The sequence below is a fragment of the Meriones unguiculatus genome, chromosome 10, assembly GCF_030254825.1.
Source record: "Meriones unguiculatus strain TT.TT164.6M chromosome 10, Bangor_MerUng_6.1, whole genome shotgun sequence".
NCBI lineage: Eukaryota > Metazoa > Chordata > Mammalia > Rodentia > Muridae > Meriones > Meriones unguiculatus.
Window position 1 is genome coordinate 103,602,601 of NC_083358.1, and position 71,324 is coordinate 103,673,924.

The 71,324-nt window shown below is 47.1% G+C and overlaps 1 protein-coding gene across 1 annotated transcript; it reads left to right on the top strand.

Annotated features, from left to right (window-relative positions):
• The first annotated feature begins 24,941 nt into the window (after positions 1-24,941).
• Positions 24,942-53,943, top strand: Atp1a1 (ATPase Na+/K+ transporting subunit alpha 1). The gene is made up of 23 exons (XM_021648493.2): positions 24,942-25,253; positions 34,666-34,776; positions 35,573-35,632; positions 37,437-37,640; positions 38,165-38,278; positions 38,540-38,674; positions 38,796-38,913; positions 39,356-39,624; positions 40,088-40,286; positions 40,973-41,082; positions 42,897-43,031; positions 43,476-43,668; positions 44,921-45,096; positions 46,291-46,427; positions 47,336-47,486; positions 48,016-48,184; positions 48,357-48,511; positions 48,931-49,054; positions 50,256-50,401; positions 50,531-50,661; positions 51,116-51,217; positions 53,167-53,258; positions 53,582-53,943. Exons 1-23 carry the CDS (start codon positions 25,242-25,244, stop codon positions 53,608-53,610), a joined length of 3,072 nt encoding a protein of 1,023 aa, XP_021504168.1. The 5' UTR covers positions 24,942-25,241; the 3' UTR covers positions 53,611-53,943.
• The last annotated feature ends 17,381 nt before the right edge of the window (positions 53,944-71,324 follow it).

Sequence of the window (71,324 nt, forward strand, 5' to 3'; positions counted from 1 at the left end):
AGCCTAGTAACAAACTGTTTTCATAGATCGGATTCCCAACAGAGGCCTAAACTAAAGTCAATGCCATATTGTCCTAGTTATTTTTATTGTTGCTGTGTTCACATACCCAACAAGAAGTAACTTAACAAAGGACTTGCCTTGGGCCAGGACCTCTGGCTGTGCTGAGGTCAGTGACAAGAAGGCCATCACAGTATCTCAGGGATGTGCTGATGGCAGTGGAAGTTAAAAGTAAAGTCAGGAGACATCCAGAGACCTGCCGTGTAATGCAGCGGGGACAGGAAAAAGACACCTCTCCCCTCCCCCCGACATGCCTTTCCACAGCACAACAGGGCAGGGCATAGATACACAGAGGCCTGCCTGCAGGGTAGGTCCATAGACCTGCCAGCTGCCATGCCACTGTAGACACCTAGAGGCCCACTTGCCCGCCATGCCCCGTGGTGTCGACAAAGAAGGCCACCCAGAGACCCAATAGCCATGTGGCCCACCTTTGGCAGGGACACTACAATGTGTGAGTTGGGGGGGGGGACAGATGGGAGAAAGAGAAATGGAACAATTTGAGCATTGTGAAGGGAGATGGAATTGGAGCTGTGAGGGAGGAAAGGAATAGCTTTTTGTGAGCAGCCAGCCCAATGGCCCAAAGCCATGGTGATGTCCTGGCCTTTGCTGCCACTGAGGGCCATGTCTGGGTCCACGGCTATCTGTGTCTATGTCCATGACTCACATTACCACTAGAGACCATAGGGACATCCCTGGTCCGGGCAGCCACCTAGGACCATGTGGGTGTCCAGGGGTTATGCAGAGCTGGTCCTGCCACTCACTGGCTGAGGTGCTCTGGAGAGCTAGCCCCACCTGTCACCAGAGGCAGCACAGTAAAGCTAGACTTGGTGGAGGGGTCACAGGTGAGCCAGCCCTTGTTTGTGGGTAAGATGGAAGCTCTCAACTACTGCTCCAACATCATGTCTGCCTACCTGACCTAATGCTCCCCACCTTAATGGTCATGGACTCAGCCTATGAAATGATCATGGTGTGCTATTACAACAATAATAAAGTACCTAAGACTGTACCAGACCATTCAATGGGAAAGGACCATTTTTCAACAACTGGTACTGGGAAAACTGGATTTCCACAGATGAGAGAATAAAAGTGGACCCTTGCTTGATACTATGTAATTTTTCAAAATGCTTTAAATAGAAGGAAGACCTAAGCATAAAACTTGAGCCTCACAATGGGGCCAGCAAGACGGCCTTGTGGGTCGAGAAACCTGCTGCCAGGCCCGACGACCTGAGTGTGATCCTTAAGACTCATATAGTGGAAGGAGAGAGTCAGCTCTCACAAGTTCTCCTCTGATCTCTACACAACGATGTATACTTGTGTGCATGCACGCGCACACACACACACACACACACACACACACACACACACTAGATAGATAGATGATAGATGGGTAAATAGATAGAATTTAAACCGTGTTATACCTAGAAGAATGATGAGTCAAAAGCTTGACGACGTTGGATGGAACAATGACTTCCTAAATGTGATCTAAAAGAAAAGTAGAAAAATGAAACTTGTTATTGTGGAGGGATGACTCAGCAGCTGGGAGCACTGGCTGCTCTCAGAGAAGATCTGGGTTCCATTCCCAGGACGCACATGCTGATTCATACCCTCTTCCAAGTCCCATTCAGGGGATCAGGTGCCCTTTTCTGGCCTCTGGGCAGGAAAAGCACTCAGACACATAAAATAAAATTTTAATGAAACTTCTTGAGTGTTTTTGGTTTTTGAGACAGGGTCTCACTATGTAACCATTGGGTAGCTTGGAATTCACTGTGTAGACCAGGCTGGCCTTGAACTCGCAGAGATCTGCCTGCCTTTGCTTCCCAAGTGCTATGACTAAAGGTGTACCACCACACCCAGCAAAGCTCATTCGGTTGTTTTTAATTACACATCAAAATACAGTATTTCTAAGGGGAAGGCAATCCACAAAAATGAAGAAAATATACATAAATCACAGTTCTGATAGAGGATCAACATCTAAAGGACTTCTAAAATTCAAGAACACTAAAATACCCAGTCAGTGACTAGACAAACAGCTGGGCATCATTGTGCATGCCTCTAATCCCAGCATTCCAGAGGCTGAGGCAGGAGGCTCCAGAGTTCCTTGCCAGAGCGGGTTACAAGTGTGGCAAGGCAGAACAGACTAGCATTGCACTACACAGGGAGGCTTTGTCTCCTCAAAAAGAAAGCAGGGAAAAGATTTGCATAGTCATTTGTGTCAGCTAGGCTTTATTGTTGCTTATTTATTTGTTTGCCAACTTTGGACAAGCGAGAGATAACTACGAAGAGGAACCATCAATTAAAATACCTCTATCTGATTGGTCAGTGGGCAAGTATGGAGGGCAGTTTTCTGGTTAATGATTGATGTGAATGGGCTCAGCCCACTGTGAGTGGTGCCAACCCAGGGCTAGGGGGCCTGGGTTGGAAACAAAACAAAACAAAACAAAACAAAACAAAACAAAACAAAACAGATTGAAAAAGGCATAGGAAGCAAGCCAGTTAATGTTCTTCCATGGCCTCCGCTGCAGTTCCTCCTTGCAGGTTCCTCCTTGAGTTATTCCCCTGGCTTTTCTTCATGGTAAACTGCAAGCCCTAAGATGAAATAAACCCAAGTTTGCACTCCCACCAACAACGGAGGAGAGCTCCCATTGCTCCGCATCCTCATCAGCATGTGCTGTCATTTGAGTTTTTGATCTTAGCCATTCTGATGTATGTAAGGTGGAATCACAGAGTGGTTTCAATTTGCATTTCCCTGATATCTAAGGATGCTGAGCATTTCTTTAAGCACTTCTCATCCATTTCTTCCTCTCTCCCCTCCCCTTCTTTTTAGAAAAGGGAGCCACAGCCCCCCAAACCCTCCCCTGCACATCTAGTCTCATCAGGACTAAGCACAACCTCTTCCCCTGAGGCCCAACAAGGCAGCCCTGCCGGGGGAAAGTGATCCAAAAGCAGGCAACAGAGTCTATGTCAGAGACTCTGTTGCTTTATTACAAACTCAGACATTTCTCCTCCAAAGAAGATGTGCTAATGGCCAGCAAGCCCATTAAAGGATGCTCAACAACACTAACCATTAGAAAAACAGAAATCAACAATCAGTGAGATGCTACCTCACACCCATTGTGATAGCTACTATGAGAAAAGAAAGCAACCTAAAAAAACTGTGGGTGAGAATGCAGAGGATACAGAGACCTCGTGCACTATTTGTGGGTGTGAAAAATGATATGAGAAGATGGCAGACAGTGTGGTTGTTTCCCCAGAATTAAATATGCAATTATCACACCGTCCAGGAAAAAAAACATCTTTTGGCCTCCTCGAGCTGTGCCCATTCCCCCGTCACATACATGATAAAGAAATGTAAAATACTACTACTACTACTAATAATAATAATAATAAAATTACAAATTACAGATCTGGACGCTGAAAATTGATTAACATGATACATTTCATGTTACATGTGTTTAAGCACACTAAGAAAGACTAAGGGGGTAAAATCTCTTTTTCCCCCCAGCAACATTTTGAAAGTCTCTTTTGTCTGACATTAGTTGCATACAGACTACTTTCCTATTGCACTGACTGAATGGCTTAAACAACAAACTTGTTCCTTCACATAGTGGAAGCCAGAAGCCCTCAGGTCCATGGGCTAGGCAGCCATATTCCTTGCGGAGGCTCTGGGGAGAATCTGTGTTCTTCCCCTTTCTAACTTCTAAAGGCTGATGCCTTCATTGGCTTCTGGCCTCCTTCTCCATCTTGGTCAGCCCCACAGCCCCTTTCCTCTCTCCTTCACTCCTCTGTCTCTATCTGTCTTTCCACCTCTCCAGCCCTTGTCTCCTTTGTGTTTGTTTCCATGTCTCCTCTGTGCCTGTCTCTCCAGCCTCCCTCCTTTCAGGTCCTTTAACAACTGAATTTTCTCTACCCTGATAATCTAGGCTATCTTAGATCTAAGGAATCCTTTGATCCGTCGCATCATTTGAATCATTTTGGCACATAAAGTCACATATCGTTAGGGACTCTGGAACCTCATGGGGAACCATTATCCAACCCACCAAACCACTTCAGCTCTGTCATCGTTCCTCCATGGACCCCTGTGTTGTTACGTTTCATCAAAGCATAGTAAGGATGTTCTCTCTGTGAGAGTGAGCCTGGTCTACTAAGCAAGTCCAGGGGAGCCAACGCTACACAGAGAAACCCTGTGGCAAAAATAAAAAAGGCAAACTGCTACTCCATTTCACATTGGTACCCACAGTGGTCAGCTTCAGGTGCTATTTCTTATCCACCTTGGCTTTTTTGGAGCAGAGTCTCTCCCTTGGGCTGGAACTGGGTCATAGGCTAGCTAGCCAGCCAGCAAGCCCCAGGGATCCTCCTGTCTCTACCATTCAGCACTGGTATGACAAGCATTCACCATCATATGGATTCTGGGCATTGGTTTACAGCTCCCAGTGGCTGATGATAGTGAATACCTCGTGTTAATCGGCAAAAATGCATTAGTTTATAATCGTCTAAAGCAGGTTAGAGATGTAATTCAGTTGGCAGGGCACCCATGTGGCACACACAAAGCCACCACATTTAAAAAAAAATAAAAACAAAAATAATTATGATGCTGCATCCATGCCTGTCGTCCTATAACTTGGGAAGTGGAGAGAGGAGGATCAGAAAGAAAATCAGGGTTATCCTTGACTAAATAAGGAGTTTGAGGTAATACGTGAGACTCTGACTCAAATACTAAAAACAAACTAGCCAACTCCAACACTAAGAAATAAAAAGATTCTGTCATCTGTTATTGTGTATGATCACCCACATGACTTTTGACCAACTGGTTGCAGTGAGGTTGCCTGTGCATGGGTGCTGTGTGGGTGCTGCATTCCACCAGTGCTGTCAAGGCCTTGGGCTAACTTCTGCAGCAGCCACAGGGCACCACTGACTACAATGAAACCTTCATCCAACTCACTACCCTGTAATCCTGTTCTCATTGGCCACCATGGAGCTGGCCTCTTTCATTCTCAAATGAGGCATTGATTTTTACTGAATCTAAGTGAATGCTTAGCCCTACTGAATCTCGTCCTGTCAGATTCAGGACGAGAATTGGTGTGTACACCCAGTACTGTCACCTGTAAAATAATATGTCGTCTCTTCTCACCCAGGTAATCTACTTCTGCAAGTCAGAAATAGCTAAGAGTTGTGTGTGTGTGTGTGTGTGTGTGTGTGTGTGTAAAAGACTAGGAGACAGCATCAGATCTCCTAGAGCTGGAGTAACAAGCAGGGGTTGCAGGCATCCTAACATGGGTTCTGGGAATAGCAGCAACTAATAGCAGCAACTAACTCAGGTCCTGTGGAATAGCAGCAAGAGCACATAACCAACGAGCCATTTTTAGCCCTTTAGAGGTAGATTTCTCACCATCACATTTTTTTTGTCTCTTCTGACTCAAAAGGAAGCTGTAACTTTCCATAAGAAACATGAGCACTCAATTATGATACATGAAAATCTGTTTTTTAAAGTGTTCCAAAAACTAAAACAAATGCTGGAGGCCCCATACAACTCTGTAGTCTCATTTTTAACACAGGGACACAGTTTTATTTATTTACTGATTTAGTTATTCACTTTACATCCCCATTATAAGTCCTCCCTCCTCTCCTCCCATTTCCATCCTCCCTCCCACTCCCCCCTATACTTCCTCTCCTACTCCTCAGATAAATGGAGCCTCCTCTCTACCAACGCAGACCAGCACATCAAGTCATATCAGGATTTAGCACCCATCTTCTTCCCCAGGGCTGGTGAGAAAGCCCCAACAGAAGGAGAGACACGGTTTTGATGCACTGAAAATCATTCCAGGTAATCACTGCCTTCAAGCTGGCCTCAGAGTAAGGGCCAACTTTTAATATAATTTTGTATTAAAGAGGAGAGAAGACATGTGTATGATATCGTTGAATGTGAGCCATGCCATTGAAGGATTTTTCTATCACATTTTAATAATAGCTTTTATTTAGTCTTTGACAGTTTCATACAAGTACACAATGTATCCTGATCATATCTATCCCCAACTCCTTCATCCCATTTTGATTTTATGCTCACTCTCAGTGGAAAGTTTTCCTTGCAACTGTGGTAACTTATTGTCACCTTTATGCATGGATTTCTTTAAAACTCTTTCTAGATTTAGTGATTTATTTATATGGCTATTCTGCCTATGTGTGTATGTGCGCCATGTGCATTCAGTACCTGTGGAGGCCAGAAGAGGGCATCAGATCCCACAAGAACTGGAGTCACAGATGGTTATGCACACATGGTTATACCCATCATGTGGGTACTGGGAACCAAATCCAGATCCTCTACAAGAACAAGTGCTCTTTACCACTGAGCTCTCCAGCCTCGTATGCACGGATTTCTCTACCCATTCCTTCATTCACAAAGCTGTCTCTTCCTTGAAGTCTCTGGGGTCTTCCTAAACTGTTGGAATCATTCCATTTCTTTGACATTCCTCAGCATAGGCTTCTAAGTTGGTATAGACTTCTGTTTTATTTTTTCCCCTTTTTACCATCTGTCTTAGTTCGCTTTTCTGTTGCAAGAAACACCATTACCAAAAGCAGCGTGGGGAAGAAAGGGTTTATCTGGCATCAAGAGAAGCCAGGACAGGAGCTAGACCTAGGAACTTGAAGGCAGAGGCTATGGAGGACCATTGCTCACTTACCATTTGATCCTCAGCTCACATTCAGCTGCCTATCTTACAGAGCCCAGCCCAGTTCCCTAGTACTGGTCCCATGGTACTGCCCACAGTGGGCTGGGCCCTCCTACATCAATTAGAAAATGCCTCCAAAGACATACCCACTGGCCAATCTGATGGAGGCAATTCCTCAACTGAGGTTCTCCCAGTCCTGTGAGTGTCAAGGTGACAACTGGACCTAATTATGGCACTTGCCATCCTCAATCCCTATGGTGCTCTCTGCTACAGCTCCAAATCTAGTGTATTTAAGTCTCCCAGTCCAGCTTGCCTGTGTTTGTTTAGGCAAATGTGCATTCATAAGGGAATGTGTGTATGTCTGTGTTTTAAAATATGTAAATCAAATGGGGCGCAATAAGTCCTGTTTGATTTCTTACTCAAACATTGTTTATGAAAACTGTCCATGTGCTACATGTAAATCTAATTTATAGCTCTGCATGCTGAATTCTATTCCAGCACACACCAGACATTTTTATCTATACACTTCAGAATGCATGCTCGCCTTGAAACGCCACTTCTTGAACATCTCTGTAAATGCACTATATTTACGCTGTTCTAGATGTCAAGGAAAATTGCCACAAAGACCAGTTCCTCTAGGGTATGTGCACAGGAAAGGACATCTCTGAGTTATGGGCTCATGCATATGTGATTTCTGTGAAATCTGCTGTGCCGCTCCCCCTCTGGAAGAGCTGTAGTAGTTAACCGTCCCTCAGCAGTGTTCCAAGGCCTTGTTTCACCTTCTGCTCTGCAACACTTAGTCCTGGCTGGCTGCATAGATTGTGCCAGGCTCATGAGGTGAAGCAGCCCTTCAGTAGTGCCCTGTGACTGCTGGTCAGGGTGACATTATCTGTTCATAGGATATGTGACTTGTCTATGCCAGCCCACTGTCCTTTGGGTGTGAGTGTGTGTGCGTATGTGTGTGTTGTGTGTGCACACGCACAGTGCACATACACACATGTGCTAGCCAGAAATCAACCCCAGATAGCATTCTTTAGGTGCTGTCCACCATGCTTTTATTGAAACAAGGCCTTGCAGTGGCTAGAACTTTTGATTTGGCTACGCTGGTTGGCCAGGAAACCCCAGGGATCTGGCCACTTGTATCCACCTTCCGTGTGTTGGGATCACAATCACTCACTACCAGGCCCAGCATGTTCCCATGGGTTCTGCAGTCAAGCAGAAGCTTATGCATAAGTCCTTGTGTGTACTCCGTAGGCACCTTACCAGCTGAGATCTCTCCCCGGCTCTTACAGTCCTTTAAAAGTTTTCATTTTTCTATCTTATTACTGTTGCTCTGAGGAAACACCATGACCAAGGCAACTTCTAAAGGGAGATATTTATTTGGGGGTTTGTTTATAGTTTCGAAGGATTGGCCCATGATCAGCATGGCAGAGAACTTGCAGCAGGCAGGCAGCCGTGGTGCTGAAGCTGTAGTTGAGTGCTTACTTCCGGATCTGTAGGCAGAGGCAGAAAAAGTGAGACCAGGGCCTGGTGTGGGCTTTTGAAACCTCAAAGCCCACTCCTGGTGTCACACTGCCTCCATCAAGGCCATACCACATAATTCTTCCTAAACAGTTCAGCAACTGAGAATCAGACATTTAAATATGTGAGCCTATGAGAGTCATTCTTATTAAAACCACCATACTATCCATCTGCCATGTGCTTATTAGTATGTCTCTCACCGTTTTGTTAACCCTTCCCCGGGGAGATGTACCAATGACAAACCAAAGTGCCATTCCACCAAAGCCCAACTTGGAGAGCTAATTTCTTTAGTTTCACTTAGAAAGCATGGGTGAGGGATTATTTATAGATGTGTTTGGTGAGCCCTAAGCAGCCACGCCACCACATCACATGTCAATGGTGGGTGACTTCCCCAGAGCTATATACATGGAGTCACTCCCTTCTATTAGCCTGCCACAGATCATCTACTCCCGAGACTATGAGACCATGTGCAGCAGAATTGCATACAACTGGCTGGGAGGCCAAGGAAGGAAAAGCTGGACTCTCAAGTAAAGGTCTAATGAGCGTTGCCCTCTCCTCCCCACCTTGTCCTCCGATGAGGGTACACCAGCAGCCAACAGGCCCAATTGTGAAGGTCCTCGTTTGTGTGGTCACAGCTGCCGTGGAGAAGAGAATGGCTGCTATGTTGTGTTATATCAGTGCTCTACAGTACGAGCAGCTACTTGTTTTTTGTGTGATCTTGGTTTGGGGAATCTCCATTTGGGGAATCTCCGTTGGTCTTTTGTTTGTTCTGCATATAAACTTCACAACTGTCCTTATGACATCATTCTCAAATGTCTCATTCACTGGCTGAATGCTCCTATTCCTTTGTTTTTGTTTTTTGCTTTTTATTTTCAGAGTTGATTACTCAAGAGCCTTTATTACTTCCATAGAAAACTTAAAATGAGTTTTATCACGATTCCACAAATCCCTGCTATGATTTTGATTTGAATTGTAATGAAATCAATAAAACAGTCCAGGGACAAGTGCCACTAGAGTGATATTAAATTTCCCCAATCACTTGTGTAATCTTTTTTTCGTTAATAAATCAATGGAATTACAGTCTAGTGTGTTATTAGTATAATGCTAAGAATTTGATACTTGTTTCCATTAGATAGGTATCATGTCTAATCACACACACAACTTTATGAATGCCACATTCTGTGTTTGAACTTCTGTGTCCTCTTCAAAGTTACATTAGAGGTGAGAGAAGCCAAGGCATGAGGGATTCACCCTTTGGTCTGTTATCACGGTTAATCTACACCATGAGCACATTCACTGTAGGTTCCCCTAGTGACCAGTGGCCTCAATGAAACAAATCCTTAACAAAGATGCTTTACCTGCACATTACAATTGACCTCAATTTCCTCAAGATGTGACTTCATGCTCTGTGCAGAAAGACAGGCAGAGAGCTACAGCCTGCAGGCTCACGAACTGGGGTCAGAAGACTTGAATGTGTTTCTCTCTCCCTTTGACTTTCAGCTAGCCCCTAATCCCGCTGTGCCTTGCCTTCTGCATCCCTAACGTAGAGTAATAAGCCATCACAAAATCCCAAGAAGATGTGGCTTGCCTAGGGCTTGGCAGGGAGAAACAGTAATGGCTGTTTGAATCTAAAGGCAACAGATACTTAAATTAGCTACAATAAGGAGAAGAAATGAATTGAAAACTCCCAAACTATCTCTAATGGTTGGAAATCATGATCAAGCTTACTCTAGCCAATGATCTCTGTGACAATTGATGACGGAGTATACAGATAACACATGCATTGATCAATCACGGCTAAGAACAAAGATGAAAACAGAGTTCTCAACTCTGTCCCTGAACTTTCTAGAATAGTCTAAGGAACTTTATTTTCTGGGAATCTGTTCTGGGTGAAGGAGGAAGCTACTGTGGGTGGTGAGACACTCTTCCTCTGCAAAGAGATAATTTCAGCAGGATCCCAAATAGTAAAATAAAGTTAGCTGCACTGAAATGCAAATCTTATGCATATTAAAAGATATATGTCCCTCTTCTCCAAGAAGATCATCCCAAGAACCCCAGTGGACGATTGAAACCCAGACAGCATCAAATCCTATATACATTCTTTTCTCCTATATTAAAGTATAATTTATAAAGCAGACATAAAAAGAGACTACCAACAACTAATAACAAAATAGATCCTTAAAGCAACATACTACTAATAAAACTTATTTCAATTAGTGAAATGCTTATTTCTGGAATTTTCCACTCAGTATTTCTCCACAATGGTTGACCACAGGTAACTGAAATCTTAGAAAATGAAGGGGCGGTTGCTGCGGCTGACACAAACAGGATACACTCTCATTGCCAACCTTATCCTACTTTCCCTAGCGAAAGTGCGGAATGGAGGACCATTTTAGAGTGTGGATTTATAAGTAGGAGCATAGCATATGGCTTGCTGTGGGAGTCTCTGAGAAGCCTTCCTGGGGTCCCGCAGCTGAAAGGGTGGGAGAAAGGCACTGAGATTAAGTCATGAGAGCCATGGTACTAAGGGCCAAGAAGATGTGAAGCCCAGGCAAGAGCATGCATGAGAGACTAAGGGCAAGGTCAAACACTTCCTCAAGAGCTGCCCTCTCTGACCACCCAGCAAGCATATTCTCCATGACCCCAGGCTCCTCTGTGTGCCATTCAGCTTTATGGTCTCCACCGGGTTCAGAGCTGTCATCATGCATTTTCCCACTCATTCTTCGGGGCTGGAAACTATAGGAGTGGGAACAGCTCTATCTTGTTTCTATACCCAGATCAGTAGTAGGGCAGAGTGGACATTCATTACATGCTGTGTTGATTAATGAAGGGAGCTCAGATCCAGCAGAAATGGGGGTCACAGCTGGTATTAGTCACTTGCCCCTTTGCTGTGACCAAGTGCCCAGTGAAAGTGACTCAAGGAAAGAAGGGTTTCTTTGGGCAGGTTCCAGGGTGTCGCCCATCACAGAGAGAAAGGCAGCATTGCAGCTGCAGTCAGGAAGCGGGGAGAGACCAAGGCTGGTGCTCAGCCTGCTTCTCCTTTCCAATCAGCTTCAGCCCACTGAGCTGTGTCTCACTTAAGCCTCGAGAAACTTCCTCACGGACACGCCCAGAGGTTTGTCTTTTACGTGCACAGCAGTTTTTTTTTTTTTTTTTTTTTTTTTTTTTTTTTTTTTTGCTCCCTCTCATCAAGTAGAGACCTTTGTGGTGAAATTAAAGGCACAGGTTGGAGCCTGCTATCAAACCCTTTGTGGAAGAAACAACCTCTCGGTTAAGGGCTATCTCACTCCATCTTCCTGGAATGGATCCATAAGAAGTCCCTGCCCTGATTTAACACCCTGTGAATCCTCACATTCCTGATTTATCTTTGGATGATTATCCCTGAGTATAAAGTGACATAAGACCCATGACAATGGCCTTGGATGAGTGAGTAATGCAGTAGGTTATGAACCTCAGTGGAGGCGTGTTTATTACACGTGGTGGGAGGAGCTGTGGGAAAGGTTTTATAGGAAGAGATATGCAATCCGTTTTTTTCCATTACTGCTACCTCTCTCAGTTACCATCATCATTATTACAAATATCATTGAGAGGGTCTTGAAGTTACCATCTAGCCCAAGCTGGCCTTGAAACCACCATCCTCCTGCTTCAGCCTCTGGGGTGATGGGATTATAGATTTGTACCAGTATATCAGGTCCTATTTTTATTTTATTTTATTTTTTTCAGGGAGAATAAAGAGGACAGGAGTAGAAAGATGGCAGAGAGAACTAATAAAAACTTTTGAAAAGAACTTTTAAGAAAAAAAAAGGACAAAAGTGCCTAAAGGCATCAGGCACACCAGTAGGGGGTGTTAAAGATAAAATTACCTCTAAGAAGTCAATAGGAATGCAGTTACAGCAATTACTGAAAGCTCTCTCCTTTCCCTGTGAGCGAACAAACTGACCTTTACAAGCAAAATTGCCTTGGATTGTTGTTCTTCTTGTTGTTGTTTTTAATCTCATTTTCTGTTTCTGAGTTTGTTTCCAATTGTCTGCATTAAAAAAAAACAAAAAACAAAAAACTGCAGCCAGGTTTGGTGGTTTGCTCTAATGATCCCAGGATTTGGCAGGCTGAGGCAGATTCCCACAAGTCTGAGGCTAGCCTGGGATACAGAATGAGTTCCAGGCCAACATGGACTATACAGTGAAGATATTTTCTTAACACCTCCCTCCTCCCCCCAAAAAAACCAAACTGCAAACATATTGTTGGAAATAAAAGTAAGCAAAAAACAAAAACAAAAAAACAAAAAACTTGTATTATTTCCTTATATTTTTTAAAAATTCATACATATTCTATTCCTTGCTGCAAATATATAAACCATGATGTTGTAAAAAAAAAAAATGAAGTCTGGGACGATAAGTCTGTATGTTTTAAACTATATTTTATTATATTCAGAAATGTTCGCTACAGGGCCTTCTGTTTTTAAAAAGCCTAGGAAACTAAAGGCAGAGAATCTTCTTCATTTGTATTTTGTTATATTTAAAATGATTATGGGTTTCTGGGTATAATTACGGGTGAATTTTATTTCTTCTCTTTTGTAACAATTCCTACATTCGTTTTGAATTCTGGTCAGTAAACATCACACTTAAAGTTCAAAAACGTTAATAAAAATGCTTAGATAGTTTTGTGGGGGAAAAAAATTGTGTTTGCCATCTCTTTTGAAGTAGGTGGGAATTCGATTTTACCCTTCTGTTTTAAAAGAGAAACACTGAGGCGTCCAGGCATTGTAAATCTGCTTTGCCTGTAATCACACAGTTCAGAGCAGGAACTGAAAGAGAAACTGTGCTCCTTCCCTGACAGTGCAGATTTCCCACCCCACACACTTGCAGAAAGACACTCAGCCTGGGTGACGACCTCTGGACTGGCTTTCCCCCAGCCCTGACTGTATCTCCAGGAAGGCAGAACCTGGGTTCGCCTGTGGCAGCCCTCTAAGCTTTAGCCAGGGGAAGGGAAGAACGCTGGAAGAGTTGCGAGCTTTCAGTGGTTTATCTGTCTGAGACAATTTCAGATACAATTGCTGTTGTTGTAGAAGTGGCATTCCCATGCTTCTAGATTACTAGATGCCTAATTTCGGTAGCATCATGCTCTTTCCTGCTTGAGGCTTCTTGAGAACAGAGACTATGGCTATTCATTTTTCAAAGACTCCTGGACAAACCCTAGCCATCAAGCCATGCAGACTGGGGACTTCTCATGGACGTCCAATAACTAATCATCAGCTTTGGGACTTCGTACCCTGATGAGTTCAGCCTTGGACTGTGGATGTAGAAAGCCACAGTCTGACTGTCTCCTCAGAGAATTCAATTTTTATCTTGTCACTTTCTTTTCTCATCCCATTTTTTTTATTTGTTGCAATTTCTAAACATTAAAATATAGTTACGTCAATTTCCTCCTCCCCTATCATTGTCTTGCATACGGCTCTTTAAATATTTTAAAGGCCAGTATCACTTTTTATTTTATTTGGTCTCAGCTCTTGATAAATAAAAATACATTCCTCTTAAAAAGGGAGAAAAAAAATGATTACCTGGACCCACCCAGGGAAATCTGGCTTCCGCAGGTTCCAGATGGAACCTAGGCATCAGTATTTCTTGTTTAATCTCCTTTGACAATTTCGATGCTCAGTTGGGTTTGAGAACTACCAATTTAAATTGTGAATCTTTGCCTCTGTGACATATTTAGTATCTGTGATTTATCTGATGCCAAGTCTTTGGTCAAGAATGCAGCATCCAATTATAACACAGATCCCACGGGGAAGATCAGTTTTAGGATTTTCCATGTGGTTTCCAGAAATGTATCGTGGTGAGAAGCAAGTATGGTTGGGTATTTTATATTTTCTCAATGTCTCAATGACCCCCCAGAAGAAGTTCCTGGAAGAAGCTTGCTTTCTTGATGTTCATAGAGGCTGTGGGGTAGCCCTCTTCCACAATCACAATATGGATCTCCTACAAAACCCAGTATTTTATTATTGGTGGGATGATGTGAGAAAGGCATTCTTTAAACAGCAAACAAGAATACCCAAACCTTCCAGGTATGGTCTCACACACCTGTAGTCCCAGCACTCAGGGAGGTAGAGGCAGGTGGATGTGGATCTCAGTGAGTTTGAGGCCAGTCTGGTCTACAAAGCGAGTCCGGGACAGCCAAGGCTACACAGAGAAGACCTGTCTCAAACAAACAAAAACTGATGCTTACGTTGAAACAGGACAGCTACATGACTAAGAAAAATCTCTTATGCCTGGATTTCAGGGACCCATCAGTCCCTCTGGTCTCCTTGTACCTTATCCACCAGCTGGACCTAAACTCAGTATCTCCTCCAGCACTTCCATAGTCCAAGGCATAGGGTTGGACTTTCTGGACCCCATGCATGGATCTGAGTGTGGGGAGATGGAGTCCTAGCCGATTCCAGACTAGAAAAGAGGTCGTTCTGCATAAAGGGAGAGTTGAGGCATGGAGACTTGGTACAGTTTGGGAAGAGAAAGAATCATAAAAAGACAGTACTCTCTCCAGGCTTAAAATGTGAACAACTGGACACCAATGGCTCTCAACCTGTGGGGTTCGAACCCCTTGGAGGTCACATATCACATATTTACATGCGATTCATTACAGTAGCAAAAATTACAGTTGTGAAGTAGCAACAAAGTAATTTTATGGTGGGGGGGTCACCACAACATGAGAAATTACACTGAAGGGCTGCAGCATTCAGAAGGTTGAGAACCACTGCCTTAGACGAACATTCAAAGAGCCCAACTGGACAAAATTCAGTTTGCAAAGGAAATTCGTGAACTGAAATGCCTGAGGGCCGAATAGTATGGATGAAATGATATTAAGACATCTTTTTTAAATTTAAGCAATTATTGGACCCTTTATTGGATTAAGAAGGGAGATGGCGGGGCTTCCGGAGCATTAGTGAGCCCTGGGGCTGGGAGCTGGTACTGACCAGGCCGGGGCCTCAGCTAACTCCAGCTTCTCCCTCTCAAGCCCTGGTATGTAAGTCACCTCCCACCCCAGCCGCTGCCCCCCATATCCTCCTGTTGGCTCCTTTTGTGTCACAAGAAGGCTCTGAAGAGGAGCTGAGTGAAGCCACCCAGCAGTGCAGGGCACTTCCCTGAAGGTGTGATGCGGAGCCCTGCTCTGGAGGAGAAGAGCCTTCCCAGGGAGGGAAAATCCCACTGAGTACTCTTCCTGAGTGTGTAAACCAGGCTGGCCTCAAGCTCACAGAGAGCCCCCTGCCTGTGCCTCCCAAATGCTAAGTCATGCCTGGTCCTGATGATCATGCACCAGCCTGGTCCTGATGATTTTATTCCCTGAACTCAGGAGCCCTGCAAAGTATTTTTACCTTAATTTCACCTTGACGTCATGTTGAAAAGAGAAAGATGTTTTTTGTTTTTTTCCTGAATACCCTCCCGTTGAAAACTACAGTATGCATTCACGTGTGTATTTAGATACAACTCCGTATGTGTATAACAGAGAGGGAGAGACAGAGACAGAGTGAGAGAGAAAGTTTTCAATTTTTTCTTTTTGACACAGTCTATGAAACCCTGGCTACCCTGGAACTCAATATGCATCCCAGGCTGGCCTTGAACTCAGAGACCTGCGTGCCTCCAGTGCTGAGCATGGGTCACCACACCTGACTTATCTTCTTGTCTTGTTTCGGCTTTGTTTTATGTTTCTGAGATAGAGTCTGGCTATTCAGCTCATGTTGGCCTTGAACTCGCCTTCCACCCCCAGCCCCCACCCCTAGTAGATAACGTCTCTCTGGAGAAATGAGGTTTTTAAAGATGAGCTATATGAATACCCAGGCCATCGCGGAAAATTCCATTTTAAAGCAATTTTTTTAACTGCATGTTTTAGAAAACCCTCTTTTCTTTTCTTTTAGTTTAGTTTAGAAGCAAAACACTTGTGTTCTCAATGATGATTCTTTTCTAGTCAGCTTGCAGCGAAGAAAGCAGGGTGGCTGGAAAGGGAGAGGGCTGGGAATCTCTCTTTGCCATCAAGCATCAGCTCTCTGAGGGCAGCAGGGAAAGCCCTTGTACCCTAGCAGCCTCATCCCATCCCCTTGAGGGGGCTGGGCCGGGCTATTCCTGCTGTAAGAGTCTTATTCCATAAGCTCCTTTGCCAAAATTCCCAGTGCCTGTGAGAAGAGTTTCATCCAATGCAGAGGCCCTCTCCCGACTACAGGACCAGGTGTTGTCTGCGTGAGCCAACTGGTTGCACCCAGCTCTGCTACAGACACTGCAGGTATAGAGGAAACAGGCTGAGAAGCAAGGACTCGCTCATGGCCAAGTTCCCAGCAGTTCTGCTCCTTGCTCTTCCTGTCCTCACCAAGCCTTCCTCTTGACATCAGCAATGTCACTCCATGAAAATATAAGACATTCTTGGCCCATTCTTCCTAGCCTTGGCTAGGAAGCTCTCTGATTCCTGTGTTCTCCGAGTGTGTGGTTCTGAGGTGGGTTTGGGAGATCTGGACTGTAGCCCCACATGCTATGCGTGCTGCAGGAGCATATCTCTCTTTGGGGTACAGGAGTGGCCAGCCCCATCGGAAGCAGGAGAGTAGGGGAGGCTTGACACTCCTCCTGGGCTGCCCGCTCCTCCACTCTCCAAGAACTGCAAACACTAATTTACCCTGACCCTTCAAAGAGAGCGAGGTGATTTAAGCCACTCATGTTTCTTTGACATGGACGTCCAAACAGGAAGCCAAAGGGAACTGGCTTTTCAGTTTGGGGGTTTATAAAAGCAGCGTGTGGCTAGGAACAGACAAGGCCAACCATTCGTGCTGTAATTCTCAAAGTCTGCGTGCAGCCAGAGAAATCTCCCGTGCATCGAGGTAACATGATATAAGGCAGCTGTCACTGCTCAGAAATTAAGGTCTCTCCACTGCCCGTGGAATGTGAGCGAGCCTGTGTTTAGAAGTCAAGGCAGGGTTTGTGCTGAAACTTTTCATACCTGCCAAGAGCAGCTGATGTGAACCAGGTGGCCTGCTCCAAGCAGAATTCAATTACCCAGATGGCAACTGCGTCTTAATTCAAAACTTTCACAGCGCCTTTTTTTTTTCCATTATGAAAAATGAGAGGGGGAAGAAAATATATTGGGTTTGAGTACCTCTGGTTTATGAGATTAGAGCCTTGGGAGGGAAGTGCCTCCCAGTTCCCTGGCCTGCACCAGTTCCCTGCAGCTCCAGCCTCAAGCGCGATGCCTCCTGGCATGGTGTGGCTGCTGGTTCTTGGAACGGAAGTGACCGGGCTGTAACTCAGCTCCATCTTAGGTCCATTCTTAGGAGGACAAAATAGCTATCCCCAGCTAATTAGCTATTTTATTAGCAGATGGCATCTTCTATTTGGAAAAAGGAAAGAAAAATGAAAATAGGTTTTAGATTGCATTTGGAGACAAAATGACAATATTTTTTCCCCTCTAAGGTTGTTCAGCATCAGCCCTTGCAGAGAGGACCCTGAGTTTTCAGGCTTGTTATCTGAAAATCTCTTGTCTGAACTGCATCTATGGCATTTTGGTGGCCCTATTCCCTTGGTTATTACAAGTTCTGTAATAACCAGCTCTTCAGACAAACAGGGCGTTGGGTGGGTGACCTCTGCCACCTGACTTGGTGGGATCAGCTGTTTGTGTGTCAGCAGCTGAATTGTTCATTGGACAAGAGCTGGAGATAGGGAGCAAGAGAGTGCAAGCAGAAGTAGATTCTGTTCTCAGTCCCTCCTTTTTTGTATCAATGTCTGTGGATCTGCATCCTTCTCAGGCCCTTCCATCTCCCAGGCTGAACCTGTGTTTGGAAAAAAGATAATTCTTTACACTTTTGGAATCAAAACTACTGGTGGCTATGTTCTAGTGTTTCCTGTTTGTCATGTCAGTGCTTTCAGGCCCTCATTGCTGCACAGTGATAGTCAATAAATCATATAATTTTATAAATGATGAAAACACTGTAGTTGTGTAGAAAAGGTATATAGTTGGGATACTGTTTTGATCAAAAGGTTGAGGTATATCACTTCCACTGCAACCACTGTCAGCATCCCCACTACCATCATCACTATCTCTACCACCATCATCAACACCTTGTCACCATCATTAGCATCTCTACCACCATCAGCATTCCTATCACCATCAGCAGCACCTCCATCACTTTCACTATCATCTCCATCACAACCATCATCATTATCTCTACCATCACCTTCATCACTATTGTCAACATCTGGAGCACCACGCTAATTATTGTCACCATCATCACTGTTTCCACTGCTACTGTCACTGCCACATCTGAAATCAAATATCAAATGTCAAGTTGGCAGGGACCTTTCAAGAAAGCAAAATACTAAGGTTCATTGCCACAGGGAACAAATAATGCTTGAGCTCTTTGGGCAATTGAAGCTAAATTATTCATTAACTTGGACTCTTCTTTCTATCTCTAGCCCCTGTAATTCCAATCTTTATTGTGAGATTGGTTGCCAGGTGGCTTAAATTTTCTTTAGTCACTGCAATTGTATTAAGCGCTAGTTTCTGACAATGCCATCATTATCATCATCATCAACAACAACAGAAAGCCTTTGGTCTATTTGGGAGTTTCATTTAACAACCTGTCACAAAATCAGAAGAAGAAGAAGAAGAAGAAGAAGAAGAAGAAGAAGAAGAAGAAGAAGAAGAAGAAGAAGAAGAAGAAGAAGAAAAGAAGGCTCGGTTTTTGCAGCAAATCCAGCTGTCTTTTAGGGGTAGGGGCCTGTATGTTAACTGACTGTGAAAAGTATGTCTCAGTTCCAGTTTGTTTTCTCTTCATCCTCAGCAACTTGGAAGGCTCTGTTGGGAGGAAGTAGTGGATAATGGGGATGGTGTGGGGAATTAAGAGATACTGTATTTGCTTAAAGGGGGGGGGGCACAAAATGAGTAAGCCATCACGAAGGTGTTAGGAACAGATGTCTTGAGATTCTGAATTCAACAGGGCTACAGAAACATTGATACACAGGCTGGCCATGGAAACCAAGCACACTTTCTTTTCTGCCAAAGAAATCTTTTCAAAGCCACACCCCATCTCAAAACCCTGTCGCATCTCCCTGTGGCCTCCAAGATGAAGCCCAAGCCCCTGAATGGCTTCTAAATCCTCAACAGTTTGTAAGGTACCACCACTGCAAGCCCACCCGCTGCTCCTCTGCCTCTGAACCCAGGCTCCAAGCATTATGAACCGCTAGCCAGTTCTCCAGCAGATTGGGTTCATGTTCTGAAGATTGTACCCACATGTTGTGTTTGATTTGAGCTTCCCTGATCCTTCTGAATCTGTCTCTCCAGGCCCAATCAGGGATGTTACCCCTCTCTGGGTGGTATTGGCTGTGTCCTCCTCCATGCTCCCTTGATACTCTGTTGAGACCCTGCCCCTTTCACCTCGTTACTAATTGTCTCCTTGCATGTCTCTCTTTCACGCTTGATGGTCAGTTCTTCAAGGATGGAGAATTCCTTTTAGTCTTTACACGTCAACACCAGGTACTGTGCCAGGCTCTGTAATAAGCCTGCAAATCCAATAATAGTTATTCTGGGGACGTTTGGGTTTTAGTTTTGCTCTGAGGGAGTGTTGTTTTGTATAAAGTGGCTCTTATCTCCATTAACTAATGCAAGAGTACCAGAGTTATGGGTTGGGGAAATCTCTGTATGAGAGAGGAAGTAAAAGGGGGAATACATCCCAGGGACTTTCTCATAAGAGTTCATGAGTGGGGGGTAATCCATCACTAAAATGGCAGCCTCCTGGCTAAACAAGCTGTTAGGAACTGAGCTGGTTACTATTTTAATATGTGACCTATTTTTTCCGTTACTTCTATGACCATTATTAAAACTTTCAGACTTTTATAAAGGAATCAACTTATTCCAAGATGGCTTTATACTCTCCCCTCTTAGGAAAGAGTTAGCTCTTTCCGAAGAACAAAATTTGTGTGTTCTCTGACAGCCAGCTTTGGTATCTTGGCATCTCTAGAAGAGTGTAGCTCTCTGTAGGACCAACCTCCACACAGCACTTTTGATTGTTTTTGTGTAGAAGGTTTTCAGGTCAAGAATGGCGAATCCACTTAACCCAGAGACGGCACCTGTTTCCTCAGGGCTTTAGTCCTTTGAGGGCAGAAGTAAATGACAGTCGCCCAGGCTGCCTATTCTCCACTCAACGCTTGCCCATGTGGAGTAAACCTGCCTGGAGCTGCACATCTAGATGGCTGAAGATGAAACTCTAGCTCCCTTCTTTGCTGACATTTGATTTTTCTTTGCTGTCTCCGCCCCCTATATTGATTCATATAAAATGAGTTTTGAACTGCAAGGAAGCGATACTGTTTCATAGTGTTTGGGATTGAGATGAAGGGAGTAGAAATGTTGGGTGCTGAGTGCTAGAATGTAGCTGTCTTTTTTGCTACTTTGTGGGTCTTTTTTTTTTTCACACTCCTCCATCCTTTCAACTCCCTAACACTAGATAGGAGAGAAAAAGAATAGAGAGGAGAGGGGCAACACTATCATTAGACTACTTCCTGCTGATTTAGGGCATAGAGTTCCTTGAGGCAAGTTTGCTCTTTGCCATTAGGATGTCTACTTTCTTCTTTCTTCTTCTTCGCTCATGACTGCTTAACAGACCACTTCCAAGAGCAACCAAAAACGATCAACTACCCACCAATGACCAATGAACAACCCACCACCTCTGGGGCCCTAGCATTTATATACCCCGGAAAAGTCCTTGGGATTCCAAGTGTCACACAATAGCAGAAACTATGTGCTGCTGGCAAAATTACACTATGAGGCAACTCATAGTCAGCTGCTATGGACAATCCGAAACAGCCCCATATCCCACACCCGGGATGAAAACAAAAACATAGTCTTATAATATTTCTGTATTTTTTTTAAAGAAGCCAAAATTCTCACTACACTAGAGGACAGAATCCTAGTTTGTAAATCCAGGAACCAATGTAGAACACACATAAAACAGCTAAAAGACCTTCTTTACGGCTTTATTTTTAAATGCTGCTCTTAATAAGAGCAAATTATTTAAGTACCAGTTCCATTAGAGATATGGTAGGTAAAGGATCTAGGACTTAGACTCTGCCATGGTTGGCAATAATCTATGACAGTCACCAGTTATGTGCTGAACCTTCAATATTCCCAGAGGTACATCTAGAAGTCTTCTACAGCTATCAGTACGTGAAGATATACCAAGAAGCGTTCAAAAGAAATTAAGAGCTGATTAGGAAATGGGATTTGGGACAAAAGCTTACAGGAGCTGGAGTTATTTCTCTGCCGATTGGGATGGCCAGCTATGTGCACGAACTGTGCTTTTAAAGGAGGCGGCAATCGGGTGGTAAAATGGCTCAGTGGGTAAAGGTGCTTGCTGCCAAACTTAAAAAACTTAGTTCAGTCTGATCCTTGGGACCCACAAGGTGGAAGAAGAGAACCAACTTCTGCTAGTTGTCCTTATGTATACTGTGGCATGTCCTTCCCCTATATAAAAAGATGTAGGTAGGTGTGATTTTTAAAGCTAAAAAGCAAACCAGCAACAATCCATCTGCCGTCAGACAGAAGAAAGGAAATGGATTTTCCATGGAGGGGTAGAAATGAGCCAGGAAGACCTTTTTGGGGTGATAAACAGAGTTGGCTTGAAGGAAGAAGAGGAGCTTTCCGGGGGAGCCTGGGACTGGGTAAAAGAGGGATACTTATAATTGTTTACATGCTAACTCTAGGGCAAGCGAGGCCAATCTCATCATCCCAAATTCCTGGCTCATTGATGTCCCAAATATTTGCTTCCTATAGAAAATGCTAATTAGCTGCAGGCTCCAGGCCATCTTCTAAAGTCCTTAATTGCAACGTTGTGTTTATTCAATTCTGCAAGTGCTCACTCTAAGTGCTAATGTTCTTGGCTCAGAACACTGACTTGCATCATATTTTTCATACTTCTGCTGACTCTGTTCACAGTGATTGGGTCAGCCCTCCTTAGCTGTGATCAGAGCCTCCTCCTGGAGGCATCCAAACCTGGCAGCCCTGAGGTCTGCAAATGCTGAGTCTGGTCCATCCGTTTAACTACGCTCCAAGCTAGCAAGCTTTAAAGAGCTGAAGGACTAAGGAGCAGGGAGGAGAGGTATTAGGCAGCTGACTCTTTGTCCTGTCATATTCGGTTGTCCTCAGTACCAGACCAGGACTGGGGACTAGAAAAGGTACCCAAATGCCCAGTATTTGGGGGTCCAGTGTTCTTTACTCCCTGAACCTCATTTTTTTTCATCATAAATGGAGGAGCACGTGCGTCTTTGATATCTAAGATTTCATTCATAAATCTCTCCTAAGAATGAGGGGAATCCCTTTCAAGAAAAGACCTCCAGTCACCTTCCTTGGAAGGTGTGTCTCCTACACCTGAGACCTCCACTTTGTCATCTTAGCCATGCCTTGTTTTTTACTTGGTTCTGTGGGGTTTTTGTTTGTTTGTTTTGTTTGTTTGCTGTTGTTTTCAAGACAGGGTTTCACTGTGCAGTCCTCAGTGTCCTGGGACTTGCTCTGTAGACCAGGCTGGCCTTGAACTCATAGAGATCAACCTGCCTCTGCCTCCCAAGTGCTGGAATCAAAGGTGCACTCCTGCCACCGCAGCTGCCACAGCCACCTTTGCGTGGTTCTGTACCCACATCCACAGCTCTGATTTCAACCAGGTAGGTTCAAACACTATAGAGTTCAAAGATGGTTTAAGTTTCCAAATTCAAAGCCAAGCCCCTTTGGTCAGAAGTCAAGCTACACACCCAACCCCTCCACTCCCAGTTTCCCACTGCCTCCGTCTAAAGACACCTAAGAACCCTGGAGCAGGTAAAAACTATTGTATGAAGCCAAGAGCAAAACAGAGGGTTAAATTAGAGGCCTGTACTTAACTGCTGCCCTCTCTCCACTCCTGAAGACAACCGGAGTCTCCTGAAAGGACATCAGCACCCACAGCTGTCAAGTAAACAGCTCTGGAGGGAATGATGATGCCTCGACCTATCAGCCTCATTTTGATGAATGAGTGAACGCTATGAGAAAGGAGACCACCCCCAGGCTGGTGCTTTCTCCATTTTCGCTGTTGTGTTTTTCTCACTTAGATCAGGGCCCGTGGGCAATTAAGCTTAAACGAAGGTCTTCAGCAAGCAAAGGGTCCTGCACAGTAGCAATCAGGCTAGGCTCGGGAATGCAGCCTCTCTTACTTCTAGCTAACAGTCCGTGGCCTGCAGCTGAACTACCAGAGCCAGGACAGACGCTCCAGATTCGAGGTCTTTACCCCAGAATCATGGTTTTGAATTCTGCTTACAGTTCCTTTGCTCTCTGAGGCCTGAACTGATATCATCAAGTCTGTAGATCACCACCACCACCACCCCGCCCCCGCCCGAGATAAGAGCGATCCTCCATAATAGCGGTTGTTTGTAAGGAGTGCTTAGAATTGTTCTGCCGAATAACTGATAACACAGTGGCTAGTTGTTTGGATGTTTCTCCTTCCCTTACCCCTCCCCGCCTCCCCACCTGTTTTGTTTTGTTTTGCAAGCGCGCTGCATCCTACAAAGAATTGACACTTGCAGTTGATAGGTGCAGATCTAACTAAGGAGTTAATGTTTTCCTTGCTTCTCCCAAGAGGCTTCCAGAGACGGAAGGCGAGTTTCTGCTCTGAATCCTGCGCTTTCCCAGAGCCCTGGCTTTCTTGACATTGATTAATAATAATGATAATAATTATAACACTTCGGGTTGGTTATTATTTTTTTCTTTCTCATGTTGAATTTCAGCCATTGCAGCGCCTGCTCAGCGAGAAATATAGCGAGAGGCCCCGCCCTGAAATTCGACAAGGCCAAGAGTGGGATGCGACGGGGGTGGAAGCGAGACTGATATGTCCCTCAGGGTAGCCAAGGACGCCTTGGAGGCGGAGGGGCTATGCTGTTGGGAAATGCGGAGCTGCAGACAGCTCTTCAAAACATCTCCCCCTAGAGTCCACCTCTCTCACTAAGGATGGGTGTTCTTTTGGGTTTCAGGTTTCTCTACCCTAAAAAGGAGAATCTCTCCGACTAGCAGGTTAACACCTCCACCCTCTTGGACAAGAAGGTTTAATTCATATGGTGCTTTTTGTTTGTTTCCTTGCTTGTTTTTTTTTTTTTTTTTTTTTTTTTTTTTTTTTTTTTTTTTAGCTAGTCATTTTGAGGTCTTGAAGGAAGGGAAGTGTGCACGGCGCGCGCGCGCTCGTTTGTATTCGGAAGCATTTCTCTAGCGGACGAATGACAAGTAGTAAGAGGACCCCAAGGAAAGGGAAGACTCCAAGAGCCTGGGGAGGGGATCCGCAGATCCACGCCGGCCTGGATTCAGCAGAGAGGAGTCCCTCGCGGCCACGCAGCTGCAGTCCAGCCCGGTCCCCTCCAGGTCCCTGACGCTCGAGAGAAGCTACTCAGAGCAAGCGGGCTAGCCCGGACTGCGCCGCACCCAGACTCTCCGCGCCTTACTCTCAAGTCCCCGTTGTCCTGCAGGAGGGCTCGCTCCGAAGCCCTCGCGAGACGGGGACACGCGCGTCCCGGGTCCCGGCGGCGCCCTCCTGCCGGGAGACCCGGGCTGGCAGCCGCTAGCTCGGTCCGGGCCCGGCGGGGAGGGGTTAGGGACGGGGGCGGAGCGAGCTGGAGCCGGTGTCAGGTTGCTCCGGTAACGGTGACGTGCACGCGTGGGAGGAGCCATCACGCAGGTTGCATATTTTAGGAAGTGAGGAGGAGGCGCGGGCTCGAGCTGCGGCTGGGTCTGGGGCGCGGAGCCTCGTCGGGAGGAGGCGGACACGTGGCAGCGGCGGCGGCGGCAGCAGCGGCGGCAGCAGCGGCGGCCTCGGTCCCGGGCGCCGGCCGTCCACCCTCTTTCCTCCCGCGGCAGCCCTAGTTCCCGCCTCTCAGCTCCCCCGGCCCCGCTCTCCCGGCCGGGAGCTGCTCTCTTCTCTTTCTAGTCTCCAGCCACAGGTCCCGGCGCGGGGCCCGCAGCGCCGCCACCATGGGGAAGGGGGTGAGTGTCTGGCGAGCCCGGGCCGCGGGAGGGGGCGCGGGAGGAAGCGGCTTGGGGACCCGGCTCATGGCCGTGGAGGAGCGGGCGAGGGGCGGGCGCTGAGCGCGGAGGAGGAGCACCCCGGGCGGCATCCCCGAGGCGGGCGCCTGCCCTGCCTGCACCCTCCGCTCGCCCTCACCGCGCGCCTTGCGCTTCCTTTCTCCCTCCTCCCTCCATGCCCAGGGGAAGGAGCGCTCCTCCCCTTCCCCCGGGGAGCTCCACCAGGGCCCCCTCGCGGTGGCTGTTCTCGCCGCGGCCCGGCGCCGGCGAGGGTAGCCTCCGGGTCGAGACTCCCTTCTCCTGGAGGCGCTGGGGCTCGGCCAGCTCCCCGCAGAGGCGACCGCCCTCCCCCAAAGGAAAAAAACTGGCTTCCCCTTACGGCAGAGCCAGCCCAGCGAAGCTGGTGCCAGAAAGGGTGTGACTTCACAGCCCAAAGATAGCCTTTAAGGTATACTTTTGAGAGCCTTAAAATGGGCCACTTTCCATAACAGGATGCGCCTTTGGTAACTGGTGGACTTGTCTTAACGGTGGGGAGGGATGTGTGGATTCATGTCAGGGGACGATTCTTGAAGGGGCCCAGGCTGACCCTCAAGGGCCGCGAGGTGCAGTCAGTCCGACAAAGGACTGGAGACCGGACAGTTGGTAGCGTTACAAAAGCCACGCGGGTTTCCTGCACCGCTGTCTCACCCAAGAGCGGTTCCCGAGGGGAGTGAGGGATCCCGGGCACCAACAATGCTGAGTTTCCCACCTTGATTCCTCCTGTCCACCTCAGAAGAATTAGTTCCTGACCTCAAAGCAGCTCAAATCCAACGGATAAAAAATTTACCCGAAATCACCCAGAACATGTAAGTTCCTAGACTGAAAAAGCACCAGTCACGAGAATACAGGTGGGCGAGTCCACTCCATCCTCTTTAGGCCAGAGCAAGCGGATAGGCTGTAGACACTCTGCAGGTCCCAAGGCCCCTGGGTATATTCTGGGATGGGGCCGGAGAGCAGCACATTCTTTTGAGACGAAATGGATTTTGAAGGAGATAATTGTAAGACTTGGGCCAGGTACAGAGAACAGGGTCCCTGGGAGTGCCCAGTGTGGGCTAATGCAGCATCATGGCAGAGCCTATCGCCTGCCTGGCCTCCACTAGCCACGATGGAAAGCGGGTCTCTGTGCCACGCCATCCTACATGCCATCTAAGCCGTTTCTATAAACCATTTATTCATTAAAGGCCCCTCTTTCTACTCCATTCCCTTCAGAAAGTATCATTGTCAAGGTGAGTGGCTTTTAGGGAACAGGAAGACAGACCAAAGTCTAGGAAGGTGAAATGGCTTGTTCAAGGTCAAATGGTGGTTTAGTGACTACAGGTGCCTAACAACCTGTTGCTCTCAAGCTCACACATACATCTACCTCTCCGGCAGCATTCTCTCTGCAGAGCTCTAAAGTTGTCCTCCAGGAGGAACTGGGGTGTTTGTAATAATAAGTAAACGAGGCAGATGCTTAAGTCAGAGCTATGCCCACAAACCTAGATGAGTCTGCCTACTGAAGTGGCACCGTAGCAGCTTGCAGCTGAGAAGTCAGTGGAGGTTCAACCCGAGTGTTTTTCTTGGGTGGACTCAGATAAACTGGATGTTAGCTTGCACCCGTGCAGTCATATGTGTGTGCATGTCTTTCCCAGTGACGTAATAATGGCTGAACTGGCCAGAGGAATATTTCATACTGAAATGTTGGGATTTTTCCACATGGGGATTAAAATGTGGGTGGAGCAATGACTAAAGCTGTGTTGATAATTGGTTAACCAGGAAGCTTACCGGCAGCTAATTTTTAAGGTCATTGTGATCTCTCCAGCCCCACCCCCACCCCCTTTCTCAAGTGCCGATGAGGGTCTAGGTGTGGGTGGTATTTTCAGGTGATTTTTACTAGCTTTCAAAGCCCAGCTGCTGAATGTTTGGTGAGAAAAATGAAGGACCAGCTTGCTGAATCATTCCTGGATAAAACAGGATTTTGTCCCTTTTTTTTTTTCCTTATTGAGTGTTTTTGCCACTGACTTGCCCTAAAATCCTCAGTGAGACCTACCACCCACAACCGCTTAGCTCACCAAAGGTACACACCAGGATTGTTTAGAAACGCAGGAGACTTTGTTTTAAAGTTTATAAAAGATGATAGAAGGGAGGGTCTCCCTAACCTTTCACTGCCGTCCCGGATTTGGTTGAATATTAACTTAGATACCTAGAAGAGAAATCCCGGCTTATGACTAGTGATTTAAAGACTAGGCAGGGAAAGAGGTTCCGGTGAAGGTGACACAAGGGGTACATACCCATGTCAGCAGAAATCCTGGTTGTAGGGTAACATTATCAGCTGCCCTTTTGGAGCTAAACTCAAAAGTGTGACTAAATACCCACTGGCTGCTATAAAGCTAGTACTTTAGACTCAAAACACTGTAAGGCAGAGTCCTCCCAATGGAAAGTGGCCCAGTCTGGCCACGAGCAACGAAGGCACTCAGAGGACACAGTGCACAGTGGGGTTGGTCCCGGAGGCCGCCTGGAAGAGGCGTGAGGCCGGTTGAGACTCAGTCCACCTTTTGACTGCTAGTTACATTATATGGTGTAAGAGAGTAACAGTTCCCTACCTGGAAGGTTCTCTGCCTCCGTTAAAAGAGGCTGCCTGCTGTTAATTTGTAGCGTTCTCTGCTGGCAAGTTTGTAACAGTGGTGACTCACCTTTGGGTGGAAGAGTAGGAACAGGGAGGAAGCTCTTACATGCAAGAAAATAGAAAACACCCCCCACCCTACCCTAAAAGGCTTTGTAAAGATCCAGCTAAGGGCTAAAACTTAAAATCATGTGTCAGAATAAAGAGTGGGTTCAGTGTGAAAGCAGAGACTTGGCACTCACGCTGATCCATCCTTGAACTTTCAAAACCAGCGTCTAAGGATTACTTAGCAACAAGTACACAGAGAAGTGATTTTTCTCTTCTCCTCAGAATGTTCTTTTAGGAATAGGTCAGCGAGAGGGAGGCATTAACTACACAGCCCTGAGGTACTTCGTAGGAAGAACTAAGTCAAATTTTTGCTTCATTTAAAGACAAGCAGATTTTTTGAAAAAGCAAAGCCCCGAAGCTCTGGTTTCTGGTCTGGCCAGATAGGGAGTCCACCCTGAGGAGCAAGTGGGGTCATCAGTGTACTCTTTGTGGAGTGGGTGCCATGCTGGTGTGTACTGCCGGGGCTTACAAAGTCATTAGGACTGGAAACCGAACAGACCTTCATAAACTGCTCTTCACTCCCTGGCCCTTTCAAAGCTATGGAACAATTTGCCTTTCTCCTGAGAAACATTAAAGAAGGAAAAGAATGAGAAATGCTTTAACTGCTCTTCAAAGGGAGGTATTCATTGGTACGGCTGGAAACTCTTACGTTTGCCCAAAGCAAATCCAGTTACTAGCATCTTAGACTTTCACTTTCCAAGTGAAGACTTCCACAGTGAACAGTGGTCATTTTTAACTTTTTGAAAGTCTCACGAGGAGAGATGGCCGTTTCTCAGCTAGAACATCAGTGCCCAGGGCCCCCTGCCAGCCAGCAGGCCTGAAGAAGAAATCCGAGTGTCAGATCAGATGGGCTCACAGTAATCAGAGTGGCTGGGTTTGGATAACAAAGCATTGGGCAGACTGTTTGTCCATCCCTGCCAGACCTGTCTAATTCTAGATTACCCTGAGAATGTGTCTAGTGGGTGCTGATGTGAAGTAAAGGGAATGTTACAATGCTCCACCTTTAAAATTCCTTCATTTATGTATTTTGGGGGGGGGAGGTAGGGGGGCGGTCACTAATCGAGCCGGGTCTGAACTTTCTCACTTTGGCCTGAATTGAGACTATGAGAGGAAGTGTGTTCTTTGATATGAATCACCTCATTAGCTGTGCTGAAATCTGGTACCAGGAATTCATAAGACGTTCTTAGTTCTTAACATGTATGTGTTTGATGTTTGGGATAACAGATTCTGTCAATGAGAAAAGAGGAATTCCACCACCCCCCCCCCCAACACATACACACACACACTTTCATCCTGATTTGGTTTCATTTGGGTCCTGAGCCAAAGGGATTTTTTTTTTTTTTAATCCAATAGACCTCATTCTCTAGTTGCTTTGTGACTTTACAATGAAATCTATCTGGGCATTGTCTCTTATCGGGTTTTACTCAAACCCCATTTAGTAACAGCAATCTCATGTTCTCTGTTGGTGATTTGAAAAGTTGATTGATGGTGCCTCTCGCTTTATCTTGGAAGCCTTCATTATTTGGGGACTAGTAATCACTGTAACGTTTGTCATCCGTGGGCCTCGGTGTTTATCTTTCCGGTCTGTTATCCCGATGTAATTCAGAGCCTTGGGGCACACGGGTTGCAGAGCCTCTCTGTTCGCACCCTCCCTGTCATGCTTCCGGCACCAATGTGTTTCTGTAAGCCTTCAGCGCCTCTGCCCTCCTCAACCCAGCAGTCATTTGGCTTCCTAGGCTTCAAGCCACCTATTAAAGACTGATCAGGACTTCCTGGAACCTGATGTCACACACCCCCGCCCCCACCCTGCCTGCAGTGCTTGTACCAGTTGTTAAGCTGTACTCTCTCAAACTAGAGTGATGGCAATGGAGGGGGGATCTGAGGGGGTCGGATGGAGGATGTTAAAGGGTGACCAGAAAGTTTAGATTCATTCAGGCCTTTTGGAGAAGTCTAATATTCCATGGGGCTGGTGCTTTCAGTATGTGGAAGAATAAGACAATTTTTTTTAAGATTCTCCACATACTTTACAATCTTATTTATTTATTTATTTACTTACTTATTTATTTATTTCTGGATGGTTGTGGATACATTCTGTAGCAGGAAGGGTGGGCTGATGGAGTTTTTTAAGAATCGGCTAAGGAGGAAGGTTGGGTGATGTTCCCGTGAGATGATGGAACCCGGTGGCTGAGCTCATCTGTGTGTCTGGTGGGCTCCATACAGCCCGGGTTTAGATCCTGAACTGGGTTCATAAAGGAACCTAGTGCTCTGGCTTTGCAGGAGTACATTTCCCAACATGTATGTGTTCAGAAGCGAGAGGAGGAACCTAAGGCATGGTATGGGGGTTGGGGTGCCTCCTTGGTTACCTCCTCTGCAGAGAATTGCTATTCCAGAAGTGTCACTGTGGGCTGGAAAACAGCTAAAGGACTGTGACTGTCTCTCCATTGTCCTCCGTTTGCCAGCCCTCAGTCAGCCCAGGCATTAGTAGAGCCCTCAGATCCTCCGCTAGAAAAGATGTCCCTAAACTGAACCATTTAGGCTTAGGACCGATTGTAAACATGGCAGACTAGTCCAGATTGATACTTTCTGTGCAATATCTCTGAGAGCTGGCTCTGTAGGAAGCGAGGAATGGCAGTAATGTGTGCAGCAACTGGGTTATCACAGTGACCTTTGTCCAGCACTGTGCGGAGAACCTTTACAGACAGAGCTGACTTGGAGGTAAAGGTTTTGATATGACAATGGGGGATACTCCCCCCACTTTTTACTAACGGCTGGCCAGAGTTAGGCAGAGCCTACTGTAGTAACCAGGCGCATCAGCCTGCCTCTGGCTTCCCTGCCAAGATGGACTTTGCCAAATTGAGTTTGAAGGTGCCATCATCACAGCCCTCTTGGCCAGCTGTGAATTGGGTGACATTTGGAGCAGTTACTTTGCCACGGTTGTAGCCTCTCTTGCTAGTCAAAAGCTTTTGTTCTCAGTCCTGGAAACAGTTCTTAGGTTGTTTTGTTCTGTTAAGTGTTTTGTTTTCAGATTCAACTAACCAAGCTCTCCGAATGCCTTAGGTAAGTTAATAGTTATGACAAAGCAGGAAGGCAAGGCCTTGTGTTCATGGACACATAGATGGCAGTGCTAGGCTGACCAGGCAGAGTTGAAAGTGCCATCCACTGACCTGGCCTGAGTGAGTGGGGATCTTAGGCCTCCAGGTCCCCTTTGGGCAATTCAGCTGGAACTTCAGAAGTCTAGGAAAGGCCTCGTGAGCTCTCTGGCTGTAGAACCAGAGGTGGTGGTGGGCCTAGAAGGGTCCCTGGGTGCTAGTGGGTTCTGTGAAGGGCACAGGGCAGAGGTAGTGCTGGTGCCTGTGTAGGCTTCAAGTGGCAGTCCATTGGAGAGGAAGATCCTTACTTAAATCTCACTGGTGTGTATGTGTGACAATTATGTGTATACGTGTGAAAGTGTGACAGTATGTATGTCTGTGTGAGAGTGTGTTCGACTGTGTGTATGAAAGGATGTGTGAAAGTGTGTATGTGTGAGAAAGAGTGTGTGTGAAGAGTATATGAGATTGTGATGGAATATGTGTGAGGAGAGTGTGAGAGAGAATGTGTGACTGTGTGTGTGTGAGAGAGAGTGTGGGAGACAGTGTTTTTGTGACTGTGTGCGAGTGACCATGTGTGTGATGGTCATCTTTATTGTAATAACTGGTAAATTTGTAGCTGTCTTCTGCCTTCCCCCCAAACACATTTCCTCCTGCGAGTGATGAATTAACTCAAGAAGAGGAAGGAACATTTTCCACTCGAAAAGGTCATGGGGATTTCTTGTTCCCTCTTTGTGAGGGCCAGCATGTCTTTCAATGAAATCTTGTTTTTACATATCTGTTTTGTCCTTTGTCCCTCCTGTCCAGGATTTTCTCCTTTTATCTCCAGCATACCTTCCTCTCGTCCAAAGCCAATTTCCTTGGGAATCCCTGGGAAAGTGGAAGCCTAGGACACATAGGTTGAAATAGTGACACAGCCAGCCTTGAAGCGTCACATGGAGTAATGCTTTGCTGTAACTTCCTGGTTCCTAACTTAGAATGGAAAACATTAATAACCCAGCGAACTCCCTTTTCATCAGCTGCCCTTCTGAGGATGGCACGGCCTGTTGAATGCCCCTTCCAGATTTCCCTCAGGGACGCTCAAAGGGAGCCACTCGATGGAGCATCGCTGAGTTCCAGTCACTCTGTTGCTCTGTGGGGCTGAGTGAAAAGCGACCAGTATTTTCTGACCGAGAAAGGAGAAATTACGGTCCTGGCACCCAAACAAGTGGGGAGGTCACTGAAGTCCACGGAGGGAACACCTCACCACTCCCCTGCTGTGACCTTTGCTTTTAAAAGAAATAAAGAAAATGTCCTACCCCACACCACAAACACATACTTATTCAGATTTGAAATTACAGCTCTTAGTGCCCATAGGAGCCCAAGGATCCCTAGACCCGCACCAGGAAGAGCTAGCATTAAATTATTGTTTTACTTGTGGGCGAGAACTGAATAGGATAGGATAAGCTGCCTCGTTCTTTTAGACAAACATTGCCTACTTGAAAAATTAAGATTTTTGGAGAAATAATTTTACATGTTAATATCCCTTTTACATATGTCCCCATTTAAAACTGTGCCTTAAATAGCATGAATTATAAAGGGTTTTGGCTGTTAGAAAATGTAGACTCCCCAACTTTACTCCCCATAGCTCTGAAGGTACAGGCAGAGCACTGCTTTTGTAATGGGTGATAAAACTTTGGAAGAGGTCCAGTGATGGCTGCCTTGTGCCAATATTTCTCTTCTCCCTTTTGGAGTGGAAAATGTTAAGAGTCTGAGAATAACCAAAGCACACAGACAGTGAGGCTGGGGGATTCTAACAGCGCTCTTCATGCAAACATATTTCCATGAAATTGAACTTGCTTGAAGAGGTGTAAGGTGTACTTTAAAGATCACTCTACACTGGCCACATACACGAAGGAGCCCTTAGCCAGCGTCTGCAAAATGGCTTTAGAGCGCTCTGCTTTCCCATTAGATCTGTATAGGAATGTGGCTCATCTCTGCTCAAAGCCCTCTAGTTCGCCACTCAGAGAGGCACTCAGAGCTGTGGTTGCCCCACAGCGGAGGGAATGTGAGGAATGCGGACTGTCTTCAGCCTGCTCCGCTCTGGACAGATAAGATGAAGCTTCAAGTGCCTCAGCTCTCAAGGAAGAAGTCATTTGTCAAGTAACACAGTGTTGAATTCCAGCAGCCACTACCCTGAGCAGGCTTTCTCTGCAGCCTTCCAAATTCAAGTGCATGCTGTATTTTATTTGCTACTTAGTATATGATGACTGAAATACATGCTGTTTTGGGGTTTTATGTTCATTTGGGACAACAAAATGAAATGTAGACAGGAGAGTTCCCAGGTTTTGCTTGAGTAGCTGCTAATGTACCACTTACAGTCAGAGGAGAGTCCCGTGAAACAAGAGTGAGAGCACCACCAAGCATTTATTGTAAGGCAAGCCCTACAGACCCTCCCACCTCCTCACCCCTCCCCTCCCGAGGTAGCCTGCAGGGGAGAGGCCTCTCCACAGACTTCGGAGGAACAAGTTCAGGTTTCGTGCATATAGGCTCAGGCACTTTAGACAGGGTGAGGGAGTGGAACAGTCTAAATTTAAACTATAGAATCAACATTTTCTCTAAAAATCCTTCTAGTTTTGAGAGGCGTAGGTGGCTGCTGTGAATTATGCGATAACGCACACGCTTTTCCTGCATCCTGCTTGTGTCAAAACATTTCCAGAGCCTTCGTTTTAGGGGATTTTATTTTAAGAATGGGCTGGAGACTCCCTTTCTTTTTCTCTCTTTTATTTTTTTGTAGCTTAGTTTAGAATTTTTAAGGACTTGTAGATGTCTTCTTTCTTCTTGAAAAAAAAAATGAAATGTGGTTAGTATCCTTGAATGTGACCATTCAAAATGTTTAAACCATGCATGGTCTTTGCAGTGAGAAGAATCTGATCATAACGTCAGAGACACTGGCACTCAGAGGTCTCGTTAAATCCTCAGACCTGCTGCCTGAGGTTGTCTGTTCTTAATTGTGTTGTAGCAAGGGAAATTGAGCCTCGGGAGTTGGTGACTTTCCTCAGACTCTCTTAACTGGTGGCTAGTGAGGCTCAGGACTTCAGCGTCTGTCTGTCTGGTTCACAATGCAAACTTAGGCACTGGACTGGGCTCAATGTTACTAATGGAAACATGGGTTTCATTCCTTCAGTGGGCAAGGCAGAGGACTGCAGAATGGGGGGGGGGGTTTAACGTTGTGGCCACTGTTCTCCCCAAACGCAAGGCTGATTGAAGCCTGTTACAACCTCCCCATTTGTCTTCATACCCTCGGGTGGACACAAGATGTCTTGAGTGATGGTGGCAGTAACCCACCATCGATGGCCTTGTTTATGTAATGTACAGTATAAGCTCACGTGGGTTGTGATGAATATTAATCTAGTGACCGTTCCAACCATGTCCCTGTGGCTCCCATCCCACCGCCACACACGTACACCCAGAGGCAGAGAGACAAAGAGAGCACAACCTTGAGCTCCCAGCTGCTTCACAGAGCTCACCCACCACCCCTTTCCCCTTCTCTTTTCTCTAGGTCGGACGAGACAAATATGAGCCCGCAGCTGTTTCAGAGCATGGCGACAAGAAGGGCAAAAAGGCTAAGAAGGAAAGGGACATGGATGAACTCAAGAAGGAAGTGTCTATGGTAAGTGCTGAAAGGAAAATTGGTTTTGTAGCTTTTCTTAAAAATGAATTGCACCTCCCACCTGTGCATATGTGCTTCTGCACTCTGCCTTAAGAGTAATTAAAGCATTTGCTTTGCAGCACTTTCCTCCCAGGGTTGTAGAGGTCAGTGCAAAAAGCTGTTAAAGAGTTAAACAAGGTCTTTATTCACCCACCGTAAGCAATGGGGGTGTTCTTGTACCACACACAGTCTCTGCTTTTCCCTGACATACGCCGAGCACTAGAGACCAGCAGCCGCTTTAAGCTAAGGAGGCTTCTGTGACTTAACCCATCCAGAGCCAACCTGGACGATGGCATCCTCATGTAGATGAGCGGTTCTCAGCCTGTGGGTTGCCACTGTCAGATGACCCTTCACATATAAGAAATCCCGCACATCAGACATTTACATTATGATTCGTAACAGTAGCAAAATTCCGGTTGTGTAGTAGCAACAAAAGTAATGTTATGACTGGGGTCACCACAGCGTGAGGCACTGTATGAAAGGGTCGCAGGTTAGGAAGGTTGAGAACCACTGGTCTAGACATCCAAGAGTTATGGGGTGTCCCTGACCTGAATCAGCAGGTGATAATGGACCTCCGTCACCCAGCATTGACTATACCTCGGGAAGCTCTCTCAGGAGACCACCATGAGGCTGATGCTTATTCTAGGCAGTCATGGAAAGAAAGTTTTCTTGATGAGCTTAATAGGAATGGGTGGTGTAGGTGCTCTTTCTCTTTTGATTTTTGGGTCTATAATTTTTGTTTTCTCTTTTCCCTTAGGACGACCATAAACTCAGCCTTGACGAACTCCATCGTAAATACGGGACAGACTTGAGCCGAGTATGTACTCATTTGAAGCCCGCCATACCAAATCAGAGTTTTCCCTGCTGTGGTTTCTTCCATCTGACAGGTCTGGCCTTGCTAGGAGTCGTGTACTGACAGCCAGCATTGGCTGTGTGACGTGCACAGAACTTGGGCTTCTGTGCCCGGCTAAAACCTTCTGGTAGTGGATGCTCGTTTTCCTGTCTGTCCTCTAGTGCTACAAACCAGTGAGTTGGGAGCACCAGGTTTTGAGGATGGTTCCAAAGCCAGGCTTCTTCGCTTTCCTTGTGCACATTTTTACAACCGAGACAGATCCAGCAGCCAGCGGAGGCTTTAGTGGTCGGGCAACTTTGTACTTTTCTCGCCCTGGTTTGTGGGGGTGTGTCAGAACTTTGATTACCTCATTGTGTATTTACAACTTAAATGAAAATTTCAAAACACACCTCCACCCCCCCAAAAAAAAATGTGCTTAGCATCTTATGTTTTCTACCAGTGCTCTGAAAATTAGTCTGAGGAAAGATGCTCTTTGTTGTTAGAATCAGTGCAGTGACGCGAATGGATGTCGATGTTTTAGTGGAACAAGCTGAAGCCTTTGGAACAACTGCCCCTGGGCTCAGAGAGGGGCCTCAGCTCTACTCAGACCCTCTTGTCGCTGGTCACTCTGCTCTCTGTGGGCCAGGCTGTCTCTTTAAGCATTTCACCCACTATTTCCTGGTTTTATTAGATTCTTATGTCGTTGGGCTCTCTGGGACTCAAAGTCCATCGACTCAGACACTGTGGGCCCCTTCTGTTTTTTGGGTTAATAGAGCTATAATAGCCCATGTTATAAGAGGTGGTCATGAAATTAGGCAGGCTAGCTAAAGGGCCCAGCCCAGTGCGCTGGTGTGCATAGGGCTCAAATGTTAAGTCATTGTTTTATTAACCTGTCTGTGGATAACCCAGCAGGGACCTGAGGCAGATGAGCGTGCTGAGTAATTCCTTGTTGTTTTCTTTTTGTTGTTTTTTTTTTCTCATACTGTTTCTTTCTCCTTTCCTCAGCACTTAATAGTTAGCACCAATGTTCAAAATAACACAGACACCAAGTACACACAAACAGATACTTTAGACAGAAATGTGTTCTCTTTTTTTTTTAACCTGATATTTTGATAGTACAAAAGTAATCCTGTTTTCTCCTCTTAATGTGAGTCTTGTGTCTGCCTCTGAGACAGGTTTTAAGGCCCAGTTGAACATGCAGACTGCTTTGCTTTTCCAGTGAACACTGTTAAGCTGACAGGTTTCCCAAGAGTTAGCTGAAATATGTGTGTGGGTGAGCGCTTCGCTGCCAGGCCACTGTTTTTATTGCCATTGTGAGAATGAAGTTCTGTACTTACAACTTGGCTGTTAACTCAGTAAGAGCTTGGATTCGTGCAGGAAAACTTTCTTTCTCTCCTGTTTTTAGATCTTCCCCGCCCCCCTTATAGAATCAGTGCACAGAAAACTCCCAAAGCTCCTAACTTGCAAAACCAAACCATTTAGCTAAAATGGGTGTCTTTTCAGTATAAAACTTAGAAAAAAAAAATCAACCTGATTCAGATTTTCCATGGTTTCTTTAAAAAAGTTTTAAATAAGATTTTAGAGTATTACAGGTTCCTAAGGGAATGGGCTTTGTTTGTCTGTTGGAATTCCCTGCTTATTTTGGTAGAGTCAGCCAGGCTTCATCTGGCTCTGCAGCTGGGAGCCTGTTTCTTCCCTAATCCTACCGTGGACTTCTTGTTATTAGGAAAGCATAATGGCTTATGAATGTTGGGGCACCCTGTCTGATGCACGGCTCTCTGCTCCTCAGGGCTTAACACCCGCAAGGGCAGCTGAGATCCTGGCCCGGGATGGCCCCAACGCCCTCACACCCCCTCCCACTACTCCCGAATGGGTCAAATTCTGCCGGCAGCTGTTTGGGGGCTTCTCCATGCTGCTGTGGATTGGAGCCATTCTTTGTTTCCTGGCTTATGGCATCCGAAGTGCTACAGAAGAGGAACCGCCAAATGACGATGTGAGTTGTATAGTTATGGGAGGGCTGTTGCCTCCTAGACCCACCTAGACCTGTCTGGTCTTTAGTGCTCACCCCTTCCTCTTCCACTCTGGGTCCTGCTATGGGATGTCTGCCTGACAAGTGGCAGGAGCTCTGCCGAGGTCTCAGCCTGGCCCTAGCGGCCGCTGGTAGATGGCAGAGCTCAGCTCTGCACTTAGGTGTAATCCACTTTCCTGGAAAAGTTCCTCCTGTAGAAGTTCTTGGAAAGATACCATTGTTTGAAGAAAGCAGGAGAAATGGAGTCACCTCAAATAATTGCAAAAGCCTCGTTAAGTCAGTGGTCAGGGGTCTGTAACTGTTTCCATTTCTGAGCTTCTTGTCCACAGGCTTGAGAGAGATAAACATGAAGACATAAGTTCCCTATTTCTGAAGCCATAACCTCTCCAGATCTGGGGTTTTGTTTGGTTTGATCCCGTCTGAGATTTGTAACTATCTCCACAGCTCTTACAAGAGTCACGGGCCCTGACTTGTCTGTTCCCTTCCAGCTGTACCTCGGCGTGGTACTCTCCGCTGTAGTCATCATAACTGGCTGCTTCTCCTATTATCAAGAAGCTAAAAGTTCCAAGATCATGGAATCCTTCAAAAACATGGTCCCTCAGGTACCTGATGCTTTGTTCTTCCCTTTTGAAAGATTGATAAATTAATGTGAAGTTGTCGAAGCAAACTGAGAGCAAGTGCCGTATCCAGTGGGAGCAGCTGTGAAGTGACTGTTGAGGAAGCCGAAGTGTTTGTGTAGAGACGAACGCTATCTTTGCTACAGACTCGGGTAACTTGGCGTGAGCTCACTTGTAACCTGGTCTTCTTGTTTCGAACTTTACTCTTGCTCTGTTGGGATCCACCTAACGTCTTCCCTTCCGAAGCAAGCCCTTGTGATTCGAAACGGTGAGAAAATGAGCATCAACGCAGAGGATGTGGTAGTTGGGGATCTGGTGGAGGTGAAAGGCGGAGATCGAATCCCTGCTGACCTCAGAATCATATCCGCAAACGGCTGCAAGGTAGGCTAGCCGGGACCCTCCTCTCAGCCAGCTCTGCTTGGGAGACAGGGTGAACTGAGGGTCGCACTAGTCCATGGTGAGACAGTGATACTCACCTGAGGCTTACTTTCCTAACACCCAGGTGGATAACTCCTCACTCACTGGAGAATCTGAACCCCAGACCCGGTCCCCGGATTTCACAAACGAGAACCCCTTGGAGACGAGGAACATTGCCTTCTTCTCAACCAACTGTGTGGAAGGTAGGCTAGCCAAGGGCACTCTCTGGCACGACTTAGTGTGTGGTGTGTGTGTTGACAGAGAGGGAGAGAAGATAGGTGCAGTTCCTCATGTCACTGGCCCTGTTCTGACAGCCTCCCTCAGCGCAGAGCAGAGAGACTTCACCTGCTGCCAGGACAGCCCAGGAAGTTTCCCACACAGTGCTGTCTTGCTGATAGCAGCCGGCCAGTGTGGCTGCTGCTCTCCTGGCAGTGTGTAACAATCCCTTCACCAGACTTGGCTTTAAAACAGACAGCAAGTTCCCCAGAGAGCTGGTCCTTTTTAAATAAAGGACACAAGTCTGTGTGTGTGTGTGTGTGTGTGTGTGTGTGTGTGTGTGTGTGTGTGTGGTGTCCTGTCTCTCTCTGAAACCAGGCACACCCCCTGGCCTCGGGCTGACACCATTCCCACTCCCCTTCTTTCAAGGAACTGCGCGTGGCATCGTGGTGTACACTGGGGATCGCACCGTGATGGGCAGAATCGCCACGCTCGCTTCTGGCCTGGAAGGGGGCCAGACACCCATTGCTGAAGAAATCGAACACTTCATCCATCTCATCACCGGTGTGGCTGTGTTCCTGGGGGTGTCTTTCTTTATTCTCTCCCTGATCCTTGAGTACACCTGGCTGGAGGCCGTCATCTTCCTCATTGGTATCATCGTCGCCAACGTGCCAGAAGGTTTGCTGGCCACTGTCACGGTGAGATGCCTGGGGACGGCAGCAGTCACCATCACTCCCGTCAGCATGTGTGGGCGCAGGGCTCAGCCCTGAGCCTCTTATAAAGAGCTGCCAGCTTCTGTAGTTACGCTCTGTATTTATGTATCTGTGCAGACTTTTGTTCCGCATCGCATGGAGAAAGCATCAGCATAGGTTTATCAGAAACCCCAAAACATATCATTCTCTTCTTAAATTATCTTCTAATCCAGCTCAGGGCAGTGGAAGAAAATAGTAACGTGGAGGTCAGGATGGAGGGAGGATACACTTGATAAACTGCTATTTTTTTCATTACATTGTTTATTGGAGGTGGGAGGAAGTCTCCATCATCTCCATGACGTCATGACTTCAGGAGGAGGTTGGAGAAATTGTGTGAGGGTGTGGTGGAGCTTGTGTAGCACTCCGGCCTGGATGGGTGATGCCCCTCTGTTGCCTGCCCGGTCTGCAGGTGTGTCTGACACTCACTGCCAAGCGCATGGCGAGGAAGAACTGCCTGGTGAAGAACTTGGAAGCCGTGGAGACCTTGGGGTCCACCTCCACCATCTGCTCCGACAAAACTGGAACTCTGACTCAGAACCGGATGACGGTGGCCCACATGTGGTTTGACAATCAAATCCACGAAGCTGACACCACGGAGAATCAGAGTGGTAAGACTGGGGCCCGCCTCGTGCTACAGCTCCTGCTCACCTTATTTTGTGCATGTGTGGGTACAAGGATGCCAGTGCACACGTGTGGAGATCAGAGGTCAGGTGGCAGGGGTCTGTTCTCTCCTACCACATAGGTTCCAGGGATCAAATCCACATCATCCTGTACACAGCAAGAGCCTTCACCCTCTGGGCCATCTTGCCAGCCCTACTTGATTTTTTTTTTTTTTAAAGCTCTTGACACTGTTTTGGTTTTGGTTTAATGTTTATGGTTAGAGAGAGGGTGTGTAACAATTTGCCCTGTACACACAGTTAAGAAGCACTGCAAGCCGATGTCTTTGATGAGGAAGTGGGATGTATCATTTCAGATTCTTACAGGGCTTTACTAGAACTGATATTCAAAGTTAACATTCAAAGGTAACAAATCTTGGAGCTGGAGAGATGGTCCAGCAGTTAAGAGTGTTTGCTAACCTTGTAGAGGGCCTGGGTTTGATTCCAAGCAACTCACAACTCTGTAACTCCACTTACTGAGGACTGATGCCTTCTTGCCTCTCGAACACCTGCCTGCACATGGCACACATAAATTCATGGAAGCATGCTCACACAGAGAGAACACACACACATACCCACACACACATAAATTTTTAAAAAGTCAGCACATCATTTTCTTGTTTTCTTGCTTCCATCAGGTGTCTCCTTTGACAAGACATCAGCCACCTGGTTCGCTCTGTCCAGAATTGCTGGTCTCTGTAACAGGGCAGTGTTTCAGGCTAACCAGGAAAACCTGCCTATTCTTAAGGTATGCCCCCAGAAGTTCTAGTGCCTCTTGAGTTGTTTGGGGTCGGGGTGGGGAGTAAGGGGATGGTCAGAACGTAAACACTGCCACCATTTTTTTCCAAACAGCACCTTGCCTTTGTGTGTAGAAAAACAACTTCACTGAAGAATGCCTGAGATCTTTTGTGGGAATCTTCGCTCCCTAATAGCAAAGATTGTGTTGTCTGAGCTCCGGCGTGCTCTCAGTGGCTGCAGTCCATAGTGACTGGGGAAAGGGGGAAAGAAAGTAAAAATCTGACTTGAGAAAATCTTTCTTGATGACAAACCTAAGTAGACCAGTTTACCCCTGTCCCTCAGATAGCACCTAACCAAGGGGACAGTGAGACTGCCTTACTGGTTCTAATTGTGTTTGTATGTTCAGATACATTAGATTCCAGTAAATCCCTTAAGCCATTTATGTTCTTAAAATAGCTTAGCTATTTCCCTTATCTTACTTGTTCTTAGCTTGCTTACTAATGATGTAAAAATAAGATCAAGGCACAGTCTCGGCCTCCTGGAATACTCAGGCAGTTTGAAATGGCTGGGATTTTATTGTGTTGCTCAAGTGACAATGCAATCCCACAAGGACCACGAGTTGCAGATGTCAAGGAGCTGCTTGAGCTGCTCCGGACTCTATCTGTCCTCTGTGAAGCTACTTGCCTATGGGAGTTCTCTAGATAAACCCAGTCACCAAAGCGAGTACGGCTTGGATGTAACTGAGGTGGCTTGTCTTGTAAGGCTATCCTTTGTTTATTCTTTGAGGGCAGTTTGCTTGGCGTGGGTTTAAGAATGGCGTTGTTTATCTTGGGAGTCACACTAAAGGTGGTTGCTTGGTGTCCTGCCTGACCTCAGAGTGGCCATTTTCTGTGTTTCCTGACTAAAACTTAAAAAAGGAAGATTATCAAGGGATATTTGAAGTATTTGGGTAGTTGAGCTGTGTCAATAATAGCATGACTACCCCCTCTCTAACAACATTTCTGAAAGTAGCTTTATTCTGCTCAATGGTTGGCTTTTCTTTTTCTTCTTTCCTTTCTTTTTTAATGGTCAGCACCATCACCCATCTTACACAGGGGGCTGCTGGCCTCTTGAGCATTCTTTTGCTCATCTGCATGTCCAGGCTTGTGTGTCACAGATCTTAAAATGTTCACCCGTGTAGAAGTTGTTTACGGGAGAAATGCTTAGTAGGTCAAAACAGTTGTGTGACCATGTGAGTAAGTAGATCATGGAGAGCATAGGTGTGTGTCCCCAAAGTGAAGACCATGACTAAGATGCAACTGATTGTGCTACTGCCAGAGCTGGTAACAGCTTCCAGCTCATAAACTTCAGGCCTAGGTGATTTTGCACAACTGAATTAGGATTAGAGCCCTTTGCCCTTGACACAGTTTGTGCCTGTCTCTGAACCCTAAGCTGTTTTACTGGGCCAATGAGTGGTACTAGAAATGTTTGCTTTGGGTTTGTTGGTTTGTTTGTTTTCCAGACTTATAACCAGAAATGTTCAGTTGTGAATGGTGTTGAGTGTGAGGCTTTTTAGCAGGCCAGGGGGACGTAAAAATAGATTGCAGTGGGTTGGGAGGGTGTATTGGTAATGCCTTCGGGCACCCTTTCACCTGAAGCTGACATGGGTGGGGAAGGAGGTTAGACTGGAGCCTGAGGCGCTGTTGACAGCCTGGTCTGGGTCACTTCTCACCTGTTTTCTCTACCACTGACAAGATTGGAGCACGTCCAGAGTTTTCTATTTCCCATTGATGCCTTGTGAATCAGCCTTTCCAGGTCATTAACAGATGGTGTCTCTGTTCCCAGCGGGCAGTTGCAGGAGACGCCTCTGAGTCAGCCCTCCTAAAGTGCATCGAGGTCTGCTGCGGGTCCGTGATGGAGATGAGGGAGAAATACACCAAGATAGTGGAGATTCCCTTCAACTCCACCAACAAGTACCAGGTGTGCAGATCAAGGACAGGGCTGACGGGGAGGCTGGGGGTCATGGGCGAGAGGAGAGACATTTTCCAAGTTCCACAAGGTCTAACTGTAAATTTGGAAGTCTTCTTTTATTTGGATATTGGTAGGAGAAATGAAACCTCTCTCAGAATGCTTAGAGTTGGGGGCTGGAAGCAGAGGAAAGGGTATATGTACACCTCGGTAGCCAGCCTCTTGGTTCTCCAAGGGTTCAGGATTGTCTCTGTGAGCATGCACATAAGAACGCATATCTTAGGCATACAGCAGGTGCTCCTTTTCCTCCTGTAGCATTCAACATGGATCATGAGATGTCTAGGGGTTCAGAAAGGAGATCTTAGCTTGTTTCATAGGAAAGGCTGACTAGTCAGGAAGGCCTGCGCTGCTACATGAAGCTGCCTAATGCCTGGATACCCTGAATAACCTTCACAGCTGTCCATTCACAAGAACCCCAATGCGTCTGAGCCTAAACACCTGCTAGTGATGAAGGGCGCTCCAGAAAGGATCCTGGACCGCTGCAGCTCCATCCTCCTCCATGGCAAGGAGCAGCCACTGGACGAAGAGCTGAAAGACGCCTTTCAGAATGCCTACCTGGAGCTGGGCGGCCTTGGAGAGCGCGTGCTAGGTAAGCCGGTGACTGCCCGTAGCTCCTGAGCACAGCTAGACAGCCACAGCCATTGCTTATTTCTGTGTCCTCTGGGCATTCCTCCAATTCTTCCTGGGGCCGTCCTGCTTCTTCTATATGCCTTTGTTTAAAGCTGTAAATGGTGGAGAGATAACAATATATTGGAAAACAGTCTTGATGGTTTGCTGACCTGGACTTAGACCTGTGGCCTCATGGCGGTCACTTCTGGATGGTAAGAGATGGGGGTGGGACCTTTATTATCTAACCTTGACTATAAGCTGCCAAGGTCTATAAGCTGAACTAAAATCTATTCAGTTTTAGTGTGCCTAATACCTGGGATAGCCGTGCGTGGTCCATGGGAAGTGGCCACTCCACTCATAAGACCAGCAGCAAACCAGCAGGCAGGGTGCTGCCTGTCTGTTTAGCCCAGCAGCCACTGAAGCTCACAACTTTATTTTGCCCACTGTCCAGTTTGTTTGGGCCAGTGGCACTTACAATATTTTGTGTATTGATAGATACATATCCATCATTAGATTTTTCCTGATGGGATAATTGAGAATCGATCAGTTGGCATAATTCTCTGAGTTCTCTAATTCACCTTTTCCTGCAAAACTAGCCCATACTCAGTGTTTTGTTTTGTTTTTTCTCACATGTCTGCCCAATTAAAAGATTACCATCCTCTCTAAGGTCATTTTGCTCTTTCGCTTGCCCCAGCCCCAAGTAAAAAGGAACTGTTCTTCTTGAGCCTGCACGGCATCTTCTATCGCACTGAACACATTGTAACCATCACTCAGTACTAAAGGCAAAATCTAGGATGCCTTGAGTCTTCACATGATACAGTTACAGCAGGATGGTCTGTTCTATATGCTCCTCTTCAGAGTAGCGCCTATGAGTGCCCACGTTGGTGCTCAGTAATAGATTATTAAATAGGAAGAGATAGCCTTAGTTTTCCCGTTATAGTACAGCTAGACGGAAGTCATATGTGCTGAGAAGCCTAATGGTCTGGTATTAAAAACTAGTGTTTTCAGTCCAGTATTCCCCAGATTGAATATTCCTGTCCCTTGATAATTCTTTCTGGTGGATTCTGTCCTTCAGCCATTTCTGTTCTTTCACTGACTCTGTATTATTCCTAAACTAGACTCTTGCACATTCAACATCCAGCCCAAGATAGTCATGGCGGTTGAAGGGCTGCAACTGTACCTCATTGCCTACGGCACTGGAAACCCTAACGGGTCCCCTGCCCCCTCTGTAGGTTTCTGCCACCTCCTGCTGCCTGATGAACAGTTTCCCGAAGGCTTCCAGTTTGACACCGATGAAGTGAACTTTCCTGTGGATAACCTCTGCTTTGTGGGTCTCATCTCCATGATTGACCCTCCTCGAGCTGCTGTCCCCGATGCTGTGGGCAAATGCCGCAGCGCTGGCATTAAGGTAGGGCCTGAGGTATAGTTGTCTCTACCTCAGGGCCAGTGTTCTTTGTCTGAACACTACCTCGGGTCCAGGCAGCTACTTTCTCTCTGGGGGTGTCTGTTAGTTTCTCATTTCCAAAGCCTTAGGTGCAACCTGAAGGATCAAATACTTTTAAATTGTTGGGTAAAGAACAGATTGGGGGAGGGGGGCGCCTGGAGAAATGGCTCAGCAGTTAACAGCACCAACTGTTCTTCTAGAGGACCTGAGTTCAATGCCCAGCACCAACCTGGCAGCTCACAACTGTCTGTAACTCTAAGAACTGACACTCTTACACACATACATGCAGATAAACCACCCGTGCACATAAAATAACAATAAACTATTAAAAAAAAAAAGAAAGAACAGATGTGAAGTTGGAGATGAGAAACGCCTTACATTTTGATAAAAGAAACACAAGTAAAAGAAATGGCCAAAAAAAAAAAAAATGAGATTTAAATTTGGAAATGCCTTGAATGGCAGGCACATCCCCCATTGTTCTCTGCCGACTTTTCAGTGACTCGTTCTCTGTCTGTTCTGGTGTAATTTACCCTAACATGTCCACTGTTCGCACACTTAGGAAAATACTTCACTGAGAAGCTTGATAGAAATTATTTTTTCAGTACTTTGGTTTTTTTTAAAGATATTTTTTTAAGTATAAAAATAAATTAGGACGGACTAGGAACACGGCATATGGATGGGCTGGGAACATGGCCTATGCTTAGAGACCTGCTCTTACCAGGGCCTAAATCTGGTTCCCAGCTCCCACGTCAAGCAGCTTAAAACCACCTGTGTGACTCAGGCTCCCGAGATCTGACGCCTCTGGCTTCCAGGGACTCCTGTAGTTGGTGCTCTATCCCCTGCCCCTTGACACAAACTCTTATATCCACATAAATAAAATATATAATTGTCTCCTTCAGAACTGGGTGAATGTGAAAGTACTAATCAGCAGGATACACACCGCTCTAGTCCCACCAAGATTAGATTTTCTTTCTTTTTCTTTTTTTTTTTTTTCTGATAGTTTCCGTAAAATTTGACTTATGTTTCTGTAAAAAGAAACACAATATGTGTAGTATGATATGGCCACGTGTCATAAAATCTTGGTGTTGCGCTGTAGTTTCTTTCTGTGGATTTATATTTTTGGCGAATTGATGCATAGCATCCGGTTTCCCGTTTCAGGTCATCATGGTCACGGGAGACCATCCAATCACAGCCAAAGCCATTGCCAAGGGTGTGGGCATCATCTCAGAAGGCAACGAGACTGTGGAGGACATTGCCGCCCGCCTCAACATTCCAGTGAACCAGGTGAACCCCAGGTACGGCAGGAAGCTTCGGTGTAGCCTCTCATTGACGGATCTGTTTCCTGGATCGCACCAGGGGAGTAGGGGTGCGCCTGCACCACTAGAAAGTGACCTTGCTGTTTCCGGGGAGGCAGCCACACGAATCCAGAGGCTCGCTGTTCTGCATGCTTGCTGTAATGATGTAGCAGGCTGGCGGGGAATCCCACTTGCAGAACTCAGCAGTAGAGGCTCAGAGATGTTCAGAGCGCCCAGAACTGGAGAAGTCAGATAGTAAATAGTCTGCACTAGTCACTGGACTGTTAGTGTCTAGTCAGTTTTCAGATCCACGCTGAGAAAATAAATGCGAAAGAACAGTTGTTTAGATAGTCCAGGCAATAAAGGGGAAGAGCATTAAAACAGACCATGGCTAATAGAAGGCTGATGAGGTGGCTCAGATGGTGCTTGCCCTGCAAGCCTCGTGACCTGACTGATTCCTGGAAAACACCTGAAGGTAGAAGGAGAGAAACAACTCCGCAGAGTTGCCCTCTGACCTCCACTTGTGTGGCTTGGCATGCGCATGTACACACAGACTCAAACACACACATTTATTAAAAAGCAAATAGTGGAGACATACTAGATCTGTTTTCATTCTGATGTGGTCTAGGGCTTTCTCACCCTAATGTGGGTTTAGGAAAAGGTTTTTCTCAGCTCCACCATTTCTAAAAGTGTGTCTGTGTGATTTCAGAGCTGGGGAGAGGGAGGTGGCAGGCAGGCCTCCTGCAGGTGACAATGAGCCATGAATAGGCTGATGTGTGTGACAGTCTGTAAATACTGGACAGGCCCAGCTCTTAAACGATGGGGAAGTCATTTGGGTCTTGGTTCTGATTCTGAAGTGCTGTTGGATGGGAGGGTGACCTTTGCTACTTTCCTGGTCCCAATTCTAGAGATGCCAAGGCCTGCGTGGTACACGGCAGTGACTTGAAGGACATGACGTCTGAGGAGCTGGATGACATTTTGAAGTACCACACAGAGATAGTGTTTGCCAGGACCTCTCCTCAGCAGAAGCTCATCATTGTGGAGGGCTGCCAGCGGCAGGTCAGTGAGCTGCGAGGGCTGTGGGGCATCGGACCCCAGTGAAAGCAGCACCGAAGTGGAGAGAACAGTCTCTCTGTGTCTATGTGGTTTCGAGCTCCAGGTACAGGGAGGAGGGACTCGGCCATTCTGCGGCCCAGAGCTAAGCCTCAGTGGAGCCTCCTAGAACAGAAGAATGGGTCCTAGTGTGTGTCTTCAGTAGAAGAGGTTGCTGGGAGACTCGCCCCTAATTTTTAACCATTACTCTGCCTGCAGGCCAGGCCTTGCCACAGAGCCCCTCACTAAAGTCATTCCTTGGAGTAACCTGGGTTAAATGTCGAGAATATGCTTATTGTCACTTCTCCCTATTGTCGTTGTGGGTGGGACCCTGTGAGCACTCTGCCAAGGTGGTTCCAAGACTGCGCAGCCTCAGGGAAAGAGAAAGGCATCTATAATCTGCGGAGTGTCACTCCCTTCACCTCATCCCCTCGAAGACTTTATTAACCCACCGATCTCCTCCTCCTCCTCCTCCTCCTCCTCCTCCTCTGGGCAGGGTGCCATCGTGGCCGTCACGGGTGATGGTGTCAATGACTCTCCAGCTTTGAAGAAGGCAGATATTGGGGTTGCCATGGGGATCGTCGGCTCGGATGTATCCAAGCAAGCTGCTGACATGATTCTTCTAGATGACAACTTTGCCTCTATCGTGACTGGCGTAGAGGAAGGTGAGAAAACTTCTCAGAGGCTCACAGACAGCTCACCTCAGCGTGCAGTCAGTGCTCAGTTTCTTGTCTGCCTGACTCTTAAGTCATACAGTAAAAACATCTTGCTTCTCTAGGTCGTCTGATCTTCGATAACTTGAAGAAATCCATTGCTTACAACATCTTGCTTTTCTAGGTCGTCTGATCTTCGATAACTTGAAGAAATCCATTGCTTACACCCTAACCAGTAACATTCCGGAAATCACCCCCTTCCTGATATTTATTATTGCAAACATTCCACTGCCCCTGGGAACTGTGACCATCCTCTGCATTGACTTGGGCACTGACATGGTACGTGAGAGTCGCAGCCGTACAAATAGTGGTAACTATCCCCATGTGTTCCTGGAGCCTGTGAGGCCGGTGTATGAAAAGAAATTCCCAGTGAATGTCCAGGATTCTCTCCAGCCTCAGCATCGTCGGCTCGGTGTTAGCTGTCATAGGGACAATTGTCCACAGTCACCGACAATTTTACTTAAGAAAAGAAAAAGAAAAACCATTTGATTCCTTAATATTGTTCCTTGTACCAAAAGAAATATTGAGGGGCAAAAAAGAGGGCAGGGGGCTAGAGAGATGGCTCAGTGGTTAAGAGTGTGCCAGGCCACCCATTCCACATACACACACACATAAAAAACATTTTTTTTAAGAGGGAGCAAGAATTTCATAATAAAAAGTTCATAATACCTACTCCTGTCTGCTCTCACCTACCCTAGGTTCCTGCCATCTCCCTGGCCTATGAACAGGCTGAGAGTGACATCATGAAGAGACAGCCCCGAAATCCCAAAACTGATAAACTTGTGAATGAGCGTCTGATCAGCATGGCCTACGGACAGATCGGTGAGCCTCTGCGTCCCTGTGTCCCTGCATGCAGCAGGTGCTAGGAAGGGCCCGGAGGGATATTCTTTGTCTGGAATAAGCTGTGACAGGGTTCAGACTGGAGAGTGACAGATGAGACAGCTCAGCGGTAGAGTAAGGCTCTGGGTTATAGGCTCTGGGTGATAGAGGCAGATGGGGACCAGCCTGGAGTCTGTCTGCCATGGGAGAAGTCCTCTGCTGCCTGACTGGTGGCCTTTATGAAAACTAGTTCTTTCAGCACTGAGGGCAGCCTTCCTCCCTGAGCCCCGTGGAATATCAGGTGCCTGGGCCTGCATTTGTCAACTTGTCAGCCAGGCAGCTTTCTCTGGGCTTGAGATGTGTGTGTGTCGGGGGGCGGGTGTCACATTCTTCTGTCTCATCAAAAAGCCATATCAGTTTGACAGTTTGCTCAGTGGGTCCTCTCCAAATGATGGTTCTCCCCACCCCCACCTCCCACTGGTTTCTACTCCAGCAGGCTGGGAGATAGGAAATCCAAATGCCCTAATTTTTAATGCCTTTCTCCTTCAAAAGAACCTGGTGAAGGCCACTGTGGCTGACCAGATCTTGAGAGCAGTTAGGTCTGTGGACACTTGGGTCTAGAGGGGGCACAGGCCAGCATCGTACAGAAATTATGGCTAGTGTCCATTACGCAACTCCTGGCAGCAGGCCAGTTGACTGAGAGTGCCCCACAGCTTTGAGGAAGACCCCCAGTTTTGAGAGAAAGAGGACTCTGCCCTGGGGAACTTGGGGTGTCCTAGCTGGATCGGGTGATGGGAGAAAAGAAAAGGTGTGGTCATAAGCAAAGTGGCTGTGTGTGGAAGTAGGAAAAACAAATAATTTTTTTAGATTAAATAGTAGGAAAGCTGATGTCCTGTCAGGCTTGTGCCCTGACAGAAGCAGCTGATGGAGAGAGAGAAGTGAGTGTTTTGAAAGGAAGGCCTCTGGGTCTTAACAGCTCTCAGAGCAGAGGGGCCCTGAGCCTAGTACATCCCTCTAGCGCCCTCCCATCCCTCAGCCCACAAGGGACAGCGGCTGGTGTATCTTCTTGTGCCTTCATCATCAGCTGATGATCCGTTTCTGTCCTTGAGCTCTTTGGGGGCTGATGGGATTTGGGGGGGGGAGGTGGAGAGGGTTAAGTAATAGTGGATACGGTCTAGCACTCAGGCGGTGTTCTCCCACCCAGGCATGATCCAGGCGCTGGGGGGCTTCTTCACCTACTTCGTGATTCTGGCGGAGAACGGCTTCCTGCCCTTCCACCTGTTGGGCATCCGAGAGACCTGGGATGACCGCTGGGTCAACGATGTGGAGGACAGCTATGGGCAGCAGTGGGTGAGTAACAGTGCTCGCTGGGGTGAGGGCCAGTGCCCCCTCCAAGCCTGACAGCCGGCCGGCAGCACCGCCTCCAGCTGTGACGGGGAGGCTGGGAGCCAGAGCTGAGGTGCCCGCTTCACCTTCCAGACCTACGAGCAGAGGAAGATCGTGGAGTTCACCTGCCACACTGCGTTCTTCGTCAGCATTGTGGTGGTGCAATGGGCCGACTTGGTCATCTGCAAGACCAGAAGGAATTCTGTCTTCCAGCAGGGGATGAAGTAAGTTGCGAAAGATCCGGTGATTTTTTTTTTTTTTTTTACACAAACCTTCAGAATAAATTCAGCCTCTGACACCCATGAGTTTCTGGAAAATCTCCTCCAGGGGTGTCCAGCCTGCGCCATGCAGTCTGCATCAAATCGAGATGCCTATGAATAGAGCCCTACACAAAAGTTTTAAGCTTAAAGGGTCTTTTGAGTTTGGGGTTTTGTTTTGTTTGTTTTGGGTTTTTTTCCTAGTCCTCTCCACCACCTGCAGTTCTCAAGCCTGTACTTTGTAGACATCAGGGTGTTGCAATCTCAGAATGCTGTCCACACCCGCAGAGGAGAGTGCTCGGCCTTCCCCATCCTGCCCCTCGGCTCTTGCTGAGAGCTCATACCGCCATCTCAACTCATAGCACTAGGAAAGAAATCTGCATTTGCAGCTGGTTAAAATGTTGTCTCCCTTGAATTTTAGGAACAAGATCTTAATATTTGGCCTCTTTGAAGAGACGGCCCTTGCTGCTTTCCTGTCCTACTGCCCTGGGATGGGTGCTGCCCTTAGGATGTATCCCCTCAAGTAAGTTGGGCTTCTTGCATCATAAAAGGTGTGGACATAGTTTGTGTGGCTTTTCCCCTCGTGCCGTGTGAGTTGCCTGTTCTTGCCCGGCTTCTGGATGGTGTGTGTACAAGTTCTTCTGTACAGCAAATCCAGACCTGCCAGGGCCGAGGATTTGGCCCAAGGTGAGACTGCACAGCCTCTGCTTCCCTGAAATTACTCAACAGCAGACTGTTGAGCCCTCAGGACCTGTTGTCACAGTCCAGCTGTCCTGAGAGCCACCTAGAGCTGTGCTGGGCCTTGAAGGCCCAGGCCTGAGTCCTGTTTGCTTGCCCTGGTCACAGGTCACCTCTCCCCCTTTCTGGAGACTCCAAAGGAGTTTGGAGAGAATCCCCATTTCCTTTGAGTGGAGCTGAGCAGTTCAGAAAGTAGATTCTCGGGTCCTTCTGTGTTCAGACGCAGTCCAGCCTCAAAAGAGGGGAATGACTGCGCTTCTCTTAGGCCTCAGTTTTTACACACAGGGTTCACCACGAAGCCTGGCAGCCTGTGGAAACTTCCACATACGTTCGCTGCTGTCTAGTAACTGGTTGAGGCTGAGCAGCTACATCTTGGTTAAACACGTTGAACTGTAGGACCCGGCACCCTTCCAACACAGATCCTTTGAGAGCATCAGTCTCTTCAATTCCACCCGCCCTGTCATTGCTCAGAGTCACCTGAACCATCTCTCTTACTGGCCTCTTGCCAACACTTTTCTCCACTGATCTCATCTTTGAATCAAAACCCTTTGGCCTCCTCAAGAGTGCACAGATATAGCCTATGGTGCAAGGTGTGGCTGGCATCTGGGGTGTGTCACAGCCTCCCCAAGGCTGAGGTACCTCAGTTCATTCTTAGCCCTTGGTAAGGATGTTCCCTCCCAACCCATCAACCTTGATAGTCCTTGGAGCTTGTCTCCGAGTGGTCTTGGGCTCTCACATCTCTTTGTTGGTGTTGCTGTTGCTGCTCTCCAGATAATCTTACGGCTTTGGTCAGGGTGTCTGTTTGGATTAGGTTCCATATACCTTACACAGAGCATGAGATGCATTAAGAAGTGTCCAGGTTGGATTTTATGGGCCCAAGACTTGTTGAAGGAGAGAGAGGAGGCTAGAAGAGGTCAAAGGCTTCTAAGTAGCCCAATGAAAAGTCCCAGAGGGGAAAAGTAGAGCCTCAGAATGTCGCCGTTTTCTTTGGCTCTTATGTGACTGAACATGCTCCCAGCAGCTTCTACTCGGTTTGCTCGTTGCCTCTGCTCCTCTGGCTGAGGTGGTGAGGTCACCTTCCCACTGCTGTTCAGGGCACATAGGAAGGGCGGGGACTGCAGAGCTGGCAGGGCCATCCTTCCTCCTTTGTTTACCCAGGAGCCTGTAGTCAAGGAAGCCTGGTCCTGCGGGAGGCAGCCCGGAGCCTGTCTGCTGGGGACCGGGCAGCAGCCTCTCCAGCCTACCCCCCCTCCCCCGTGAAAACCTTTGTCATCTTTCAGGGGCTCAGCTGGTCCTCCCAGATTCCACAGTCAGAGACCAGGTCCAGAGTCTGAATAAACTGGCTTTGACCCACACTGGCAGTTCTTTGTCTGTGAATGCCAAGGCGGGAGACAAATGCACTCTGGGAGCTTAAGCGCTTTAAGAAAGGAAGAAAGAAAATGTTTAGTCACTCCCAGATTGTCAACAACAACAAAAAAAATACAGTCAGCTTAGGAAAGCCAAGCTCAAGGCAAATGGGCATGCCAAATGAAACGCCTCTGTGACTCCAGGCCTAGCCGTGGAGGGAAATCTGCTTCTAATGTGTTTTTGTTGTTGTTGTTTTGTTTATTCTGTAAGTAAATCCATAGATAAAAGTGGCTGTAGTCAGCTGAAGCTTTCCTGTTCACTTTGGAAATGTGTGGTTCCTCTGAATCGGGGCATGTGTGTCTAACGTGTCACCAATTCTATTTCCAGGCCCACTTGGTGGTTCTGTGCCTTCCCCTACTCCCTCCTTATCTTCGTGTATGACGAGGTGCGGAAGCTCATCATCAGGCGACGCCCTGGCGGTAAGTGATGGGCTGACGGGCCCGGGCTTCCTCCCGCGTCAGGGTACATTATGCCTTCCGCATGCACAACTAAACTAAGGTAGAAAAGGATCATGGTTTTTAAGGCTTTACACAGTAAAAACCAAATATAATGTAAAGAAAATCTTGACGTAAATCTAGTAATGACACACTATTCCTGGAGGGAGCTAATTAGCTACAAGTGAGGTCTCGGGTACACACACACACACACACACACACACACACACACACACACAATTATCCTTAGGGAGTCACTGTGTGGTTTTTCCTGAAAGAGGACTCACGCATGTCCCCCTCTCTCTTAGGCTGGGTGGAGAAGGAGACCTACTATTAGCCCACCGCCCTGCACGCCATGGAGCACCGTGCCACTCACCGCACCCATCCCCACCCCCTCTTTGTGTACTTCAAGTCTTGGAGCTCGGAATTCTACCCTGGTAGGAAAGCACCAAAGCATGTGGGGAGCCAGACGTCCTGGAATGAAGCATGTAGCTGTAACGGGGGGCGGGGGGGAAGGGCTGCCTGAAAAACACCCTGTACAGGAACGACGGCGGGGAAGGAGGTTTATACGTGCCTTTTTTGTTTTTGTAAAAAAGGAAAACCTGGAAAGACTGAAAGATTACGTTTTATATCTGGATTTTTACAAATAAAGATGGCTATTATAATGGAATTCGCCCGGCGTCCTTGTCGCTTCTTGGGCGCGGAGGCCGTGCCGGATGAGCCGTGTGTGTGTTTCCACGGTGGCTCCCCAGGCCGTCAGCTCCGGAGCATCTCCTGGGGCTCGTTAGGAAAGCAGCCCGGCCCAGCCGAGGCTGTTGGCAGGTGGTTAATAAGCTTCCCAGGTGACTGACACCCACGTCTGAGCACCAGGGGCCAAGAGGAGCCCTGCCCTATTCGTCAGGTGCATGAGCTCCTCTGCCCGTTTTCCTGAGCGCTGCCCTCATTACCTTAGCCATAGCAGCACCTGCTCCTTGGCTCCTGGCTTCTTCGTGAGGAACACCTCACCAGGATGATTTCCTGATCTCAGTCAGCCTAGGCCTATGCAAATCTCAGTCCCTCGGGCCTTCCTGCTTGCTCTCCAAATCCAGCAGGGCTCCAAGTGCCTCAGCCAGTTTCTCTAAGTGGAAAATCGTGCATGGCTGTCAGGCCTGTGAGCTCCAGTGCTCTGTCCATAGATTCCTTTCTAAATTAGCGCCACCAGCAGCCTCGCAGGGAGCGGTTACGTGCCAGAAGGCCTGGAAGATGAGATGAAAGGTTCCGTGAGCTTCAGGGTCATGTGGCGGAGCACGTCCTTCGTCCAGGGGCCTTCCGTCCTAAGCAGGGCTGTTAACCGCCTGCACCTCTGCCTGGGGTTGTCGCTCCTGAGGAAGTGTAATGAGCTCTACCAGCCTCTGCTTCCAGTGACCATCGTCTGCCCGATGAGCTGTGTGGTTTTCTGAGAAGCCGAGCCCATCAGTCATGTCTCTGTGCTGCTCTGAAGTGGGCGTTGGGGAGCAAATGCCACATTCCTTCCTGTTGCTACTACCAGAACTTCCAGCCAAGGAGGGCCATCTTAGTCCACCTCCTGCCTTGGGCAGTTTGCTGATCAATGCTTCCAAGCAAGTTGTCTTCAACAAGAGTTGTCTCTCAAACCAACCTAGAAACTGGCCTGAAACAAGCAGGAGACCCTGGGATTAGAAGGTTTCTGGCCAAGGCTCTAGGGTGACTGCCAGGCAAGGCTCCCCTGTGAGCATAGGCTGCCACAGGTCTGTTTGTCCCAACCCTAACACTTTGTGTGTCTGTCTTCTGTCACCTGGGGTGTTGACCAGTGGGAGTTCACTATAGTGATGAAGGTTATGGGTATTTCCAGATGGAAGGATTTGAGTCAGCCTCAAACCTTGGCCCCTCGCTGGAAGGACAGCTTGGTGCCAGTCAGAGCCTCTCCACTGTTCTAATCTGGGAGGCGCCTATCTGGAATCTCTGGCACTTCACAGAAACAGCCCCTAAGGATGACCTCAGTGACCAGCCAACTAGCTGTCCCCTACAGATGCGCCCCTGAGCCACCCTGACCACCCTTTCTGAACGTTCCCCAAGGCTTTGGGCCTTGTGCCATTTGTTTTGCTGATTCTCTGATGAGCTTTTGAATATGAGTCTTGTTGGCCTTGTGCATCCTGAGCTCCTATCCATTCCTGTGGCCATTGCACGATTTTCCTGGGCCACAGACAAGGGCCCGGGAAGAACAATGACTTCTCTCTCTGTTCATTTCCCAATCAGAACTCTGCTTCCTCCATCTCCCCTTAATACCAGCCCACTGAAACCATGTGGCTGAAATCACCATGGACACTTCCTAGCCCTCCCTGGCCTCAGCAACACTTACGTCACCAGCATACCACTTCCAGAACGGCTCCTGTCCCGCAGGCATCTCTGCTCACTCTAGCTCCTCTTTTCTCACCTGCTCCTTGCTCTTTGGTCTTCTTAGGGAGGGCCTCGTGCATGCCTTTCTCTTTCCTGGTTCTGCATTTCTGCAGGGATGATCTCCACCTTTAACCTTATCCTCCCACCCTAATCCACTTGAATCCTGGGCATCTTCATGTATTCAGGAGTTTGATGGCTCACTTGAATGCTAATCTTAAAAAGGCAAACCTGTTGGAGCACCTGCAAAAATGAACATACTTTGGGGAGTGATGGCATCCATCACCTCTTGCCCAAGACAAAAACTTGGAGCTATAGAGCTCTTCCCATGCTGACACAGTCACCAGAATGTGGGCTCCAACAAGGGGCCAAGGACACAGGCTTTGTGTCTTCCGGTAGCTCAGATCCGGCTGTGGCTCTTTGCTGATTGACTCCTTGGTGTGTGTGTGTATGTATGTATATGCTCATTATATAATGATACTCATATAGTATAACATAGAACATGTGCATACAATGCCTACGCAGCCATCATTTTAGTTAGATGCTCGTTGGCTTCACTGTTCCTCAAAGGGAAGAGCTTACCTTATTTGGTCTGTGCCCAGCCTGTGGTTTAGGCTCCCTCCTCTCAAAACTGAAGTTTGAAATCAAGAGAATTTAGGAATGAGCAGGCGCCTAGAACTGGATATGGAGTTAGAATGGGGGACCACATCATTAAGAAGACAAGCTCTCCCATGAGGCGGAGGTGCCCTGGGGAGGACCCTGGACCCTGGGCTGCCCTGGGTTCCAAAGATCTTAGAAGAAGCCCTCGCTCCCCAGACAGGTGGGGATGGCCCATCGGATGGCTGACTTGCGCCCCATACCCAATTCCAGCCACAGTTCCCAATCTGTTAAGTTGTCCTCTACCACTGTGAGCTCTGTACTCAGCTCAGAGCCTCACAAAGAACATGACATACAATGGCCAGTACTCTACTCAAGAGAAGGGCAAAGAGACCTTTGTCCAGAGTTGTAGCTCAGAGGAGAAAACAAAGGGCAAATCCGGGTGGGAAAGGTCACACTTTTCTCCTAAACCACTCCGTGAGGTACAACCCTGAGGCACAGCATGTAATAATATCCACAGGCCCTCCTCCTGTTGGACCCGGACACACGCACACACACCTATAAGAAGGGAGCAGTTTTAAGTGCTAGGTTGCCCCTCCCCAGTGCATCTGGAGTGGGGGGTATCTCTGGGTAGGCATCAAGAAATTACATCTTCCTTATGAGGCTGTTGCAAAGATTAAATAAACTGCAGAAAGGGCTTGGCAAGTGCCTGGGACTTCATAAAAAATAGATAAAAGTTCCCTCGACCCCGTTTCTCTAAAGATAAAACTAGGGGTAAAGTTTGGTGTTCCTACTTGGTGGAACTCAGTACTTACTATGTATAGCATTTATCGAGGGCCAGGCAATGATCTGAGTAATAACTGTTTGCTAGCAAAACAGACAACCGGAAGTTCAGAGATGTGAGGTGACTTGCCCAGGGCCATACCACTGACAAGTGACAGAGGTGACAAGTCCGCCCCACCCCACCCCTACCCAGGACAGTTGGGCATGGCATGTGGGGTGCTGATGCTTTTTCTCTCGCATACCAGATTCGAGGAAAGTGTGGAGTGTGTGGTAGAGAGCCAGCGCTGGGGCTAAGGAAAACAGAGAGCAGGGGAGGTTAGAGCTGGCAACCAGAGCATGGAAAGTTTCTTGCAGCACAGACTGTTGAACAGTTACTCAAATGAATTTGCCTCCAGGACCTGGATAGATAATCAGGCCGCAACTTGTGCAGCTGGGAAGCATGAAGGCAGGCAGCCGTGATCTGGAGCAGCTCAGCCTGCCTCTCCCATGGGGCGCAGGGGCAGTCTGCCTGGGACAGGGCTTCCCGGCGAAGGCAGCAGGTCCAGAACATCCTGCAGGCTGCAGAAGATGGCTTCTCGGCTTCTGTATTGCCAACTGGTTCTAAACGTCGGACAGTTTTTCAGTTTTGTTCTGTTGTTGCCGTAGCTCATGATGGTAGTATTTTTTTTTTTTAAACACTGTCATTTTCAGATTGGCTTTTCTGAAAAGCAGAGGGCCCTTCCCTTTCCCTCCTGCCTGCCCCTCCCCCCTTCTCTTCCCTTTCTGCATTTAGGGCTCTGACTCAGTGTAAGTTCGTCTGTGTGTAGGAAAGCAGAGATGTCTAAAGAGACTGCTCAGTATGCGAAGAATCCTTTTATAGTATGAATAATGGCTCCATTAAAAAACCCACGGCAAGGCTTAAAACTTTTCCTGGAGTGGCAGACAGGAAGGGCATGAATGCCAACCGTTGCCCTGGAGACATACACCCTCTCTTTACTACAGTTAAAGAGTCTTCTCTGTGTGCGTCTCCTCCACCAAAGCAGACAGTGAAAGCGGCAAAGCCAGCTCTTTGCCCCGTGTGTAAGTGCACCCTCCAGGCCATCTGCTTCCATTCCACAGTGCTGGCGCCAACAGGGGAGGGCAAGCAACGTCCACTGAGCAGCTGCTCCCGCCTGCTGCATCGACCGTGGTAGTTTATCACGCCGGGCCACGTGAGACAGATCCAAGCACACACCCTTCCCTCTTCACAGGGAGAAACTGAGATCTAGAAAGTCTCACGACTTGAGGGATTGAAGAAGTATCGGGCACTGTCTGTAGAACTTTGATTTTGACATATGCTCCATCTGGGGCATGCATATAAGAACACCCCATACCGCCATTGGTTGTTTTACCGGAACATGCTCACCCTACAGCTGAACTCTCCCGCACGCTAGCATAGGTGCAAATACTTGTAGGTTCCCCCGTCTGGAGATCCACCCAGGTGTTCTTATTCCCCAAACAGCAGTGATGATAGCAACCCCATAGTTGCTTAGTAAGCCACATCCCTTTTTTCCGTAGCAGCTGGCTGGATGGCATTTCCCAACCTCCTGGAGGTTCGGGCAAGAGATTCTGCTGGTAATGGGATGTGAGCTAACCTAATACCTGTATCTCTCCCCGGCTCAGCCACAAGCTCTTTGTTGAGGCTGTAATGAAAATAGGTCCGTAGGGAGTGGCACAATTAGGAGGTGTGGCCTTGTTGGAGGAAGTGTGTCACTAGCAGTGTGCTTTGAGGTTTCAGATGCTCAAGCCAGGCTCAGTGGCTCACCGTCTCTTCCTGTTTCCTGCGGATCCAGATATAAAACTCTCAGCTGCCTCTCCAGCACCGTGTCTGCCTTCCGCCAAGCTTCTCACCATGATGATAACCTCTGCAACTGACAGATAGCTTCTGCTGTGGCCAGGGTGTCTTTTCATAGCCATAGAAACCCTACCTAAGATACCCTTTCACACAAAACTATCCTCTCCCTCCGTCTTGGTAGTTATCTTTCAGTATGCCTGTGACAGAACACCTGACACGAAGGAGGGAAGCTTTCTTTTGGCTCACGGTTTCAGGGATTTCAGTTTCCAGTGGACTCCATGGCTGTGGGCCAGAGGCCAAGGTGTGTTCTTGTCACACAGAGTGAAACAGTTGGTAGACCAAACCAGCTTAAGGACACAGATTGAGCAAGGGGCCCAAGACAGCATACAGCCCTTAAAAATACACCCTCTGAGACCTCGACCTATCTCTTCAACTAGGCCCCGCCTCTAGAAGTTCCCAGCACCTCTTCACAACTCCACCATATTCTGAGTCCATCCATAGATTAGTTCACTGATGAAGGCAGAGTCCTCAGGACTGAGCCTCCCTCTCATTGCCTGGACCCATCAGCTATGGCCTTCATCTTCAACACATGTGCCTTTTAGAGGGATGCTTTTACCCAAAGCATCACAAAACCCACCCGCTGGGAAGGGGGTACAGAGACAATGGTGCCCCTTACTTAGCACGGCTTCCTCTTTGGCTGCACACTGAAACTGCAGAGAGAAATTTAGCCCTGGAAATGGAAGCCAGGTATCCATAGAAAACCTAGAATCCATAGGTTTTAATAGGTTCTGATGCCTGGTTGCCTTCACCAGCCAACGTGAAGCCAAGATTAAGAGCCTTTGCATTAAGGTAATGCTCTCAAAACTGTATCTTGTCTACGAATATCAACAGCACCAGGGATTTGCTAGAAAATGTGCATTCTTAGCCATGTGTGACAGAGAACACCTGCCGTTCCAGAACTTAGGCAGCTGAGGCAGGACGAATGCAAATTCAAGGCTATCATGGACTGCATAGGAAGTTCAAGATGGAGCCTGTGCCACATACTGAGATCTCCTCTGGGGAGCAAAACTTGGTTTCAAGCTCTCCAAGTGACTCCAGCACTCGTGAAAGTCTGAGAAGCAGTGCCTTGGAGGAGAGGAAACCACAGAACAGAAGGGGGGCAAAGTCCTGAGCTGCTGCTAGGTGAGGGGGAGGTGGGGAGGGACATGACAGTCCCCACAGTAAAAGTACTCAGTGTGCGCAGTTGTGTGGGTGAGGAGTCAACTTCGATTTCACCAAGCCATTGACTCAGTGGGTGAAGCTTTCGTGTGGCTGAGGAGAGAATGTGGAGGATTAAACCCTCAGGACTAGCACAGTGGTGTGGGGCGCTAGCTTGCACCGGCAGCAGCTCATTTGTTTCCCTCAGTTTTATGAATTCTGCAAGCCAGCAAACTTCACCTTGGTAACACAGAATTGGCAAAGGTTAGAAGAGTTACACCATGGAAAGTGTCAAATACCACAGACTGGGCAAAAGGAGCTTTCCCCCCCGAGAGCGGCTGTAAACTACCAACCAGCACACCAGTGGGCCTAAGCGCCAGCAAGCAGAAAGGCAGTGTGGTGCAATGACTCTTGGTCTGCAACAAGCTCTCAAATAAATGCCATCACATGAGACTCCCCAGCCCAGCACTCAGGCATTACTCTACAGACTCCTGTGTGTGCCAAGCCCTGGCATTCAGAGCCTGTGGGAGCTAAGTGATGGCCCTCGAGGAAGCAGAGTGGATGAAATTTCAGAAGCATATTTCAGGTGAAGAATGGTTTAAAGGGAGCGATAGAGCTCATTTAACCATTAAGAATACTTGTCGCTCTTGCAGAAGACCCAGATTCAGTTCCCAGAATTCTTATGATAGCTCACAACCAGTTCAGTTCCAGGGAACCTGATGTCCTCTTCTGACCTCCCAATAATATCTTTTTTTTTTTTTTTAAATTAGACTTTTATCTGGGCATGGTAGCACATTCTTCTAATCCCAGATTTTGGAGGATAGACAAAGGCAAATCTTTATGAGTTTGATTGAGTGCAGACTGGTCTACATGATGAGTCTCGGGACAGCCATGTTGCATCCCCTGCCCTAGTCCCTGTCGTATTCATGATCTCTCCTTCTGTAACTACTCTTCACATATAGACGCATATGAAATCTGGGCATACGTCTGTGTGGACAATGTGGCGAATCTGCTCATTGCTGACTGTATCCATATGTCTTTAGATGGAGCTCAGCTCTGGGGAATACTGCTTCTCCCTCCCTTATCAGCCTTTGGTAGCCCATGGTTTGCTATGTAGGAGCGGGGTCTTGTGAAAATTTCCCATTCCCACATCAGCAGGGCGTGACGTTTTGTGGTCTTGCAAATGGTACATGTAACTTTATTGTAAATGGAGAAGGAGAGAAATAATGGGGGCAAAAACAGCAACCCAGTTGTAAATAAAGCAATATGCTTACTAAAATGGGTATGATTATGTGTAACGTACTACCCAGAATTTTAACACAGGACAATATAAACCACCTTAAAGTGTAAAGCATAAATATTTAAATATTTCTCCCAAAAGAGGGGAGAATCTTCTGATCTCATTTAAATCTATACTAGCAGGGCCTTTGTAAATTATTCACTAACTGTTTTAGAAAACAGTATCTTTTTATACCACGAAAGCGATTTCACTAAGATATTGTCTTAACAGAGAAAATGTATATGAAATGAAAAGGTGTAAACATTTGTTTCAGTTCATTATTGTGTGTGTTAACTGTGTATATGATATATTACATTATTGCCATGTCTCAAACCCAGTTGTACCTAATGCGATACCCTTCATTTAAGAATTAGCTACATTGATCATAACACACTCATTAAGTAAAGATTAATATGCAATAAATACTGGAAGTGTCCTTGTCATACCACAGTTAAAATTCTATTTTCAATATATATTTTTTTCTAAATTAAAAAAACAAAAAAAAAAACAAGAAAGAATGGTTTAAGGACGGTGTCTCAGTCTTGGCCTTGCTAACATTTTGGGTGAGAAAATTCTCTGTTGAGGAGTTTCCTCTTGCATCCTGTGCCATATTTGGTGGCACCTGGTAGTTGTCATCAGCTGTGTGTGTGTGACTGAGTGTGAGCGAGTGAGTGGTGTGTGTGTGTGTGTGTGTGTGAGAGAGAGAGAGAGAGAGAGAGAGAGAGAGACTAATAACTGAGAGAAACAACTTAAAAGGAGGAAAGATTTGTTTCCTCACAGTTTCCAGGGTCCCAATCCTTGTGAAGCGGGCTCTGTGCTTCTAGGCTGTAGCAGGGCAGTACTTTGTGATATAAGGGCATAGAAGAACAAAGCTGCCACCCCTGACCTCATGGCCACCAAGTCATAGAGAGGGCAGCATGCCAGTGCTATGGTGCCTCTTCCTCCTTCCTCTTTTTTTTTTTTTTTCCTCAAGACAGTGTTTCTCTGTGTCTCCTTGGCTCTCCTGGACTCCCTTTGTAGACCAGGCTGGCCTTGAACTCACAGAGATCTGTCTGCCTCTGCCTCCCATCGTGCTGGGATTAGGGGCATGTACCTCCTGGTTCCTCCTTCCTCTTTTATTCCACCTGGATCCCAGCCTAGAGGATGGTGCCACCCACATCCAGAGCAGTTCCCTTACACACTGATAGCATCCTCACAGATACCCGGAGGCGTGTTTTTACTAATCTCACACCCATGTCTCAAAACACTTAAGTTAAGGTTAACCAGCGCATAACCTCATCCACATTTTGACCACAAAAAATTATCCCTAAGACATTATCAGATGTGTGTTAGAGGGGGGGAAGTGCCCTTAATAGAGAACTAGTATTCAAGAACGGTTTAGAAGCTGGAGGTGGCGGTGCACATCTGTAATCGCAGCACAGAGGCAGGGGGATCATTAGTTCAAATTCATCCTTGAAGGTCTGAGGCCAACCTGGGCTACATGAGATCTTATCTAAAAATGGGAAAGAAATTGGTGGGGAGATGGAGGGGAAGAGATCTTATCTTTCTTACGATAGAGGAGTGAGCCTCAGGCAATCATCCTCTTAACAATTTAGGGAAGATGCCTGGGTTTGACCACAATCACTTGGAGGTTGTTTGTGGCTGTTTGGGTTACACACATCCCTTTTGTTCTCAGGATCTCTGATCATGTCCTCCCTTCTCAGCCATGAAACACCAGACCCTACGTCATCAGGAGCAGCCCTTGGCTTGGGAGTATCCAATGCTTCTTCTCTATGCCAGGGGTCTCCATCTCTCCCTCAAGACAGGATGGTGCAGTGACTGAGAACACGGCTCTATGGACAGGCTGGATCCTAGCTCTACTTTCGTGTAGGAGTGTGACTTTAAGATATTTGGTCTGCCTGGGCCTTCATCCATTGCTGGTCAAATGGAAAAAGCAGTTTAGGTTACCATGAGGACAACACAGATAGCCATCGGACAGCACAGACCATCTCTCACTAAATAGCTCTTACAGAGTACACACGTGTCACAGGATGGGGGCACACAGGCACAGCCCCTGCTCCTCGGCATGGTGAGGAAGACAGAGCCATGATCACGTCTCAAGATGCTGTATGCTGAGTGCATGAAAGGCTGCTCCCAAAGGAAGAGCTGAACCATGCCGGGACTGTAGCCACACAAAGAGCCTCTTGAGGAAAAAGAAGGTGGGTGCTGGGAAGGCCCAGCAGACTGCCCGCCAAATACACCTGGTCTCTTAGTTCTGATCTGACCCCTGGATATATGCTGGATTCAAGGGATGGAGCCCAGGGGAGGAGGGAAGGAATTTAGGAAGGCCAAACATTTCTCCAGTTATTTTTTTTTTCCTACCATGTCAAACACCCATTCTTTTCTTATAACTTACAGGTAATCGTCCCCACCCTGCTCAGGGAGAGGTGCTGACTTGCTAGGGACCAAACCAGGGCCTCATGTATGCTATGCCAGTGCCCTCTGCTGTGTTCAGTTCCCAATCCTAACAGGTACGCTTTTGATTTCATATTTATCTTTTTTAAAAAAAAAAATGTATGTAGACATGTGTGTGCCTGCATGAGGCTGTTAGCAGCACATGCGTGCAATACCCGTGGAGGCCAGAGGAGAGGGATCATCGGACCTCCTGGAACTACAGGTTACAGGGGTTTTGTTTTTGTTTTTGTTTTCAGATGTATTTATTTTTATTTCATGTGTGTAGGCGTTTGCCTGAATGTATGTCTGTGTTCCACTTGTGTGTAGTGTTCAAGGATGCCAGAAGAGGACCCTGAGTCCCCTGGAACTGGAGTTATAGATGGCTGAGACTGTTGGGTGGGTTCCGGGAGCCCAGCTGGGTCCTCTGTACAAGCACCAGCGCTCTTAACCACTGAGCCATCTCTCCAGCTCCTTTAACGTTTATTTTCCTTTTTCAGTGTATTCCGCTTTGCAGCAGAAACATTGTTCTCTGTGTGTGCTTTTAATTCTTTTTAATTAGAAACTCTTTGACGGGACCGATGATAATATAACAGATATTCAGGAGTCATCCTCTCTACCCTACGCGATTGTTGGCGTTGTGTCGATCTTGTCTCATTTATTTACGTCTTTCTATCGTCACTGCTTTTTGACTTTGTCATTTCACCTGTAAACACTTCCACATGCTTCATTCATTCACATAGTTCAGTGCTTGCCTATCATGCTCTGGGATCAATCCCTAGTACTGAAAGAAAAAACAAACAAATTACATTTTAGATCATGATGCAACATTCACGTGACTATAACAGAAACCATACATAGCCTCATTTATCTTGAGTGCACCCAATTACACCTCTGTTCTAGTCTAGTCTAGTCTAACGTCTCCGTATTTTTTAAATGATGACGATCACCCACTCAGCCAGTTATATATGCTACTAGTGATTCATGACCCATTGTTTGAAAACGAAACTTTTAAGTCTCAGGTCTCTGTACTGGGGCCTCAGTCAAGTGAGAAAGAGAGCAGGCATTGAGGGTAATGAGGGAGGGTTTTCTAGGCAAGAATGCTGCAGAGGCCCACAGTGGGACTGCGCCAATCAGATACTTTTTCCTCTCTGGCGGGCCAGCACAGAGTGAGCCTTCGATAAGCTTTTGTGGAGTAGCTGTGTCACCTCCCACAGCTCTCCTCCCGGGATGCCTTTCTGCTGCACTATTCTGGGAGTGAGGAGACTAGACCTCTTGCTTATCTCGCCTCTGCCTGGACTGTGTGACCCTGTGGGCCCCCAGAGCCTGCTAATTACAGATGGCTGGGAAGGTTGTTGGCAGAGGTGCCCAGCTCTGAATTCAATATCCAGTGCCTCCCAGGGCCAGGGTTCACCTTGATAAGTCCCCAAGACAAAGCAAGGAGACAGATTGCTTTCAACAGAGCACTCAACCCCTGAATACAGTTTTTGTTTAAAGCCCAAGGCTGAGAACATTCCACGGGCTGGCAAGTGAGTTCTCCTGTAGGTCGGCCCTTCCTCAGCATTCCTCTTTAAAAACACATCCCATGGCTGGCCCTGATCCTGCCCTCTTGGCTTTGGGGGTAGTTATATAATTCTTAGGGAAGACCTAGAAACACAAGCATATGGTGCCCTCAATTTCCAGCATAGACAAACTGCTTCACATTTTTAGCTCATGCTGAGAGACTGGCTCTTACATATAAACACACGAGTGCACACTCGACTGTGCGCACACACACACCTGACATGTGGTCACACATACACTGCAGTATTTCACCTCTTAGGGTTAAAGACAACATCTGGAGCCACAGAAGAGGGAAAGCCTGGGTGAGAATCAGCACATTCCTTAGGCCAGGGCAGCCTGTGAGGGAGGACACAGGAGTGAGTGGGTACTGTGGCATTCCATGGCAGAGCCAGGCCTTCTTGTGCTCCTGGCTTCGGCTCTGAGTGTTTGGGTACTGTGTGACATATTCTTGAACTTTGCTCACCAAAGCCAACCAAGCACGGTTCTCTGCACACAGCGGCATCTATACTGTAAGGATAATGACTAAACGGCTAGAAAGGGTGAGCAAGATGGCTCAGTGGGTAAAAGCACTTGCTGGGTGAGCCTGAGTAAGACCTGAATTCAAACCCATGTAAAAGTCAGATATCGTGGTGTACATCTGTGACCCTAACAGTTCTTTGGTGAGGCTGGGCACAGAGGCAGGACACCGCCTAGCTAGTCCGGGGTACACAGCATGGCCGAAACAGCAAGAGAGACTCTGCCTTAAGACAGAAGGAAACAATTGTCCCCAGAAAGTTGGCCTCTGACTTCCACGTACATCCCATGGCACAAACACCATAGTCACAGAGAAGCACAGCTGTTGTGAGCACACAGCCCAAATCGAAGCAGACTCACTCTCAGGCTCTGCCTTACTCCCTGTGATCTCCAACAACCTTCTCTCAACTTCTGAGTCCTTCTTTCCCAATATGTAAAATGGACAGAACATCGCGAGGGTTAAGGTGAGGATTAAGGGAGATTACAGGGCATTTGGCACCATGGTAACAAATGGGGCTTTCTAAATGTGGCCGGCACGTACTATGGTGTGCTTTAAACTCAAGGCAAACGCTGTTCCTCTGGACAGCAGAATAGATGTGTGTCCGTTTTTCTTTCTCTCTCTTACTCTAAAGTGCGGTTTACTGGAGAAGGGAGCAACTGGCCTACGCAGGTCCCAAAGTTAGCTGTTCACAGAAAGCTAACTCAGGGTCCCCCACCCCACCTCTTACCTGGAGGCTGCAGGGCTTCCTTGGCTAACAGGGCTGGCTTGTGGAGACACCACTGCTGGCACATGCCAGGCTTCTTTTGCATTATCTGAACAGTGCTTTGACAGTGTGTAGTTTTCTGATTATAGAAACTTAGGAGTGTACAAATGCAAATGGTCGGCTCCTTTCTGCTCCCTGATAGCACAGAGTCTCCCTTCTGTTTCCTTACATTTATATGAAGTGGATACAAAATAAAAACTGTCAATTATGGTGGCAACCTATACGTTATCCTGGGAAAGAAGGAACCACCCAAATCGTGGGTAAGCGCTCAGTTTTGCATGCTCATTTTCTCTTAATTTTAAAACACATCTGGTAATTCCACTTCACAGACAATGAGACCCACAAGCAGGCCGTTGGTGTTCAGTCATCAAGAGCAGAGAAGGTACAGAAAGTTATGTGTTTTAACACCAGCTACTATATTAATCCATCTAGACACCAATCCTTTCAACAAAGGTCTGGCTCCTTGCCCACCTTCAAAGCTCCAAATGGAGTCTTGTCTGAGACTGCTTTGCAATCCATTCTCATTCTGTGTGTGTGTGTGTGTGTGTGTGTGTGTGTGTGTGTGTGTGTCTGTCTGTCTGTCTTTCTGTCTCTCTGTCTCTCTGTCTCTGTCTGTCTCTCTGTCTCTGTCTGCCTCTCTCCCCACCTATTTTCAGCTTTCCTTTCCTTCCAGTTGTATTGAGCCCAAGGGGATGCCCTGAGGATGTTTTGCATGGCCAGTGCCTCCTCTGTACATGCTTCTGGAAACCCAGTCCATGATATCAACCCTGGTCAACTACACACTTTCTGCTCTCTGGCCCCTTTGCTAATAAACAATTTGAGAAGGTCACAACTCAAAAGAAGCTAGTTTATGACTGTGGCTTCTTTCCTGTCCCTTCCCACCCTTGATTTTCACAAGCCCTGTCACACTGTGACTTCTATTTTAGGATTGACAGACACAGTGATGGCATCCAATGATGCCTGTGTTTTACCAACAGAAACTGTGAATATGAAGATTGCATAGCAATGGGGATTAAGGTATTAAAGTTGATAATCAAATGATCCTCAAAAGAGAAGGTTATACTGGCTATAAAGACTTCAAGGTCATTGTGAGGATCCTTAGAGGGAAAGAGGGATACAAAAGAGAGTCAGAGAGAAACATGACCATGAAGGGCCAGGGAGAAGCAACACTTGTAAGTGGAGAAAGAAACCATACACATAAAACACACCAGAGAAGACAGGGAATCCAACCCTTTCCTATTAAATAAGAAATGCAAGCCTGCCAGCACCTCCACATTAGCCCAATGAGATACATGGCTGACTTCCAGCCTACAAAGCTGTAAATCGATGTGTTTGTGTTGTTTTTAAGTCATGAAATGTGTGATCAGTTATGGGAAACTCATATACAGGCAGCTAAATCAGTAGGCATCCAAAGCCCCCTGTGACTTCAATCCTTTCTCCCCACTAAGATGTCCATCATTCCGCCATAGCAGCTGCCAAGGCCTTCTCTGGAGAAGACTTCCTTCAAAATTCAGATACAGTTCACAGTTCTGAGCTGCACGCTGTGCCACACTGAAGGCATCTCTAAAATCAGGCACTAGCAAACACTCGGCATTCCTGCAATCGTGAGTGTTTTTCCTTGATGGTCTATCAGACATGTAGACTCTTGCAATCATGTACACCTTAGACTTGAAGAAATACGGAATGTGACTTGAAAGGATCAGAAGTAAGTTAACTCATCAGCGCCCTTGGAGACTGGAGCAGAGCTCAGACAACACGCAGAAGAGAAAACTTCAAAGGAGACCTTAGTTAAAAGAGGATATAGTTGGAGGAGAGCGGTGGCTTAGAGATGGCAAGAGCACTGTGCAAACACGCACACAGGCAAAACACCTAGACACATAAGCCAAAAATAAATACACCACCATCTAATACTTAAAACAAGAAAAAGAAAGGAAAGGCCTGCAGATAGGAGGGGAGAGAAGGAGGAAGGAGGGGGAAAGGGAGAGGCAAAGAGAGAGAGAGAGAGAGAGAGAGAGAGAGAGAGAGAGAGAGAGAAATATGGAGCAGCCAACAACAATGTGGGGAGAGAGGGTCAGGACACGGAAGGTGTGTCCTGGTGCCTTACAAAGTTACATTGTTGCATAAAATTAAATTAAGATCTTCATTTGTTTTCTTAAGCAAATGAGAATTCAAAACGTTTCACAGACTGTGTCTTGCAACGGTGTTCTTTATTGCAGAATCAGTGATTAATCAGGTAAACATAAATAAAATACACAATTTCAAGCATAACCAGAACTTCACTTTACAGAATGGATGCAGTTATCAGCACTGTGTACCGGCTAAGGAGAGAGACAAAAGAGTAACAGCTAACCAACTGGATTTCTGTCTGTCAAGTGGATTTCTCCCCACCCATTTGGCTGGCCTCGAACTCACAGAGATCCGCCTGCCTCTGCCTCCTCTTTGAACGCTGGGATTAAAGGTGTGTGCCACTGCACCCAGCTCCTCTGAACCAGAGTCTTAATGAAAGGTAAACAATCCAAAGATACTTAACAATTCTGGGACAGACAATGCTGAAGATCCAAAAGACAAAGCCATTTCTTCAAAATACAGGCATGACTTCACCAATTGGCAAAAAAGGCAGGAATTCTCTGTTCAATTTTATTTGAGAACGGGGACAACCCGACACTGCAGCCCGGGGATTGTATTTCATCTTCCCTGCTACGAAAATTAGCTATCACTTGGTGTCCAGCCAAGGCCTTGCAGGCCCACTCCGTGTGCCCCCCTCTCATCACAAATATGGAGGTGTGTTCCTCTGGGCAAGAAACTGCCAGTACCACATACAGAGTTCCATGCGAAGGAACAGCAAGCTTTCAAAAGTCAGACGCGGGAAAACCAGTTTTCTGCTCAAAAGATCCATCGCTGCTCTCTGCAGTTCACGAATATAGCTATTAAAGGCTGGAGAGTCGAGCAGAAAAGCAGGAAGGCCTAAGGAAGAAAGCTCACGGGGCTCAGCTGAACAGAACATAAGAACTGAGGACTCTCGGGCTTCTGCTATTTCCTATCCAGCCCTCAGGCACCCTCAGGGACAGAGCCAGCTTACTCTCGGGATGGTGGGCAGCAGGGCTGCCAACCAACAGTGCTGGAGCTGACCCAAGGAGAGGTCCAGGAAGACTCAGATGCAGATGTGACCATAAACACAGCAGCCCTAAGCAAATGAGGGGGCTGGAAGGCTTTAAAAAGGGTGGAGAGGTGTAAGGAGGCCCACTGTCTTTACAATCACATCTGGAGCTTCAAGCTTGCCATGCAGAGTTCTGCTGAGCACAGCCCAACGAGTGAGGAAGATGCCCAGGCCATCACTGACAGACTCTGCCAAGGTCCCCTCTGTGCAGGTATTCTGTAAAACCCCAGAGTTGATGCAGGTTGTTACATTGTGACCATCCTGGCAGTGAAGGAACTGCTGTAAAGAGACACTTGCATCTCTCCCTTCCATTAGCAGACTACTGAAACAGCAGGCCCCAAAATGGCGTCCCCAGGAACCCCAGGAAGGGAAAGGCTGAAGCCCTGGTGAAGTCAGAGGAGGACCTGGTCTCCCAGGGAGGGATTGTACTGTCTGAGAACTTACCAAACCGACTTGCCGGCCAGACCAGAGCTGACGTAGTGCTTCGGCAATGATGAGCAGGGTGCCTTTTTTTAATTATTATTATTCTTTATTTAAATTAAATTTGACATCTTTGGTGTTATCTGTCTCTCTCTCCTCCCTTCCTCTGCTGTGCAAATACCACACCGCACACACACATACACACACACACACTTCTCCCATCGCTTCCTAACTGAATCTCCTGTCCTCTATTTAAAGCTAAACCTCAGGACCTGGAAGATGGACTTGGGAATCCCTTTATTTGTTTCTCTTTCCATTGTGGCCACGCTTACTAAAGTCTTTTCTTTACTTTTCATCGTCACCGGTCTCTTCAGTTGGTTTCTTGGGGATGGGTGGGAGAACCTAGCTTCCTGGGCTGCCAGGGCTTAAGGCAGCGGTCTCGATCTTCCTAATGCTTCAACCCTTTAGTATAGTTTCCCATGTTGTGGTGGCCTGACGCTCAACCATAAAATTATTATTATTATTATTTGCTTCTTCATTACTGTCATTTTGCTTATGAATTATAATATAAATATCTGATATGCAATCCCTTTAGGGGTCACAACCCACAGGTCGGGAACCACCGGCCTAAGGGGTTTACCCTAAAATCTCTGGTAATTTTATTGGATGGTAAAAGAGTCAGCTTGCCTTGGAGAGGCAGAATTGCCTACAGTAAGCTCAGCGGACAATGCTGTAATCCAGCTACAACCATGGGGCTGCGGAGTTACTGAAGTCAGGAGCCACATTGTGGTGCTCGTCCGTCAGAGGAACATAGAAAGTAAAGGGACATATAGGAAGGGGAATCAGGCTTAGGTATGGAAGGAAGAGTTCAATTTTGTTAGGAAATGAAGAGCAGGCATTTGGAGCAGCGAACACCATAAGAAGAAAAGGCGGAGGCGGGGACTTGCGAGGGTGGTTACAGAAGGGTGAGTGATAATGCTGGGAACAGGGACAGATTCCCCAGGGAAGCTGGGGGCTGCTCTGTAGAAGGAAGGGGGCAGGACACCTGGAAAGCAGAGTCGCCCCATCGGGTGTCCCTTGGCTCCTCAGCTCATCCAATCATCTCTTTAACTCAAGGTGACCATGAATGTGCTTCTCTATAGAA

Excerpts from the sequence above, each read along its gene's own strand:
- Atp1a1 (XM_021648493.2), top strand. Across the intron at positions 34,777-35,572 it reads TCAAGAAGGAAGTGTCTATG|GACGACCATAAACTCAGCCT; the intron begins GTAAGTGCTGAA and ends CTTTTCCCTTAG. Across the intron at positions 43,032-43,475 it reads ACTCCACCAACAAGTACCAG|CTGTCCATTCACAAGAACCC; the intron begins GTGTGCAGATCA and ends TAACCTTCACAG.